General features: G+C 46.5%; 2 protein-coding genes across 3 annotated transcripts; both read right to left on the bottom strand.

Annotated features, from left to right (window-relative positions):
- Positions 1-7,235: 7,235 nt before the first annotated feature.
- On the bottom strand, positions 7,236-28,100 carry RAE1 (ribonucleic acid export 1). Its single transcript, XM_058562424.1, has 12 exons — positions 27,954-28,100; positions 25,178-25,274; positions 24,493-24,597; positions 22,572-22,664; positions 17,580-17,666; positions 16,473-16,559; positions 16,282-16,353; positions 15,179-15,286; positions 11,947-12,053; positions 11,787-11,862; positions 11,014-11,208; positions 7,236-7,674 (listed from the first exon to the last, which is right to left on the bottom strand). Exons 2-12 carry the CDS (start codon positions 25,265-25,267, stop codon positions 7,588-7,590), a joined length of 1,107 nt encoding a protein of 368 aa, XP_058418407.1. The 5' UTR covers positions 25,268-25,274; positions 27,954-28,100; the 3' UTR covers positions 7,236-7,587.
- A 5,888-nt stretch (positions 28,101-33,988) lies between these two features.
- On the bottom strand, positions 33,989-47,817 carry SPO11 (SPO11 initiator of meiotic double strand breaks). Of its 2 annotated transcripts, XM_058562097.1 has the most exons (13): positions 47,687-47,817; positions 45,541-45,654; positions 44,141-44,229; positions 43,653-43,719; positions 43,062-43,170; positions 42,625-42,708; positions 41,824-41,860; positions 41,377-41,486; positions 38,217-38,316; positions 37,876-37,913; positions 36,878-36,954; positions 34,600-34,711; positions 33,989-34,108 (listed from the first exon to the last, which is right to left on the bottom strand). In XM_058562097.1, exons 1-13 carry the CDS (start codon positions 47,815-47,817, stop codon positions 33,989-33,991), a joined length of 1,188 nt encoding a protein of 395 aa, XP_058418080.1. The 2 variants fall into 2 exon arrangements, with proteins under 2 accessions (XP_058418080.1, XP_058418081.1); XM_058562098.1 differs by lacking the exon at positions 45,541-45,654.
- Positions 47,818-71,316: the final 23,499 nt, after the last annotated feature.

A 71,316-nucleotide genomic window follows, 5' to 3' on the forward strand; every position in this document is an offset into this window, starting at 1 on the left:
AGAGTCTGTTTCCTTGCCTTTTCCAGCTTCTAGAGGCCACTGCATTCCTCGGCTCCTGGCCCCTCCTCCACCTTCAGAGCCAACAGCGGCCGGCCGAGTCTTTCTCCCGCCGCCTGGCTGCCACCCTCTCCCTTCTCCCTCTTCCGCTTGTAGGGACCCTTGTGATTCCACTGGGCCGCCAGATAATCCAGTGTAATCTCCCCCTCAGCCTCCGTCCCTCCTGCCACGTGAGCTGGGACGGAAGGCGTGGCCGTCTTCGGGAATGACGACGGCGGTGTGTCAGGGGACAGTGTGGGGCCTTGCCTCCGCCAACCTTAGAAGAGCGTCCACTGTCCTCTGCTGTGTGCGCACGTGAATTACAGACGCAGCAGTCCCACCCGAATGCTTACGCATCTCAGTTTTCAGCACTCTGCAGGTTGGCAGGCGTGCTGGGAAGCCCCTGCCCCTGTACAGTGTGTGGCTAATACCCGAGCTTCGAGAAGTCTGTGAGAGCCAACGCCAGGGAGAGGGCCGAGCCGGTCGCGCGGCGGGAGCGAGGGCACCCACCCTCATCTGCCTGCAGGGAGCCCGGAGAGCGCTGGCCGGGAGACCCCGCCCCAGCAGGTCCGCCTGGCAGGTCAAGCAGGCTGCTGCTCTGGGCACCGGGGCACGGTCGCGACGGCTCCTGCAGGTGCAACATGGACATGGGGTCTGTGTGGGGGCGGGGGCACCCTGTGACACGCTGAAAGGGAAACGGCTCCTGGGACACTGTCTGAGTCAGCTCGGGCTGCTGTGACAGCACCAAGACTGGATGGGTGGCTTACACGACAGAAGTTCATCCTCTCGCAGGTCTGGAGACTGGAAGTCCCAGGTCAAGGTGTCCGCAGGGTTGGTTTCTCCTGAGCCTCTCTCCTCGGCTGTGGATGGCCCTCTCTCGCTGTGTCCTAACATGGTCTTCCTCTGTGTGTGTCTGTGTCCTGATCTCCTCTTCTTGTGAGGACACCAGCCATACCGGATTAGGGCCCACCCTAGTGACCTCATGTAACTGAATCACCCCTTTAAAGACCCGTCTCCAAATACAGTCACACTCTGAGCTCCCGGGGTTAGGAGTCAGTAGTTGAACAGAACCGTGCTTGGGCCTCCCACAGTGGTCCGGCCTTCCTGCAGAGTCCCATGGACGCGGCTCGAGGAGGGGGTTCATGTTACAGGAAGTCCCAGGACCTGAAGAGACTGGAGGGAGCCCCTCGGGCCTCCAGCACCAGGAGACGTGCGCCAAGTCTCAAGACACTGGGAAGTACCAGCCTTCAAGTACTTCTCTCACAGAAATCATCAGTCTCCATTGCACTTTTGTTTTAAAGGCTAACCCCAGAGCCAGGAAGATCCACGGAGGAAGGGAAATGATGGCAAACATGGCACACGAGCTGGCGCCCAGGGTCGGGAGGGACAGGGTGCAGCTCTCATGAGGAAGGTGGCGAGTCAGGCCGGAAGCCGGGGTCAGAGCGGGGCACGGCCAGGCCCTCGGGTTCCCAGGCAGCCTCGTGCAATCGGGCCAGTGACCTCACCGTGAACTCACCTGGGCCATGCTGACCTGTACGTGATGGGCTATCACATGATGACCCACGGGCCCGTGGAATGCTGCAATTGACAGTTTTTTCTCGTGCTTTTGTCCACTTCCTCTCCCCACCACCTCCCCTGCCCCACACCCAGGGGGAAAAACGAAAAGAATCAGGATGCATGTCAGTTATTGTTTAGGAGCTGATTTACATTTTAAGCAAATATGCAACAGGTTTTTCTTATTTGCTTTGGAAACGGCCATCATCTTAAAGAATATTTCTCAATATATTGGATGCAAAATTCACAATAGACTTACACGCAACAGGTTCTAAAATTATTTACTCTGCTTATATTTGCCTTGTGGTGACAAAACTTGTGATTAAAAAAACCCGTCCAGCCGAGGCCATGGGGTTCTCCTGCCCCCTCCCACCTTCTGCTGAACGAGATCTGACAAATCGGGGCAACCTCACTGAGCAGGACGTCCGCAGAGCCACGAGACGCTGGCAGTCTCTGGCACCACCCGGCCCCTCATGGACACAGGAGGCCTGTGTGGAAGGTGCCACGCGCCACTCCGCAGCCAGGCCGGCTTTCCCACCAGCGCTCTGGCCCCGACTTCCGGGGCTTACACGGCTGGTTCAAGGGTCACAAAAATGTTTGAGGGGGAGAGAGAAGAAATGGGCTTCAAAATATAAAAACAACCCCAAATTGGGGGCTGGCCCCATGGCGTAGTAGTTAAGTGCGCGCGCTCTGTTGCTGGCAGCCCGGGTTCGGATCCCGGGCGCGCACCGATGCACCGCTTGTCAGGCCATGCTGTGGTGGCGTCCCATATAAAGTGGAGGAAGATGGACATAGATGCTAGCTCAGGGCCGGTCTTCCTCAGCAAAAAAGAGGAGGATTGGCATGGAGGTTAGCTCAGGGCTGATCTTCCACACACACACACACACAAACCAAATTAATCAGTTTCATCAAATGTCTACAAATGTAATACCAGAGACCTCACTGTTTAGTGTTTCAAAGATTCGTCAGAGAGCACTTCACTTTTGAGCAATTCCCTAGTATTCAAGGTGATCGTTAAGAAATTATTGCCAAATATAAATTAAATACTGCCAAATAATTTTAGAAGTAAAACATGGGAAAACATTTTTCAAAACATTTGCAGTAAGAGAATGTGGACTTAGGGTGGATGTGGGTGTGTGTTAACATGTGAGGTGCTGAGTGGGGAGACCTCCAAATGGCAGAGGGCCTGGAGCAGCATCATCCCAGAGGACACATCCCGAGCCGGTGTATCACATCTCTAAGAGCCACACGCACAAAACTATGATCAAGTGAAACCACTTTTTTATCCAAAATATCATTTCAAGGTGTAATTGATATAAAAAATGAGACATGTAGATTCTTCTTTTAGTAGGGTCTTTGAAATCTGCCGTGCATTTTACGTTTACACGTCAATTCCGACTAGCCATCTGTAGGCCTAGAGCAAAGTTACTAAAACTCGTCTTCAAACGGCCCTGTTTGCCACCAGTACCCACCCAGGATGGAGATTTGTGTTTCCTAATCTTTACTTCCCAAACCAGGGCAGGGATGAAGCTCAAGGGCAAGGGGGTGCCCAGAGTCCCCCACACCGCAGGAGCAAGGCTTCAAGGACCCATTAGGGAAACCGAGGGGGACATTAAATTCTTAAGTAGAAGAATCAGGACTTTGACCTCTGAAAAACTGTCACCTTCTGAGTTTCCCAAGGAGGCCATCAATCTTTCTAAAGATAAAAGTGTATTATTTTAGAGAATATTCTTCTATGGGACAAATAGTCCCTCCATGCCACTTTCCAGCTGTTTTACAAGCTTAGTAACAACAGCTAACAGAGAGCCAACATTCATTTCTTTTAAGAAGCCGCGTCCCCGAAATTGAGTCCAGAACGTGTCCCCATCCTGGCATTGGAGCCACTGGCGCCATCTGCTGGCCACAGCGCCCCACCTGCCCCGGGGCATCCTTGGACAGATAACCAAGATCTCCAGTCTGTGGACATTTTTGTCCCCGCAGGGCCCTGTGGGATAGGACACTTAACAGCAGTGGCAGCTAACATCTGAGCACTTATAGGGGCCAGCAGGGAAGCGCTGTGCAGGCGTTAGCTCTGAACACTCACATCCATCTTCTGCCATAGCTACTTTTACCGTCTCCCATTCTACAGACGGGGTCGCTGAGGCTCAGCGAGGTTTCAGTCACAGGCTCGAGGTCGCAGAGCTGGTGAGTGAGAGCTGGGAGCTGAAGGCAGGCAGTCTAACTCCGGGTGCATGTTTTTAACTACGATGTTATATGGGTATTTCAAATGGCATATTATAATCCATATAATTACCCCTCCCCTTTGGGGGAGAATGCAAGGAAATAGTTATGGCTAGTACTCCTGGCATTGAAGTTATTGAACCTCGAGAACTCATCCTAAACCACATAAGCAGTAACAGGGACAGAGGGAGTCCCAATCCAAGGTATTAAAATACATAATGCGTAGATACATAGATACACATGATGGAAGCACGTCACGCAAAACGAAACCCACCGTTACCGTGTGCCATATACTGGAATACATTCTGTAGTCTTTGGTGCTCCATTTAAAAAAAAAAAGCTAGTTGCAACAACTACAGTCATTTCACAACCTGCAAATGGGTCGTGATTTAATTCCGAAAATGCTGGCTTAGATGTTCCTGCACGTATTCAAGGGCGTGTGTTTGGTTCATTTCTTACAAAGCCCCTCCTTCAAAGGAAACTCAAATTTGGTTGAATGAAAAAAAATTATTTCCCAAATCACCCCCAAAATGGCAGATGGGTTCTACCAAGTCACCTAGAACACACAGAACAACATCACCTTAAAAGAATTTCCAGGGCCGGCCCCAGGGCTTAGCGGTTAAGTGCGCGCTCTCCACTGCTGCTGCCGGCCAGGTTCAGATCCTGGGCGCGCACCGACACACCGCCTGTCAGGCTGTGCTGTGGCGGCCTCCCATATAAAGTGGACAAAGATGGGCACAGATGTTAGCCCAGGGCCAGTCTTCCTCAGCAAAAAGAGGAGGACTGGCATGGATGTTAGCTCAGGGCTGATCTTCCTCACCAAAAAAAAAAATAAAAGAATTTCCCAGTGAGGTGTGTTTGCCCCTGAAGATGCCTTTAGGTGTACGTCTTAACTTCCATTGTATTATTTCATGACTCAATTTATTGCTTTATTTTCACTGGATTCATTTTTATGGTTACTTTCTACTTTGGGCAAAAGATTAGTTTTCCATACTGAATTTTCTCTCTAAAATTACGGCAGTGACAAATTTATTTTTGACAGGCAACTATGTTTTTAAAAAGTGGATCAACTTAAAGAAAAATAAGCAAACAGTGAAAGCGGTGGCTGCCTGTGCCCGGGAAGCTGCACCATGACCGCCCTTCACACCTGGCCGTGCCCCTCACGTGCTGGAATTGCCATTTCTCACACTGACGGCACTTACTCATTGTAGGAAGCCGGGCACTCGTGTGTTCTCCCAAGTCCCGCCCATAGCACCCTCTCGTCCAGGGCCCGTGACGGAGGAAGCCACCCCTAGAGTGGGGCTGGGCAGGCAGGGTTCAGCAGGCCCCCTTGACCAAAGAGGCCTCTCGGAGGCAGGCTCAGATACGTGCGTGCACTCGGGCACACCCAGGCAGGCCCGCAGACGGGCACGCACTCAACACCACATTTCCACGCTGTTTCCAGTACCTGTGCCCCAGAACACGGGTCAGACCACACACGACAGGAGCAGAGAAGCGCACCTCCCTGTACACAACCCCCAAACCCGCAACGACACGTTGTTGCAGCATCGTCTCCATATGTGGTCCTCGCCCATATCGGGTCCGCACCAAGAACGCAGCGTTACAGACAGGGTGGAGAGAGAGTCTGCCAAAACCTAATGGAAACACCAAGCAAAACGTTCACTGTAAAATCTAGATGGTAGATATATGCTCACTGGAAAACTCCTCCAACTCTCCTGTATGTTTGAAAATTTTCATAATAAAATGTTAGAGAAACATAAGTGAACAACATAACTTGTCTTCTCCATGAGGTTTATCTAATCCACTTTCACTGGTACTGGGTGTACAGCAAATTGTTAGTGGCAGAATGACTTGACATTTATCAAAACAAGAGTCAAGACTACACCTGTATCTTCTGGAACTGGAAGATGCCATCCAACTTATGAATACCTATTGAGCACCTACTGCATGCAACATACAGGACTGTGCCTGCAGGACGATGAGGTTTAAGAGGAAGAGCTCCTCCAAGACTCCACGTGCCTTTTAGGATACATGAAAACAAGCATCTTTAGAAGTCTAATGACGCCAGCCAATCTTTACTGGCTCGTTAGCAAACGCGCAGCGGCCTCGAAGCTCCAGGTGTGGGCAGGCGGGGAAATGAGCCTCGGCCCTGTCTACCCGGATTCACGTGCAAGTGGCAACACAGGGCTCCCCGACTCCTGGTCTCTGGCAGCCTGAAGTCTAACTTGGACTTAGGCAAATGTTTTAAATTTGCAATTACAAAAATGATCCCCTGGTAACGTGGCAGGGCCCCATCTTGGAAAAGAACACCCTGAAAGGCTCGACTTGGACTCACCATTTTGCGGTCATTTTCAACCACAGCCAGTCACTAGCTTGTACAGAGAGTAATGAAACCATGGCTCAAGTCGATAAATCCATTCCCACCGCCAGTGAAGCTGACCACTGAGATAACCAGCTGGCCTCTCCCCTCACGGCCGTCTCTGCCACCTGCTGTACCATCCCACACACACAGAGCATAAAGCCACAGGGCTGGTTCACAAAGGGATGGGGAAATCAGCTGTCAACATAAAACTTAGCTGTTAACTTGAAAATTCAGATTTCTTTTTGTAGTGCACCTACTTTTTCTCTCTCAGAAAATAACTTTTCAGGCTAAAAGATAGAGCCAAAGAGTTAATGGGTCTGAATTCATTTGTGATCAGACTACCAAAGAATTTAAACCACTGAGTGCAAGCAATCTCTTCCAGCAGAAAATTTTATTTCCATTGCTTTTTATGAGCAAACACATTTTACACTATTATCAATACGAGATTTCCACACTCAGCAAGTTAGTTACACACTAGCCCCAAAAAGTAAAGCATAAGCAGCATTTGGGATCACAGGGTAAAAACACAATACACAGACTACAAGCCAAACGTTAAGGTGAATTTCATTTTGGATACTTACCAATCAGGAATTTTACATGAAATAAAAAAGCAACACCTCAGAACTACCACCGCTGGGGGCACGAGTGAAGAGCACTTCCCATGCAGGGGACCGGGGCTCCAACCTGAAGGCCACAGAACATCAGCACATGGGCCTGGTCCAGAGGCCTGGCCCTCAGCACAACGAACATCCCCGTGTCAGTCACCAGGACACCTGCCCAGCAGAGCCGAAAAGCACTGGGCATGTTCAAGACAGGAAAGAAGGAAGCCAGAGAAAAACACACTCTAACTCTGCCCGCCAGTGCGTGGAGAGGCTGCTGCTCGACCGTCCACGCGGAGAAAGACTCACAGCTCAAGAGGCCCTCCCTCCTAAGGTGCAAGACTCCTGCACTTCCCAAAGGGCGTCTGAAATCACAAATCAAGACCCAGTGATGACGCTGAGCAGGACGACCTCTTCAAAGATTACGGGGCAGGCAAGGGGAGAGACAGAAAAAGGAGCTAGTAGACAATTTTCAAAACATTTTATTACAAAATACAGTACAGGTTCACAGACGGCTTCCCACTGTTCTCTAACACGTACACTGCTGAAGGAAGCACTCACGACACCTGGCAGTCGCCCAGAAGAACATCACCTCTACCGTGTCGTCAGTCTCCTTGGAGTTACAGAAGGAACCTGTAACAGGCAGTGGAATGGAGACGGCCAGTCACCTCGGCCACCGGGCTCCCGACCGCTCCACGACGGCGTTGTTCTCTCCCGGGGCTGAAGTCCGTGTCCGTGGCTGACAACCCCCCAGAAGCTGGGCCCCAACTCGTCCAGAGACGAGAGAGAGCTCTGCAGCCCAGGCGCCTCTGGCCACTACTTCTTGTTCCTGGGCTTCAGCTCTTCAGCTGCGTTCCGCAGGAAGATGTAATTCTTCTTCTGGGGATTATAAAATTCATGTCCCTAAAGGGGAAAAAACACAATCATCCTATTAATAAAAAGCACAAGTTAGCATTTTGTGGGACTTGCTGTATGCCAAGTCCTGTGCTATGTCCGTGAAGCATAAACTCTCCAGGGGACAAAAACAGGTAGATGGAAAGAAAATCACAAGTTAAACAAAAACGTCAGTCCTCAGAGCAAAGGTTAAGGGCTTGGTAGAAAGCTGTCTTCAATGTCCCACTTGGAGGATCTTTTACATATTTGTCTTTTCCGAGTCGAGACTCTTTCTAACCCGCCACCACTTGAATGCCATGACGACGGCCCTCAGGGAGCGAGGAGCTTAGGGAGGGCGCTGCAGGACTGTTCTGACTGGAGGTTTCTCAGGAGCAGACAGCTGATGGATGACGTCACAGGGACGAGCCAGCCCACATGACGGAGAGAGAGGAGTGGAAGTGTGCGTGCTGGTGGTGTGCCTGCTCGTGCCTGTGCTGCGGGGGAAGGAGGCCTGTCTTAACATCTGGGGAGCCTGAAAAACCAGGATCACGCCAGACGATAAAGGGCTGTGAACATCAGACCGAGGCCTCTGAACATTACCCCACGAAGAAAAGGAACAGCAGCCACAAAGGTTGTAAGGGACATGACAGATTTGTGTCTTAGGAAGACAGCGGAGTGCAGTGGGCAGGGCAGCTAAGTAGGAACCTCAGGTGACCCACAGGCCTGGAACAGGGAGGCAGGAAGGGCCTCTGGCTGCACTCTGCCACCTGTACTGCAGTGACCTGTTTTATTTTCACCCCTTGACAGACATGCTGAGATGGTTCTAGAAGTTTTGCTCAGTGGTGACCATTAATTCTCATCATGATACAAAGTGCAGCTTTCTGAACGGTTATGTTCAAGCAGCAAGCTAATAATACTAAGCATATGCGATCATGAGTTCATGCTGGAGATACTGTCTTCAAACTAAGAACAACAGAAAATTCCTGAAGCAACTTTTTCAAAATTAAAATGATCATAATTTAAGTAACTGCTACTGTGAGTTGACGTTAATTGCTCAGAAGAATTCATTTTGAGCAGCCTTCCAAGCAAAGAGCTTTCTCAGTTCTCTCAGTTTACCACTAGTTTTTCTATCCTTGCTATGCATAGAGCCCTGAGTGGGATGTAAGTTAAATGCAGAGTTTTAATGCAGCTGCAGGCCGATCATGTGACAAGGAAGAGATCCACCAAAGAGCCCCATGGGGAAACTGAGGCCTCAGGCCACAACCTGGCTCCAACCCCAGCCAGACAGAACATAAAAGTGCACTCTTAGCAAAACTGAGCACGTGGGTCCACAGGTGAATGGATGAACTGTGATAGATCCACACCACGGAACACTACTCGGCAGTAACAAGGAACGGACTGTGAAACACTCAACAGCATGGGTGATCTTCAAAATCATTAAGCCGAGTGAAAGAAGCCAGCCAAAAGAGAATACATAGTGTACAACTCCACTTACATAAAACTCCAGAAAATGCAGACTCATCTACAGCGACAGAAGGTAGATCAATGGTTGGGGGAGGGAGGACTACAGGGATACACAGGAAACTTTTGGGGGAGATAAAAACGTTATCCTGACTGGTGATAGTTTCATGAGTATATACAGAAATTGAAACTGATCAAACTGCACGCTTCAAATGTGTGCGATTAACTGCATTTCAATTATAACTCAGTAAAGCTGCCTAAAAAAAAAAAAAGCTCATGTAAGCAAAAGCTCAGAGCGAGTGCGCACACTCCCAGAGGCCAGCGCAGGCGTCAACAGCAATGTGCTGAACGGGCAAGGCGCGTCGCAGGAGAGTGGACAGAGCCCGGGAACCGCCCAGCTCTTCTGAGAAAAAGAGAGAATCAGAGGCGACGCCAAGAATTACGCCCCAGGGACCGGAGGACGCTAACTCGAGGAGGAAGACGGGAGAGGCAGCAAGCCTGGAGGGTAAAGGAGAGGGTGGTGGGAACATTAGCTGGATTTGCATCTCCTGAGCTAAGGGACTCAGAGGACCCCCAGGGCCGACAACCCGTCAGGACTGGGAGACGGGAAGAAGAGGGGAGCGAGGCCAGGAGCCCAGTTAGAAACTGTACGGGCATTAGTTTCTGCCGGAAGAGTCGGGGCCTTGGGAACGCAGGCGCGCCTGGAAGAAGTCCACGGAGCACCAGCCAGGTGAGGCCTGTGCTAGCAAAGCAGGGGGGCGAAGAGCAGCCAGAAGCAGGAATAAACCAGCAACAGAACATCAGAGAAACTGAAGGAGACAGCTTTGTGAAGGAAGGAGGAAGGGAGGGACCACGTACCCAACACAGACAGAAAGAAAGCTACTGGACTAGACGATCAGGCTGTAAGCCAAGGAGACTGACGACAGTTCCAGGAGGCCAATACCTTGCAGCGGACTGAAGGGGCACAGAAGGTGGGGGAACAAAGACGGCAGGTGTGAAGCACTCATCTAACAGGAAAGGGGAATAGTTTTTTAAGACTTGCCATAGAAAGTGTGTATGCTCACCAATGGAGGGAAAGGAGCTAGCGGACACGAGAGGAGAAAGTCTGCCAAGGGGCAGAAAAGAAGGGAATCTCCCGAGGGAATCTCGTGAGGGAGGTGGGGGCAGGCGGAAGGAGACCAGGCCAGAGAAGACGGACACGTGTGGAGATGAACGGGAAAGACACCGCGAGGCGAAGCCTTTCCGGGTGAAGCTGGCGACCTCACCAGTCAGGAACCCGGGCAGCGAGGGCAGAGCATGGAGAGGTCTAGGAAGCTGCCCGGGGCAGGGGGCGAGGGCAACCAGGGAAAGATGAAAACGGTCGAATTCTCCAGAACCAGCAGCAGAGAAACAGCAGGCTGGTCCACAGACCGTGCTCTAGCCAGCAGTCTGGAACCTGAGTACCTGAGTCTGCTCTCTTCACCATTATGCTGAGATGCCTCAAAAACGCAGCCCGGACCCTGTCAGCCCCTAACTCCCTTCCCCAAATAACAAACAAACAAAAACCAACGCCTTGGGCAAAAGCTCCATGACCTGGCCCTGCTGTCCCCTCCAGCCCCAGCCCCTGCCTTGCCCCCTGCACTCTCCCCCAACCACTGGGGCATCAGTGAACCCCTACACTCTTGCCTCTGCTTTACCACGCGCTTCCCACGGGCCGGTTCCCAGGGGAAGGCCCGACCGGTGTGACTCCTCTGAGTCCCCCACCCTGCAAGGGAGGCCGTGCTGTTTCCCTCCGCAGTGAGGTGACGGTGCCCCGCCCAAGGACACACAGCAAGTCTGGAGAAGAGTCTCGACTCAAGGCCAGGCCTCCCGACCCCAGAGCTTGGCTCTGCCGCCTCAGAGCGCCCACAGCGGGCCGGGAACTCTCACCTTCGACCAGTCGTAGCTGGAAGCATACGCAAATATGTTTCCATTGTGATTGAAGCAGCAAGCCGATATCGGTTGATCTAACTGTTCCGAAGTTTTTAGTTTTGTTCTGGCATCTTTGTCCCAAAAGCTGAATCTACCATCAGAACCCACAGTTGCAAGGGTGCCGTGAACAGGATGGAATGCGATTCCATTTACCTGCAGGGATTGATGTGCATCATGAGAAGCAGAGATGGAAGATGGAGGGGAAATCAGGTTTTCGCCAACCTGTGCTCCCTCTTTCAGACAGAAAACCAAACGCCCGTTCCTGAGCCTGGCTGCCCCCTGAGAACGGGGAAACCAGCCACGCTTCCTGAGTCACTCGCCCACCCAGAAGTGAGTCTCAGCTCTTGTTGCGAACACAGGGCAGTAGAAATTAACACATATGTAGCTAGTGACACCAAGGCGTGACCCTAGGCAAATGCCTTTTCTTTTTTAGCTAACAGCAAGTTCTCAGTCTTAGCTAAGTGTGTAAACTGTCTACCAGCATTCATACAGAGGTGGAAGACTCTCCTCAAAAGTCCTAAGCTTGCATTCAGAAACAACGGTGACAGAACAAAGACAGTCAACAAGTTCATAAAAACAGAAAACTGAAACCTATGGCATAAGCCATTTATCTCCAGCCCAGAAGACACACAATGACAAAGTGATCTTCTCCGGTCCCATAATGACTCAGCTGCCACCTCCAACTCTAGTTTCTAGATGTATTCTCAAGGTTCAAGTTTCTAAAAACATACCGCATAGATGTCCTGAGGAGCTGAAGTATTGGTTCCGTTAGATCGATGGCACTTAAAGGTAAAGTTATCTTTGGCACTGAAAAACAAAGGCCCAACTAAGTTTTCCTTCCTTAAAAAAAGTCTCAAGTGAAAATGTGCAAGCTGATCGAGTCTCACTTACGGATTTGGGGGGTTGATGTAGTGAATAGCAACTCTCCCCTCGATACTGCCCAGGGCAAAACCAGTCGGCTTGTTCTGTTTGTCTTTAAAAATAGCCACACATCGATGCTACAAATGGAAAAAAAAAAAAAAGTATATTATCACAGTATAAAATGTAAGATTTCATAACTAACGTGAAGTTAAATAATTTTCACCTCATTTTTGGGTTTTAGAAGAACCAGAAACGTATTTCTCAAATGTGATATTTCTGTTCCTCCAGTCAGCGTCATTTTCTAGCTTTTAACCGCTGCTTGTACTCAGCCACACGACTTTATGAATGGACTGCAGACCAGGTGCTGCTGTCTCGCCGCTGTTCCTGCTCAGCCACCACGAAGGCCTCGCTGTCACCCCAGCAGCGCACGTGCCTCTCCGAGCCCCCAGTTCCTGGGCAGACCCTGGCCCTCTCGTGGGGAGGGAGGAAGACTGGTCACTGTGGTTTGTAGCCCACCACTGACCAGGTGGGTGCCCTCCAGCCAGTCACCCCACCCTCTGTGCCTCTGCCTCCCCAGCTGGACAAGGGAGGCAGTGTCACCTGGGGATCACGGGGGAGCAAGGGTCAAGCGGGAGAGCGGCTGGGCCAGCACCTTCTGAACTGTGGACATGCTACAAGAAGGGAGACACTGCACTTGATCCAACACTGAGTCTGAGGGGCCCAAAGGAGGGTCTCCTAAACTCGACAGAAAACCCCACAGAAGGAGCCCAGGGCCCAGCCCCTGGGCACAGGAGCAGGGGCTGGGCCCGTGTGAGTCCTCGCCTCCTCCTTCCAGTCAGGATACCCTAGCCTAACCCAGAGGACCACCCGCTCTGCCCAAACTGGACATTTTGGCTTCTGTAAGGAGTTCAGGGGGTGCTGGGGCCAGATCAGGGCCTGGGGGCTAAGCCATAAAAGATACCGGTAAAGAGCAGTTTCAGTTAGCATGATACTTGCTAGAGTATGCGAATTTCCTAAGTAAGTGGAAAAGTGTAGGCTAGTTCTATTTCTGTACCATTTGCCTTTTTCTGTTTTTTCTTTGAACAGCAAGCACATTACTTTTGTGAGTAGAAAAAGAATTAAGGAAAAGAGACAAAGTCTCTGAGTTCTTAGAGGTCAGGAGGAACCACAGCCAGTAAAGCTGTACCCGCTGTGCGCAGCACAGGTTTCATACCCGGCACCCAGACCAGGGACCGCACAACCCCATGAGGCTCGATTGACAAGACCGCGACTGCACGGTGGCCCCACGCACAGGCTGATGGCACTCCTCAACAAACAGATGGCCAGAGCGCCTGGCATGGGGCGACGGGAGGTGAAGCCAGGCCAGACTAGGTTTTACCAAAGAGTTTGGGATTTATCCAAAAGGAAGTGAGGAGTCAGTGCTGGGTTTTAAGCACAGGTATGGCAAGATTGGATGTGCCACTATAAGAAAGAGCCCCCTGACTCGTGTATGCAGAATGGACTGAAGAGCAAAGATCTAAGCTCTTACAGTCATTCAAGGAGACGTGGATTAGATGTGGCAGGAGGAAAAGAGAGAAACGAACAGATTCCAAAACATTTGCAGGGTAGAAGTGAGCCTAGAGATTAATGAGATAGGAGAGGAGAAAAGGAGCAGGGAGTACAAGGATGACTTCTGGATTTCTGGCTTAGACAACTTAGCAGGTGGAGGGCCCATTTAATGAGAGGTGGAGCACAGGGCGAGGGGCAGCTGGGGCGGCAAGCAGGAGCAGGTTGAGATTGTTTGCTCACTTAGCAAATATTTACAGAAGCCTCTATACGTCAGGCCGGCTCCAGAGGCTAGGAATGAGGCAGCAACAAACACAAACAACAATCTCCACTCTCACTGAGTTTACATTCTAGGAGGCAAAACAAGACAAAGAGAGTAAAATATATATACAGTACTGGGGAGAGCAGCCAGGGAGAATCCTGAGAAGAGGTAACTGAGTCAAGATCTGCAGAAAGTGGTCCCACGTTTGATGTGGGACACTGTTGGGTTGAGATGTTGGGAGACATGTGAAGGAGCTGTCAGACTGTGGGTGTCCTTGTCGGGGGCAAGAAGTCAGGTCTGTTGGGGATCTGAGTCTCCAGCCCACAAGAGGTACCTAAGCGATAGCAATGGATGGGAGATGAGATTTTGCTTATGTAGGGAAGGCAATGACCAAGGGAAGACACCTGGGGAACCTCAACATGCAACAAGAACCTCCGAGGAAGACGAAGCAGCAACCAGAGAGGCAGGAGGCAAGAGGCTAGGATAACAGAAACCAAGGACAGAATGTGTAGAACACGCAGGAACAGTGGTATGGAACGGCTCTGTTATGGTCAGATGAAGTCTGATCAGTATCCACTGGAACTACTGATGAGGAAGCCACCGGTGGCCACGCCAAAAACAGTTTCAGTGGAGTAACGGGGGCAGAAGTCTCCACGGAGGAGGGTGAGAAATGAGTGGGAGGTAAGAAGCTCATGCAAGACGCCTGACAGCAAAGGGAAAAAGGAATTCAGGTGGTACTGGAGGAGGATGTGCGGGTCAAGAGAGGCTTGTTTTTTAGGATGAATTAGACTTGAGCATGTTTCAGTGCTAACGGAGAAGTACTAAGAAAGGGGAGAGACCGAAGATACAGGAGGGAGGTGGGTGATCAATGGCATAAGGTTCCTGAGAAGGCTGGAGGGCATGGAGCCCCACCACAAAACTGATTCTGCCTAACATGAGAAAAAGGCAGAGCAAGACGCAGGCTCACGCCAATTTCCAGATTCAGCAGGAGGAAGATGAGGAAGTTCCCAACCATTAGCTTCTCTGTCCTCTGATTTGATTTGCTGAGACAATGGCTAAAGGAGGGAGAGTCCAGGAGTCTGAAGAGAGCAAAGAAGATCTAGGAGTCCATGACAAGTGGGAGACTGAGCTCAGGGGAAAAACCCAGTAACTGTCTGGGCGTGATGAAGGCATAGTCAAAGTCTGAAGCTATGAATTGACAATGGAACCAATCCATGAGATGTGGAATTTTATTCGAGAGCATTCAGCCATCCAGGGGGATGTCTGGAGAGGACAGGTAAGCCGGATCATCCAGAAATGCAGAGTACTTACTCACTACACATTTGTGTTTGTATCCTTAAATCCATCCCCTCTGAAAACATTGTAGGCCTCTGAAAGCACAGCTGTTCCCCATGAGCACGCACTGACCGCATGACGGGTGCTGAAGACACCCTCCTGATCTGACCTATGCCTCACCTGATGCTTCAGTGGAGACTCGATCCTCCGGAATTCAGAAGGCTGGTTCTCTAACTGGTAGACAATCAGGCCCCGCTCCGCAGTTGCCACCACGGCCATAGGATAGATCTAGGGAGAGGAGGAAAGCAGAGACGTGCCTAAAACGAAGGAGTGTGCTTTTTTACACCAAAGCATTAGAGCAATGTTTTTAGAGCCACAAAAATAAGTCCGAATTTTTTTAAGTTTAAAAATCCAGTGATATCAACGTTTCGTGAAAACCTAGAGAAATCATATTTGAAATTAGAACATTCATATATTTTCAAAAGACTTGTTTTTTAAAACCATAATATATATGAATATTTAGAAAATATGCTGAGGAATGGAGAAGAAATGAAAACCACCTACCCCACCCCTCCGAATGATAACTGTTGTTAAGATTCTATTTCACTCCAGTCTTTTTTCTGAGCATTATACATGCATATGTGCACGTGTATGTTTCTACAGAATTCGTATCCTTTACTGCAAGTGTGTAGTCCAAGAATACTAGTAGTGACAGTCTAATACGCCCTAAACGAACCTACCACAGGTAGGTCTGACTTGTTCCCCCACTAAGTCACCTCCAATGTTTCACTATATTACACAGAACAAAGACCATTTGCATCTTTATCTTTTTCATGATAAAGTCCTAAAAGTGGAATTAGTGGGGCAGTTGGTACAAAATTTTAAGACTTATGACTAAACAGATGGAGAAAGTCCTTGAGTTTCTCTCCCACTCAAGAGACAGTCCCCAAAGATCTAGTATCACCAGCACAAGGTTACTGCCAGGTCTCCTACACCACAGCATAAACGTCATGTGCTGATGGCATGCAGCTGATCCGCATATGCTCAACTAACAAGTGACAAAAAAACCCAACAGTGTTTACTAATTCTGGAATAAATGCAGCACAAAAGTCTCCCAATGTAGAAGATGACCGAGGCAAGCTGAACTATATCCCCCATATCTACTGTTAAAGTTCTAGGGATTTTAGATTACCCTCTAACTGAAAGATGTCATAAGGTAAGAGATGTTTGTTTTTTGTTGTTTTTTTTTTGAGAAAACAGATACTAAAGTAGAAATTCCTTACCACGTCGGCACAGTAACACCTTTCAGGGAGCTGCAAAACCATCATAGGATTTGATGACCGTGTATCCCAAAACTGAAAAAAAAAAAAAAAAAAAGCTGCCAGAAGGTGACCCTCCAGAGCTAAAGCACAAATCGCATAAGAAAAAATGTCAAGCCCGGGCAGGTGTGCAGTCCCTCCACAGCAGACTATACCTTCAGAGTTTTGTCCCAGCTCCCGGTCATCACACAGCTGTAGTTGGGTGCTTTGATCCAGTGTATGGTTTTAACAGGAGCATCGTGCTTTCAACAAGACAAAACCAAAACAGATCAAGGTAAAGGTAACAACATGCAAAACAGCTTTAGTTCTAGAAATTCAAAGCGAAGGAACTAACTTAAATATTGAGGTCATACCAAACAAAAACCAAAGGATTATTTTAGCCCTTCCTCATGACCAAAATATTCAATTTAACATAAGAACATATATCTACCTTCATTCTAATAAACTTTAGTTTGATTTAACCCATAACTAACTAGTATGTGAGAGGGAAAGTAAGCCTCTCCTTGAGGGGAGATGTTCAGAAATAACTAGTAGGAACTCCACCACAGTTTTATTTATTCACTAAAGTGACAGGAATTAGGAGGTTGAGGAGATGCATCTAGCACACAGCACTGTGATCTCAGAGTATGTAATACTTTTCTGAAAATGTTTCAGTGTCAAGAGGCCCTTCCTCAGAGTCAGACCCTCTGGGTCTAGGTTCTCTGAGCTTCATTACTTCTGCCCTTCTTAGCAGCCTTCACACCAGAGGCTGCCTGTGGTCCCTGAAAGGCTATAAAAGCTCCACGGATGCGTGGAGTGTCCCTCCTCCTGCACGTCCCTCCCTTAATGATAGAGCCTGGCAGAGAGCAGGCATTCGATAAACACTGGTGGAATGAACGAGTGACCACACACAGCTGGAACACGGCGAGGGCGAGCCACACGTGGGTGCTGGAATGTCAAACACGCCAATGTCGAGGACCACCTGTAACATTTTCGTTTATAGATTTTAATGTCACTAACTCCTTATAACACCATCCTCACCTACACATATATGGAAGACCCATGACAGAATAATCTATGAAAAACTAGTAAGAATGAGAATGGTTATAAAACTGGTGTTATTTTTGTACTTAAGAGGTTTCTGGTATATTTAAGTCTAATTGATTTGGTATAGTCAAACTGCATTTTTCCTACAAGAGAGAATTATTACAATTATAATTAAAGAATCATCACACCCTGGGCCCCAGCCGTGACCGCCCCTCATGCAGAGTAAGCTTTATTACCTGTGCAATCTGTATCGCCTGATTACTGTTGAGGTCCCACATTTTGGCAGTTTTATCACATGATGCTGTAAATACTTTGCTCCCATCCTAAAATAAAATGGAGAAAATCTGGCATTCTAAGAAAAATAAAATCTCTCTATGTACATTTAGATATTAGGTTGAACATACTGAGGCAGGTTTTGCTTTGCAATTTTTATTTTTCCAATTATTTGGGGGCCAGTGTATTGCAAACTATAATGTCATACATAAAACACACTGTCAGCTCTATTTATTATTAATTTATTTTTCTAAGAGATAATACATGAGCAGGATAAAAAAATTTAAACGGCACTTAAAAAGTTGTATCATGAAAACTACGTCTCTCTCCATCCCTGACCTCTCACAGCAGCCACGGCCACCACCATATCCTCCAGGAACAGCCTTTGTACAGCATCTATCTATGTGTATTACCAGGGACCACTTTAAAATTTTTTTCTTATTTTCATCAATTTCAAGTCTTCCCAAAAGTTGCAAGAATAATACAATGAATACCCAAAAACTTATTACCTACATTCACCAACTGTAAACATTTTGTGACATTTACTGTATCTCTTTCTCCGCTCTCTCTGTACACAAATATAGATATAATCGTTATTACTTTTGTTCAGCTCAATACCTAACAGCATTCCAAACGCATGCAATAAAACTACACTAATATACAATAGACATTGGTCCTATGTAAACTATAGCTTAAAAAATTAGCAGTCGTGTAATGGTTTTTAAAATAGTCACACACAGAACTCATAAAGTAGGTTAGTCAAATATGAAGAAGCACAAGGTAATTTAAAACAAGAGAAAAAGTACTGAATTGAAAGTCTTGCCCAGTGGTCAGCACATATTTTTCTTAAAGGGCCATACAGTAAATGTTTTAGTCTCTGCAGGTCAAAAGGTCTCTGCTGCAACTCCTTAACTCTGTCACTGCAGCTTCAGCCATACATATTATATATAAATGAATGAGTGTGGCTACGTTCCAGTAAAACTTTATTTACAAAAATAGGCAATTGGCCAGATACGGCCCATGAGCCATGGTTTGCTGAACCCTGGCCTAGACCATTTCATTTCCGGTTCCATAGCTCAAAGATTTACCACCATCCTCCCTACCAAAACCTTCTTCCCAATTAAAATCACCAGTTCTCCACCTGAAAGAAGAGATAAAATCTGCTTCTCTACTAAAGAAGTTATAAGGATAACTCCACAAATCCTTGAAAAGATACCAACATCTGCATGAAGGCTGAGGCTGAGGGCAACAGCGGCCTCTAAGTCTCATCACAAAATGCCGATCCCACCAGCTGTGATTAGCACTATGGAGTGGCAGCACACCAGATCCCAGGGGACAGACAGATACAGAGGCTCATCTATCAAAAGGCCTGGGCAGAGAAACAACATTTCTAAGTGCTCCCCACCCGGCTGCTCTAAGGTCTACCTGCTATGGCCACATAGTGAACTGTGTCCTTGGACTGCCGAGGAATCACCTTCACCAAGTTTGGCTTTTATGCCTCAAAGGTAACTTTGGCTCTTTTGTGCTTCTGTGTCTTTTACCTGTGCTTTCCTCTCCCAGAATGCCCTTCCCACCCCTCCCAGGCTAGCGTATAGTCTTCCTGTAAGCCCCCAAGAGGCAGGCTGTCGAGCACATGGGCTCTGGAGCCAGGAAGCTCTGGTCTCAGCCTTTCACTCACTCTGTTCCCTCAAGTAAGTCCCTTAATCACTTCCTGACAGGCACAATGCTAGTCACTTTAAGTGGATTTAATCAAGTCATCACCAATTTCCACTATCCGAAATTCTTATTTGTTTCTGAATGTCCATCCTAAGAGACCATGAGTTCCATGCGCACAGAACTTGCCTACCTCGCCTACTTTGATTTCCACTATATCCCCAGGGCTTAGCATACAACAGGTGCCTGATAATTATTTGCTGAATTAATGGTACTATTGATTGTAATTTTTATTACCACCTTCATTTTATAAGTGAGGAAACAGACCCTGGGAAATTAATAACTCAGCAAAGTCAAAGAGCGGAGGAGATAGAGCCAAAATTTGAACCCAGGCCTGGACTGGATGAGACAATGCTTGAAAAGCTACAGGCAGGTGGTTTACTTTTAAGATTCAGCTCAATTCTTGCCTCTTCTGTGAAGCATTCATGGTACCTTCTCCCACTTCATAGCTGCTTTCTGTGTTCCTCCCACCCAGCCCCAGTTCCTCCTGCTTCTCTCAGAACTCAGCTCACTCAACAGAACTCTTCATTCCCATGTTTGATTCCTCCACTAGATGGGCACAAGCTGGAGAAAGGAAACAGGCTGTACACATTTCTGTAAATACCAACAGCCACTCAGTAACATTCGAGCAACAGAACTCCTGTATCTGTTAACTCTATTGCTTACCACACTTTATAAGAAACTTTACGATTCTGATCTGTTATCTGATCAGTAAAGACAGGCAAAATAAATTAGAAATATTTAAAATCTATTCAAGTTGCGACTTTTCCACAGGTAAATTAAAAATAAGTTGTATCTGTAATAAATGTGTCACTTTTCAAACTATTCAAACTATTATTAGTCTCATAATAACCCCATCAGATGTATGAGGAATACATTTTTCAGATGACAAAAAGGCCTCAGAGAAGCCTATCACAGCTAGTGATTAAAATGGGAGCAACTGTGGCTCCTAAATCATCTCAAGATATTTATAAATAGTAGAATCATTTCTTATAAGCTAAATAACATCACATAAATGTATGGTGCGGTTTAAAAACAGCGATGTAGGGGCTGGCCTGGTGGTGCAGCGGTTAAGCGCAGGCGCTCCACTTTTGCGGATCAGGATTCGCAGGTTTGGATCCCGGGCACGGACCAACGCACCGCTTGTCAAGCCATGCTGTGGCAGCTTCCCATATGAAGCAGAGGAAGACAGGCACAGATGTTAGCCCAGGGCCAATATTCCTCAGCAAAAAGAGGAGGATTGGCAACAGATGTCAGCTCGGGGCTAATCTTCCTCACCGAAAAAAAAAAGCGATGTAAAATAGTTTGGTGTTTCTCATGAAGTTAAACATATACTTACCATATGACCAGCAAGCCCACTACTAGGTATTTACCCAAGAGAAACGAAAACTTACATTCACAGAAAATCCAGCACACAAATGCTGACAGCAGCATGATTCATAATGACCAAAAATGGAAACAACCCAAATGTCCTTCAGTTGGTGGACAGTGAACAAAAGAATCCACGCAGTGGAATACTACTCAGCAATGAGAAGGGCAAACTGCTGACACCACCTGGAGGGACCTCAAATGCAGGATGCTGAATGAAGCCACACTCAAAAGGCTACACGCTACAGAACCCCATTTATATGACATTCTCGCAAAGGCAGAACTACCGGGACAGAAAGCTCATCAGTGGTTTCCAGGGGCCGGGAGTTGAGGAGGATCTGACTACAAAAGGACAGGAGGAATCTGGGGGCTGATGGATCTGTTCTACATTTTGACCACAACTCTATGCATTTCTAACAACTCACAGAATTATACACTAAAAAGGTTCAATTTTACTGTTTGCAAATCACGTCTAATAAACATGACTAAAAAAACACGCACAAGGCCTGGGAGGGTCCTTGAGGCTCAGCTTGCTCAGCATCGAGGAGCATCTATCTGCCTGTGCCTGCCAGTCCAGCCCTGTGTTCTCACGTCTGCCGGGTTCAGCACAGGCAGAAGCAAGGAAAGAAAGGCTGGGCTGTCAGCGCCCCGGCTCTTCCTTTGCCGACTGGGCGGGCCCTTCTAGAGACGCAGCTTGCCACAGGTCCTTCACCTTCCCTGCTGGCTCCTTGGTACATGGTCCCTTGATTAAACTCTCCTCAATCGCCCACCCCTTCTTGCAAAAGAAAAAAAAAAAGCTCAGAGCCGAATAAACCTGAAAACATTTACTTATACTTCTGATGTTCAGGATTGGGTGGAAAAAGAATACCAAAAAACCAAAACACTTCAAAAGTCTAATACAGGCATACCTTGGAGATACTGTGGGTTTGTTTCCAGACCACTGCAGTAAAATGAGTATCACAATAAAGTGAGTCACTTTATGTGATACGCACTTTATATGCACTTTTGGTTTCCCAGTGCATATAAAAGTTATGTTTACATTATGTCTAAAAACAATGTGCATACCTTAATTAAAAAAAAAAACTTGAGGCCGGCCCGGTGGCACAAGCAGTTAAGTGCACGCGCTCTGCTGCAGTGGCCCAGGGTTCGGATCCCGGGCGCGCACTGACGCACTGCTTGGCAAGCCATGCTGTAGCAGCGTCCCATATAAAGTAGAGGAAGATGGGCACAGATGTTAGCCCAGGGCCAGTCTTCCTCAGCAAAAAAAAAGAGGAGGATTGGCAGATGTTAGCACAGGGCTGATCTCCTCACAAAAAACAAAAAACTTTATTGCTAAAAATTGCTAACCATCATCTGAGCCTTCAGTGAGTCGTAATCTTTCTGCTAGTGGAGAGTCTTGTAAAAAAAAAAAAAAAAAAAAAAGTATATCTGCAAAGTGCAATAAGTGAAGCACAATACAATAAGGCATGCCTGTAATGGAAAAGGATTAATTTTTTCCCTAGGATTTATTTTCTGGGATAGTCAATTGCTAATTTTAAAACAACACAGGCTCATGGCATATTTAGAGGTATGAAAGGCTTCAAGATATTACCTAATCCCTTGCTCAAGGAAACATGTCAATAAAATGATGGATTTTTTTTATGCAAGAAAGGCTTTCAGAGAGATTAACTAAAGCTAACATGACGAAAGTTAACTGACTACATTAGGAACATCAATAAACTACTATATTTACATTCAGAAACTCAGAATTTGTATAATGTGTATACATACATGCTATTTGCGTTTCGGGTTACATGAGAGTAGAAATTCATAAACATTCTGAATTACACTACACATTACATAGAAGAAAACATTAACTAATGAATGACTCTTACATCACTCCAGCAGACGTCGAGCACAGGCCCAGTGTGCATCTGCTGGGCTTTTGGAATAGTCTGTCCACTGTCCTGAACCTCCCAGCAGCGAACCTAGAGACGAGACAAATTGATGCAAACACCAATTAACGGCATATTACACGCATTTAACGTCTAATACCTAATGGGTACAATTTACATGCACTCCTCACATTGACCTGATAAAGAATAAAGCAACTGAAAAGTACATGCAAGTAGCTATTTTCCTATTTCTAAGTCATTAAAATATACAAATTCTATTGCTTACACCCAAAACCACACGTAATTTTTTCACCACATCTACAAGATATGTCTGTCTATTAAAGTAGAATGTCATCCCTTACCAGAGAATCAAGACCAAGTGGAAACTGATCTTTCTTCTCTGAACACTTTACTCTGATTTTTTATGCCATCTTTTTCCCGATTATAAAAGTAATGCATTTTACTTAGAGATTTTATAATTATCGCAAGTAAAAATCACCTCAATCCCACCAGATAACACGGTTAACAGTGCAATGCGCTTTCAGCCTTTCTACGTACACGTATGGTCCTCAACAAGCAGATCAGCTGGTATCTTCACTTTCGTAATTGCAGTTTTTCTCACTTGCATTATTAGCCTATGTGCCCTTAAACACTCCTCTAACACTTTTTAGCAGCGAATCAAGTGAAATCTTTCCAGAAACTACATGTAGAAAGCAAATCTGCTCAACCATGACTACCTTCCTCCCCCTACTGTTCTCCTCCCCTCAGGGCCCCGCTGCCTCCCAGCAGCAAGTCAGCTTGACATCTTTTCCAAAAACTCTTAAAATGGTATTCCATCATACAGACATACCATAAATTATCATTGCAATTGAGTATTACAATTTTCAGAATTTTCACCAGCACAATGACTTTTTTAAATGAGGCAGTATCGGGCTGTGGCTCAGAGCACAGAGCCTGGGCCAGACCGCGTGGATTAGCATCCTGGCTTTGCCACTCACTCAGACACAGGACCCGGGCCAGTTACTTGACTTCTCTAAGCCTCACATCCTGCTTCAGAAGATGGAGATGACACTGAGTCCACGGTGCTTCAGCTCTTGCAGAGATTAATTCAGATAACGAATATCAAGTACACTATCAGAGAGCCTCCTCAAGTCCCAGAAAGGGAATCACTGAGACACAGGCAATAAACTTAAAGCTTTATGATAAATATTGCCAATTACCCTTCATAAGAGCTGTACCAATTTATATACCTACCAGCAGTGCATGTAACGTTTCAGCTTATCCTTGCTGACACCAAGTATCAGTTTTTTTCTTTTTGTTAAGTTGATAGAAAAAAGCGTCTATCACGAAATTTTGCATTTATCTGATTATGGATGTGGCTGAATGGTTCAAGTAGACTGTAACGGGCCACTTGCACTCCTTTTGTGAATTGCCTCTTCACATCTTTTGCTTATTTTCCTACCAGAACTTCTATCTTTCTTTTTGTACACTTTTTGACTTTTTTGGTAAGTATAATGTCAACGCAGGATTTGTGCTATATCTGAAGCTGAAAAAGTTTAACATACGCCTGAAGAACATCTTCAGGATGCCTAGAGGGAAATTTAGGTATGCCATCATAGACAACATTCATTCTCAATGAAGACTTCATTTGATTTGGAAATACACCTCCGGACACTGAACTAGAGTAGGAAATTTTGAGCTACGCATACGATCGTGCTTTCTTAACAAAAATCAGTGTAACAACAAGTGATGTCTGCCATTCAGGAGGGTTTATACCCTCTAAACTGATTTCTTCAGAAAAGCCATGAATAAGCCTTAACTCTGCTTCATTCACTTGGGAAAGAATGGAGCCAAAAGGAAAGCTAAGCCTGCCCATACAAAGATACATGACGTACAGAACATGCATTTAAGGAGCACTTACATCGTTAGCCCACGATCCTGCGATAAGAAAGTTTCCTGGCAAGGTTGGCGGGCTAAAAGATAGACAACCAATGCTATCATCAGGAGAGGATGTCACTTCAATATCCTGGGGGGACAAAGTCAACGTTAAAATGTGTGCATCACAATTTCATTCAAAACTGCTTTCTCTCCTTCTAAACACCTCATGGTGGACCCTCCTTGTGCTCAAGAAGCAACTGCACTAGACTTTCTTACTGTGATGAGAAAGGGGAGGAGTCAACAAGCAGGGAAAGTGCTAGCACTCCTGGGCCTGAAGCAGCACTCCCAACGACATGCCCACAACCATGTTTTCTAAATGACGCCACGGCAGTTCACTCCTGCCCCCAGGTGCTTGACCACAGTTATCACCTGCCTCCCTCCCTCACAGAAGTTCTAATTCAACAGTTGCGGGCCAGGCCCCGGGGAACGTGCAAGTTCAACAAGCACCTCAGGTGAATCTGGTGATCCCGAAAGTCAGGGAGAATAGGACAGTGGTCCAGGGACACACAGTTTCCGTGCACCAGTGTTCGAGAAAGCCAGCTAGACAAAGTTTCAGAGCTTTCACTCAAAAGGAGGTTCCCCAGCCATCCGGGTTTCTCCCACTGTCACTGCTGTGGGAAACCCCAGCCTGCGCTCTCTCCACAAACCCCGTGAAGCTTTCGTGCTACCTTCATAGGGTTGTGATTGTCTGTGGTTGTGCTGCCAAACATGCTGGTCCCGCTAGTTCCAAAACCCGAGGTGGTTCCAAACAGACTCATTTTGGCCCTAAAAAATAATAGAAAATGTTAAGAATAGGTCCTTTCTTAAGTAATAAATATCACTAAGAGGCAATATAAAGATGACAAAGTCACAGATGGGAAACAGAGTCTAAATGGCTTGACGTCAGGCTTCTCTTCTGAAGAGATCTAAATATATAATAAGCAGAGTGCTTATTTAAAAATTTCTAGGGGCCGGTGGCATAGTGGTTAAGTTCGTGCTCCGCTTTGGCGGCCTGGGGTTCACAGGTTCGGATTCCGGGTGCAGACCCACAGGCCACTTATCAAGCCATGCTGTGGTGGCGTCCCACATATGAAGTGGAGGAAGATGGGCAGGGATGCTAGCCCAGGGCCCATCTTCCTCAGCAGGAAAACAAGAGGTAGATTGGCCACAGATGTTAACTCTGGGCTAATCTTCCTCATCAAAAAAAATAAACTAACTTTCTATTTCAGCATAGTTTTTTATGGAAAATTGTAAAGATAAAGTTCTCACACACCCCACATTCAGTTTCCTTCCTACATGTGTCACCATTAATGACCCAGTACTGCCACATTACAGCAGAGTATTTCTCAGCCACCAGCTAGAATGTAAACTCACATTTTACATAGTTAGAGACACCAAGCTGAGCACCAGAACACAAGTTAACCAGCAGAAGGCCCCATCTTCCGGGTTCCCTCGTAGGGAGAGTGCACTTTCTTCTTATTATTTCTGCACTCGGATTTAGGTCAATATCTGCATGAAGTTACTTAGAAGTGCAACGAGTCCTGGCAGCGATTCAGCAACTTCTTTGCAGAAGTTTAAAATAAACTAATCCACACTCTGGGCTGCTTGAGTTCCAAAAGGTCTGGCATTATATTTTTGACATTTACCCAGCAAGAATCCCCCCACTCTGAGCTTCTTCCTGGGCACCTTAGTCTAGCAGGCACACCAGAGTTTGAACGGTGCCTCTGCCACTCCCCAGCGCGGGGACCCTAACCTCACCGGGCCTCATGTTCCCTGTTCTGCAAACAGAGAAGAACACCTTCTCCAGGACTGCCACATTTTCAATTCTGTCATTGGTGAGCAAATTCTCATACCCAGAAGTCTACCATGTCAAGTCACCTCTCCCAAAGGAGCCCAGTAGCTGAGTGACAGACTTGCTAACAAGAATGGCATCTCTAAAGAAAATAACACAGAATGGGAAAACTGCAAGGAATTTGGAGAAGGCATTTGAGTTTTCCAGCTTTCATGAAAACTAACCAAGTGCAGACATATTGGGTCAGAGCGACAGGTACGAGCACATTAACATCTCAGAAAGCAACTCTGTGAGACGACACGGTGCTGGCCGACCACCTGCGCCTCAAGTGTTAGCGACGTATCTGAAGCACCAGCTAACTGCACGAGCGAACAAAGGAACGACAACGCTTCCGCAACCAGAGGCCAGGAAGCAGCTGCATGGCTTCTGGCAGATTATTTAGCCTCACTTTTCTCATCCATAAAAAGAGTCACTAACATCCAGTTCACCGAGTTATGAGAACCAAGGGAGGACGCATGCAGCGCCTGAAACTTCTGTTCCTTCCTCCTCTTCAACCATCAAGTTGGGAGAGGGCATTTCTGCCACTACGGAGGAACTCAGGGGGAGAACAAGGGTCCTTCAAGTACTCATCAGCCTGCGTGGACCACACTTTATGCAGGACACTGGGAACCCTCAAGTACATCTCCAGCCCACCTAACCTCCTCTCCATCTCTGTCTCCTTGCTGGACCCCGGGCCCACCAGCTCTGATGACTTCCTTTCTGCCCGTGAGCACAGCAAGCTCACCCTGCCTTGGTGCATCCCCACCAGCTGTTCCTGCAGCCTGGCACAATCCGCCGTCCCCCAAACCTCCAGCTGTCTCAGTCTGAATCTTCCGGTGCCGGTTCAAAAGTGGCCTCCTGAGAACTTTTTAGGGTGATGGAAATGTTCTAAAAACTGCACTGTGGTGACAGGTACTGAACTTCCCAAACTCATCAAAACGTACACTTTAAATGGGCTAGACTACGTAAGTTATACTTCAGCACCGCCGTTAGAAGCATCTTTTTAAAGAAAGCCACCTCCTCCGAGGCTTCCCTGCCTAATTTGACAAAGCCAACCTTCCAGGACATCACTGCTTTCTCCACCCGTCACCATCAGGAATCTCCTGTTTGCCAACAGTCTCTTCAGCTGCGAAGGGCAGGGAGCCGCCTGGACTCTCCCTAATGGACACCCGGCCCCAGCGCGGTGCCTGGCAGTTAACAGACACTCGCCTGGGGGAAGTGCACGTGTATAATCAACACTCGGGGAGGAGACAGAACAAAGAGACTCATTCAGAGAGCGCTAAGGACAACGCAGGGGATGAGGCAGGAGCCGCGGGGGAGACTAAGGGCCGCCCTTCTGCGGAAGAACGGGCAGGGCAGGCTTCCCCGCGAAGCCAGACGTGGACCGGGCACGGGCAGAGGCGCAGACGCTGCCATCGGCTCCGCGACCCTGCCCGGTCCTCGGTTTCCCCACAAGGAGAACGGGGGGTGAGGCCCGAGGTGGCCCTCCCGCCCAGTCCAGCCCAGACATCCCCCCGCGGCCACGTCGCCAGCCCGGCTCGCGCCACCACCTCGCTGCGGGGCGCACCCCGCCGGGACCCGGCCTCGGCGGCGCCATGGCGGCGGGTACCGAGCGGAGGCGGCACGGGGCCTACCTGAGAGTCGCGCTGCAGTGGGCAGCCGGCGGCGGGGAGCGAGAGGGACTCGGGGGCCTGCGACCCCGCTACCACGCGGGGAGACGAGGGCGAGGGACCGCGAGCGGAGGTCCCGAGAGCCCGGGGTCTCCTCACGCCGGCGCAGGAAACGGCCCAACAGCCGCGAGACACGGCGCACGCGCCCCGGAGCCACTTCCTGTGTCGCCCGGAAGTCAGAGAGGAAGAAAAGGCTCCTCCTCCCGGGAGGTCATGGCACAGGCGCAGACACGCTATTGATGCCGACGAGAAGTCCTCGTGCCAGCAGTTTGCGGACTGGTCGAAAGCTGATGTAGCCGACTCAAGTTGCCGCGCGACCGCTTTGATAAATCCGCAGCCCCGGCTGGTGGAGGGTAGTTAGTATTGTCTCTTGTGAATTAGAAGTCTAGCAAAATTCTGATTACCACCAGTGTAAGTCCTAGGTCATCCTTGAGAAGCTGATGGGGCGCTGCTGAGTCCTGCCCTAGTCCCTCTGTTTGCAGACTTGGGTATCCTAAGCCATCTGGGGCTCCTTGGACCTCAGTTTCCAGCTGTGAAATGGGGATAATGATGCCTAACTTCCGCGGCTGTTCTTAATTAGGTTCAAGTGAAGTGACACGTGAAAGACTTTCGCTAACTGTAAGATTCCATAAGAATGTTAAGGGGCTGTTAGGACACACGTGCCAACTCCGAATGTTTCAGCTGGTTGCTTTTTTCTCCTTTCAGGAATGTGTGAAGGAAAAAAAAATGGGCGGGGGGATCTTCTGAGGTTGTGGTACCTACACTGGATCTTCCCCTTTATTTCTCAGTGTGGTCTGCATAGCAAGAGCCTTGACATCTGCAGGGGCCTTGAGGATCCGCGGGATCTTGTTATAAAATGCAAATTCAGGAGGTCCAGGGTGGGCCTGGGAACCCACATTTCTAGCAAGCTCCCAGTGGGAGTTGTCGGTGTCATGCACCGCAGTTGAGCACCAAGAATCTAGATCTTGGTGTTTGGAATTTGGAATTACTTGGGTGAACTTCTAAAAGCTCTGATGCCTGGGCGTCACCCTAGGGTTTTGATTAGTTGATCTCGGGTGGAACAGAGAGGGAATGTTTTTACAAAGCTCCCCAAGTCTACCATGCAGTCAAGATTGAGAACCTCTACTCTAGATAATTATAATAATAATAGCTCTTTTGAGCACTAGATGATCCATGTCCTGTGATTTCCAGAGCGGCCCTCTAAGGTAGGTATTGTAATAATCAACATTTTATAGAAAAGGAAGATGAGGCTGAGAGAGGTAACATGAGCGTCAGACGCACACAGCTGTTAAGCGGTAGAGCAGCGAAGCCTGTCCTGTGCCTCCCTCTCCTATCACTAAACCTTGGAATCATCTCTGACAAGTGCTGCCTCCTCAGCGACAGCTTTCCTCATTCTTTCCCAAATGGATCATCTCATACCATCTCTCTTTAAACTCTCAAAGCTCTCTCAGTGCTTATCATGTTCTGTCTCATAAAATAGTGCCCGTATGGGGCCAGCCTGGTGGCATAGTGGTTAAGTTCACGCTGCTCCCCTTCTGCTGCCTGGGGTTCGGTGGTTCGGATCCTGGGCATGGACCTACTCACCACTCATCCAGCCCTGCTGAGGCAGGATCCCACATAGATGAACTAGAAGGACATACAACTAGGATATACAACTACATACTGGGGCTTTGGGGAGAAAAAAGAAAAAGAGGAAGATTGGCAACAGATGTTAGCTCAGGGCCACTCTTCCTCCAAAAAAAGTAGTGCCTGTATTTGCCTTGTCTATCGTCCCAGATTTTAAACTTTCTGTCTTACTCCCAGGTATGTCCTTTGCCACAGCAAGCACAGTGTCTTACATATATTCCTTGTGAAATTAATATTTGTTGAATTATATTGTCCCATGCCCAAGGAATCGTCTGGAAGCCTCTATTATGACACAGATTCTTGTAAATGCTGGTTATTCAACATACTTTTAAAAATCTTTCTGCTGTATAGGGATATATAATTTACAGGCTGCTTTTGCATATACCATCCGTGGAACAATAGCAGCATCACGCACACCCCAATATAACAACTAACGTTCCTTGACTCTTTCTAAGGGGTGTTATTCAAACACACATTTCACGTGAATGATCTCATCTTATCCTCACAGTGACACTATAGGGTAGCTATTATTATTGCTGTTATCTCTATTTTACAGTGTGAGGAAACCAAAGCCAGGTTGTAACTCGTCCCAGCCCCAGAGGCAGTGAGTAAAAGTGGAATTGGGGTGCAAGTAGCTCGCCCCCGAAATCTGACCCTCCACCCCCCGACAGATGGCAGATTGTGGCAAGTCACCTGATTCTTCCCTTCTAGAAACAAGAGGGGTGATCAATACAATCTGTAGCCATGGGTATAATTATTAAACCATAGAGTACAGGTGAAAAATTATTAAAAATAAAAAACAATTAAAATTAAGTTTGGGTCATCGCTGTCATTCACACCAGTAAACTCGTCTGCAATTTTTCCATAAGGAGATATTTCTAAATGACTACACAGTTTATATTTCCTTTCTGGGTGAATAGAAACTGAATATGCTTGTAATTTTAGCATCAATTTCCATTCATTTGAAGTGATCTTTAATTTTGAAATTTTAATTAAAAAATTCTAGGGCCGGCCCCGTGGCTTAGCGGTTAAGTGCGCGCGCTCTGCTGCTGGCGGCTCGGGTTGGGATCCCGGGCGCGCACCGACGCACCGCTTCTCCAGCCATGCTGAGGCCGCGTCCCACATACATCAACTAGAAGGTTGTGCAGCTATGACATACAACTACCTACTGGGGCTTTGGGGGGAAAATAAATAAATAAATAAAATCTTTAAAAAAAAAATTCTAATATGTTGTTGAAGGTTTTGTAAAGAGCTTAGTTGCAAAGCAGCACACATTAAGTGTAGCTTTACAAGGAATTGGGGCATCCAGAGCTGATCATGCAAGATGGATTTCTGCCAAGAAGTAGTCAGTCTCACGCAGAAACCCTCCTTGTTTCCCCCACCCCTTCTGTCGTGTCTCAGACTCTGCCACCCCATTCCTGAAAACAATGACGTGCCGATGTTTTAAAGACACGTCCAGCCAAACTAGTGGAGGGATTTGAGAGAACAGAGCTTCTGCCAGCAGAGGGCGACCTTGGCTTGTCTTTACAGGATTGCTTTCTTGGGCTACATACCTTATACGTAAACAGAAGTCCAAACAGAAGTCAAGCTTACCCACACTTCACTACAAAGACATTCTGATGAAAATAAGTTTTTAGTGTACAAGCACATGCGGCTTTGCCTTGAAAGCATCTGTTCTTTTCAGCACCACTGAACAGGTATCTGCATCAAACAGTTCAACTGAGACTCTCGTTAAAGGAAGTCATAGATGAAATCCTGGAGTGGTTTTCTTGCCTATTTCATAGAAAGTACAATATGTTTTTTTTTTTTCCCCACGAAATCATGACTTCTGAAACCACTTAGCATCATCAGTGATGACAGTTAAATTTCCCAGAAATGGAGATATTATAAGAGCTTTTATTTTACAAGGGTGATTATGTGCCTTTAAGGAAAAAACAAGATTCTCTGAATATCTTTCTGTTGCACCAGTTTTTAGTCACTTTAATTATAAACAGATTCCAATCCAAATGTTCTTTCTTGATTAAAATTATGGAAATATTCAAAATAAATAAGTTAGATGATGTGTAGAGGGGATATCAGTTGTCAGTTGCCATTTTAAATAGCTGCTTACTTTGCGGTAATCCTTTTTAGAAACAAATCTTAAGAATTAGAATTCTAGTTGATTCCCAAATAGCTACTAACATTAACTTTTCATCTGTATCCAATAAAAATAGGCAGTAAAGCCAAACTACAGTGTATTTTGCTCTCCTCTCAATTTCATTTCCTAAATTACTGAAAATTATTTTAAGTAAATTTCCGATCGTAAACTTGAAATCAATTTAATTATCCAAACTGAATGTATCTATAAGCCTTTTTCAAGTTTTTTTTCAAATTTGTATGACTATTGTAGATTCTTCATCCCTTCCCATTTTGACAGTATATCCTAATCTAGACATTTTGTGGCTTCACCATCTATTTCTAAGCAATTTTCTCCCTCACAAAACTTGTCAAAGTTCAGTGATATAATTAGATGGTAATGGAGGAAGTATGGTATAAATTCAAAGAAAAACTTGATTTATAAAAATCTTTTTAGAATTATTGATAATCTCACAAGTAAGTCCAATTAACAGTGTACCAGAATGGTCTCAAAATGAAATGTTTGGTTCTGACGTGACCAGGGAATACAACATAATTGTCAACATCACAGTCTTGGCATCAGAGGGCCTTGATCTGACACCTAGCCAACAATAAGGATTGTAGACCTCTCCCGACCTGTGTGCAAGCCCGGCTGCATAGGAAACATTTTACATGTACCAGTGCTGTGGTTAAAGCATGAGCTTTAGGGCCAGACTCTCTGGGTTTCAGTCCCAGCTCCACTGCTTAGTAGTTATGTGACCTCGGGAAAGCTGCTTAACCCCTCTGTTCCTTTGTTGTCTCACCTGTAAAATGGGGATAAGAAAAGTACCTAGTTCACAGGGTTTCTGTGAAGATGAAATTAATGTTCGTACAGCACCTAGGAAAATACCTGCACATAATAAGTGCTACATGTGTTTTCTTTCTTTTTTATATTACTTTATTTAATACCTACTAGAACCTCCCCTGTAAGGCTAGCTTCATGAGTGCGCAACCTATGGGGCACACAGGGCCCCGTGCTAAGAAGGGTCCTGTGCTTGGTTTAATTCTCTGCTGCTGTCATCTTGAAACTCTTAATAACTTTTGAACAAGGGCCCCTACACCTACATTTTGCACTGGGCCCCGCATCTTCGGTAGCTGGTCTTGAGGTAGACAGTACTATTGTCCCCATTCTGCCACGTTCTGTATATCTGGCTTTGGACAAGCAACATCCTCAGCATTCTCACCTGTAAACTGTAGGTGTAATTACTGATCTGCAAGGTTCTTGGGAGGGTTAATAAGATAATGTGTAAGGAGTGATTGGCACATGTAAGTTCTCAGAAATGGTTATCTATTATTATTAACATTTATCTTGATAAAATAACTAACCCAACATTTCCGTACTTCTATAAATACATATTCTTGCTTACAATTACAAGAAACTTTTCAGTGCAGTCAAGTTTACTGAAAGTACAGAAAAAAATCATAAAACTCATCCCTGAAAAAATTAAGATAGGTTTATGAGGGAAAAGATTGTATCTCTAGTGTTACAGAAGGGCCTTATTAAAATTTGAGGCTTCTGTAAACCTTAAAGCTGAAGAAATTCTTTGTTCTATAAACCTAGACTTGAGAAGTAGTCCGGTGACTTGAACTTGGGTGAGAACTGATGGAACCCTGGAGAAAATTTTCAAATATATTATTAATAAAAAGTAGGCTCAAAAACAAATAAAGTGCTGAAGACTGCATCAACCCAAATATTTATTCATAATAAACTTCAGTAATTTCACAAGTGAATGAACGGAGTCTGACCCCAACACTATGAAGGGAAAGGAAAATGTAACTAAGATGAAACCGCTGAGCACTATAATTCATTTGCAACCTCTCACATTTAGGTTATCATTATTTTTGTTCCTAATACGATACTTCATGCTTTATCATTAGTTGTATTATAGAAAGTAAATAAAAATTTTCTGTAGACTTTGATGACATGTATAAAATATGTTTTCAAATAAAATTTAAAAATCAAAATAACATATATTCCTCTATAATTTACTTTAGAACACAGGACAGAAATCAGCCTCTACAGAGAAGGATAAAATAAAGCCTTCTCAAGACAATCAGAGTACAGCATTTGTTTTGACAGAGAACATAAGTCATGGATAATTATTTTACTTTATCTCTACAGAATTAAGAATATATGTTCTTTCCAACACAGCATGTACCTCTGTAAACAAAACCAATGGAAAACCCTTCGCAACCACAAGATATGGTCTGATAAAGTTTTATATCCATCCTCCAAATTTTAATTTGTTAGGTAAGTACACTCTGGAAAGATAATCTGATGATAGGAAGGTCAAAGCTTGAATTTCTGCCTTCATTTTAGAGTCTGCCATTATTTCCATCTGTCAATAAAAGCAAAATATAGTCATACCAGAGTCTTTTGCTACAGTTCTGTCAAATCAAACTAGTAAATATAGACTTGTCTTATTCTCCAAAGCCATGGGCAATAGCCATTAAGTCAGCCAGAATATTCTAGAACTGCTACAGCTAAAAATATCAGAACACTAAGTATGGATGCCTTTGATAACTAGGAATGGTCTGGGGTCTTTCTAATTTCTTTCTCTTCTTTGTCCCCCCATAAACTATGATACAGCCATAGACAATGGGTATATAATGAGGAGGATACAAACAGATGAGCTCCCTCCAGCTGATCTTATCTACTAGCATTCGTAATTCAGTGTTTCAGCAACCATTTACTGCCAAACAACACCCACTCTAGTTGTTAGTGATACAAAATTTCAAGGAGGATATTTTCAAAATATCATGTGAATAGCCACTACTAAAGTAAAATGCAACAAAACATACAACACTTGAATCGTAAAAATAAATATACTTCTTTTCTCCAAAATGGTTGGCAAGTAACATAAGGTCTTTTCAGGATACTGTCAAGTTTCATTTGGTCCCGTTTTGTCAGTGGAATTAAAGTATCTTTAGGTATATTTAATCTGGAAAAAAAAAGATGAAAAAAATCAGTAAAAACAAAGTGCTGCTATACCTTGAAGGTCACATATATGTCATTTGTATTAGCACACAATTTCAAGAAACTCAGAAATAACAGATAAGAACATTAGTACAAATCCACCTTTTTAATCCAGAATTTGGGGACTCTGTCCTAGACCAGCAAGTGTTCAAGTTCACAGTGGAAGTCTGTTCTAAGGTGTTGTTTTCCTTCATGTCACACTCATGATGATGAGAGAAAGACAGACACTGGTTATAAAACAAATGCCAGTAGCACTAGCATCATGTGTGTCAACACTGAAGCAGCTCTCTGAGCTCCAGTCCTGAAGCCGTGAGCTCCAATATGTGTGGCCAGCAGCAGGATTCACTGTGGGATTTTAGGTTCCACTGAGGACTTAATTCTCTATAATTCAAGTTAACCTATCACTTTCATTTATTCATACACGCATGCACACACACACACAAACACAACTACTAGTTTTAAATTTTAAAAAAGTAGATTGTAATTTTATCTTGGTATGCGTTTTAAAAATAGAACATGAGAGGTCCAGGATTTATGGTGTGGACCACTTTTTGAAGTCACAAATCCTGGATTTCCCAGGAGAGCTCGTTTCAAATAGTCTTTTTCAACGTCTCCATAATTATGACCATTTGCTGGTGGCAGCTCCTGGACAGGGTGACAATTTGATTGAAAGGGAGGCCTAGAGGATTTCCCTTGAGGCCATATTTGTGTAGCTACTACACTGTTTTTTCTTTGATTGTACAATTTATTTGGAGTGGCTTTTGAGAGCACTGATGTAATTTATGAGATGCAGCTAGAGTCTCTCCAAGCCCTCCACCTTAATAATTATTAGATCATCTGTTCTGAATTTGTGTTAGAAATGATCTTCATACAAACAGATCACCCCCAACGGATTTTGACCACGACACATACAGTGAAATGAGCAAAACTCTGATTCACTAGAGTGTAAATATCCAAAAATCAGAAATTGAATGTTTTCTCTTGTGCCCTCTTTTTGAAAGATGTGGCAGTCACCCAAAACTCGTTCTTATTCCCTACACAGGAAACAAGCACCTGTTAGCAAAGTTTGCTCACTGCTTCAAGAAATCCAGTAAACGTGTTTAAGCTCATTCTCACTGATCAATTAAAACAATAATAAAACATTTTTTAATATCACATTAGCAGAGATGAATAAAAGTGATAATGTCCTGTTCTGAGGGACAGATGGGCTCTTACTCTCCAGGGAAAGCAAAATAATTAACCTATCCGGAGGGCAGTAGAAGCCTTAAAAATGTGCCTACCCTTTGACCCAGAAACTCTGGGAATTCAGCCTACAGGCCTAATTAAAGGCAAAGATTTAGTTACAAGAGGGTCCATCACAGCACTGTCTATCAGAAGAGATTTGGAAACCACCCAACGTCCGACTTCGAGGGATTGGCTGAATAAACACTGGTACATCCAGAATTCCAGCTCAGTAATAAAGACATCAAAATGAGACTGTAGAAGCGAAACGTATTTATTGATATGGAAAAGCGATCGCATTGTGCTGTGTGAGAAAATGAGATTACAAAATAACATTAGAACATGATCTCATTTTTGTGAAAAAGTTATGGTGATGCACAGAAAATAATCTACAAGGGTCAAGTGGTTCACCTGTAGGCGCTTTTTATCTTATTACTTAATATTTTTTTCTATAATGAACATGTATAGTAAACTTGCCAACATTTAGGTTCCCAAACTTTAAGTAATCTTAAACTGAGATGTTTTTTATGAAATTAAAATTTTAAATCTATAATAAAATTGATTCATATGGCAAATGCTATTGTCAATGATTATCATTTAATCAGATTCAATGTCTTATACTTTCCAAGTAAAAAAAAAATTTACAAAATATTTTAACCATAAAAGTAAAATAAAAAACATTTTCTAGCTAGCTAGAAGTTCAATTAACCAAATTCATTTGTTCAGTGTTTTAGTAGCTGAAACAGAAACACTGATGAATTTAATTCATAATTATGTAATCTTGAGTCATAGTGAAAAATATAAATAAGAAACCTTAAGAGCTTAACCTTGTAATGACTTTTTAGTCTTACTGTTACATATTTCAGTGAGTCGTCATTTTATGTATCCTAGTTCTACTAAACCATCTAACCTTTTAATGTCAGAAGGGAGGAGACCAAGCCATCTGATAGCTGGAACTGTGAGATTATGGGCTTCAAAAGACATCGACTAAAACAAAGAGCAAAAGTATACAGGTGAAGCTAAACTGCACAGAACTAGCACACTTGATTTTGCAGCCAAATTTTTTACTTATTAAGAAGGACAAGTACTAAAGACCTCACACCCCCAGAACCCACAGAAGTAAGAAAATCATTCAGAGCTTCGCTAAGCTGGACTTTCAGTGAAGGTTTTAAAACTGCTCTGTATTTCTATACTGATTTTCTATAAAGTAAAACTACAGATGAACCTGTCTGAGCTGCACTTATTATTGTTTGTGATTCCACATCCTAACCCCATCCCTTCCACCTGCTATAAACACGTACGGCAGGGACACTCAAGGCGAGCACCAGTGGTTCCCAAACCTGACCATGCATCAGAGTCACCTGGGGCCACCCTTAGGGATTCGGATTCAGGGGGTCTGGATGGGGACTGAGACTTGCATTTCTAACAAGTTCCCAGGTGACGCTGACGCCGATGGTCCGGAACCACACTCTGAGAACTACTCATGTACGGTAGTTGCAGACCCTTGTGGGGAAATTTGGTGGTCTTTTCATTTCTCCTTATGGTGGGAGAAAAGGGAATTGGCAAAGTCAGAATTCAAGGCTATATATAATTTTCAGAGTATATTTGGTGATCATACAATGTTGTTGCCCTGAGGCCCCACAGTTACGTCAGCAGGCCAGGAGAGTGGAGATAATAATGCCTCTGGCCCACAGCTAATCCCACTCTGTCCCCTTCAGTTCACTGTTCATACTGGAAGCTGGAATTACAGCTACTGAAACAGGCTGGCCCTCAACTAGGGCTGTAGCTCCCCTGGTACGTTTGGGGGCCCTCAGCTTACTAGAGGCTCATAAGTAAATGCAGAAATATCCCCAATGAATATAAAATATCGCAATAGTGGGAAAAAGAAAAGTACTTTTCTCTACTTACCATAGATCCATACTTATAGATGCACATTATTTCTATGCCTGTCAAAAGAAAGTTACCTCTAAAATTAGTCTTCTTGTATATTACAGGTTAGATAAATTGCATTCTCAAATTATATCTAACATATGCAATTTTAATTTTCATGGACATTACCAATGAAAAACTATGGTTCAGTTTAATATGGAAAAAATAATAAATTGCCTCAAATGATTATAGTCATTAATTTTAATCTAAAATCATACTCTTTAAAAATATTTTATGAAAGTGTTGTAAGAGCAGAAAAACACAACTACAAATATGATTTAATTATGACTATTGTGTCAAATAGTCCACTGATAAATTACCATGTGGATCAGCATCTACAAGAGTGAAAATAGGAATGTGAAACGCATCCCACAGCTTCTTGACTAAAAGTCTTGTGTTCAGATCAGGTACTCCCTTTCCCTGAAAGCAAGATTGAAATTATGTATTTTAATCCCAGTAGAATGAAACTGATAAAACTATATCCTTATTTTATTAATAATTTAAAAGATAGATTCCCTTACCTTAAATTTCAGGTGGTGGAAGACTGGTGTTGACTGTGAAAAAAGTGTACAATATACATACAACAGGGCGAAAAAGCCCACATACATTCATAAATTTGATTCAGTTATCCCAGTCCTGGGAAATATTTCAGCAGAAATCGAAATAATAAAATTCCTACCTACGTAAAGATGTTCACTGCAGTGTTATTTAAAAATGACAAAAACTACTGTAAATAGCCAAACTATCTAACAACAGTGACGTGGCGCGGCAGCGTGGCGCGGGGTGGGGTGTGCCAGCTGCAGGGCAGACAGCCTGGGCGGGTGTCTCAGCTTGGCCACTTGTTGGCCGCATGAACCTGAACGAGTCACAAAACCTCTCTGTGGTATAGGGCCCATGTAACACCTTATAAGGCTACTACAGAAACTAAATTATTTAATAATCATAAAGCACTTAGAAGAGTACCTGTGTAAATTTAGGATTCTATAAACATAAGTGGCAGGACAATATTATGAAGTCATTAAAATAATAATTATGTAAAAAGTAATGTGAAGAGCAGTTAAAGAGCATTAAAATAGTGTTAAGAGAGAAGAGCGGAAAATCAAACGTAACATGGAGCAGAGGAGAAAGCAGGCAGGGGTCAGAATGGGCGTTTGGTGGCACAGCTCTGAGTCTGAATTCCCTCTCTGCCTATCAGTAGTGGGTGACACTGGGCCGGTTTCTTAGTCTCGTTAGGCTGTGGCTTTATTTATAAAATCGGGATACATGTGCCTGCCACACAGTTACGGCACTATAGCAACAAGGAGCTGAACTATCTGAACCCGAGTCCTGGTTTTGACCAGCCATAGGATTGTGGTAAAACGCCTTCCTGCATCCCAGTACCCGACTGTTAAAATGTGGATGATGTTAGCACCTACCCCAAACGGTTGTTGAGAGACTTTACAAGTTGATATGTGACAAACAGCAATAAACGTGAACTCTAATCACGCAGAGTACCAAGGAGAGCTCCTGGAACATCGGGATCACCTAGTGAATGGTAGTGTGTTCTTATTTTTTCCTTTGGGAAGCAATGACACGTGTACGTGGTAGAGGAGTCAGACAGTACCAGGAGACATCCACTGAGAAATGCCCCTTCCTGCCTGACCCTCCATTCCCAGCTGCCCCCTTCAGACACAACCGCTAGGGGTCAGCTTCCTGTGGGTGTTTCACGGTAGTAATAACAGCAGTTTTCAACGGACACCGCGACAGCTCCAATGTGTGGACAGGCAAGGACCAGAAGGCAGCACACAAGAAGAGACAAGGTAGAAAAAGAGAACTATGCGTGATCTTTCCCTCTGTAACTACCGTTGTATCATCTCTGCAACTCAGATGTGACAGAGAGCCCCGCTTTACGAGCGTCCCCAAAGCAGTGGTACCAGACATGACTCAAACACCAAGGGCTGAACAGAGGCCCAGCCCACTGCAGCTTCCTGGTCTGTGATGGCTTGGCTTCTGGGCAGCCCGGCAAGTATGTGCTCTCACCAGAGGTGTGAAGGGGGAAGAGGACGGGGCCAAAGTCTGAGCCACAGGACACCCCCACAGAGAGGTCATTTCAGGGGTTCAAATGGGACCTCTACTCTTTACGAGGTCTCAGTCTGCATTTTCCATCTCAACTGTTGCCCCTTCACTTCAAACTAGGCAGATGCCACTAGGATTTCCTGCTATCATCTCAAATTCATATTTCTTAAACTACGCTCAAAATCTTTCTTCCATGAAGAACTGGGCCTTCCTGCCACTTGTCCTCTAGCTACCAATGGTGACACTGTGGTAGGGTTCACACATCACTCACTGTGACTCATTCCTCATACCCCATGGTCACCAAGTCCTTTTGACTTGACCTTGGAAACGTCCTTTGTTTCAGCTCTTTCTCCTTAGTCACCCCTCCTCCATCCTTACCCCAAGACGACCACCTGATAGCCTCCTGCCCGGCTCCCCGACTCCAGCGATCTCCCCTCCGTCTACCTGTTGACGCTGCCACACTAATCCTTGTCAATTCCTTTGTCAGCAATCCAAACACTCTGTTAGCCTTGATACTTCTGCACAAATCAGGATGCCTCCTCGGGAGTGGGCAGACCTTCCGAGGCTCCTGACTGCCGCCCCACATCCTGCTCCCTCTCCAGGGCTGCTCTCCTCACTGCTTCCACAAACGTCACACTCACCGTTAACCTAGCAAGCCCGAAGAATTTTAAGTAGATGAGCTTTTGTTTCCCTTCAAAGAACTAGGTTTTTATACAGATCTACAAAATTAGAAGGCCGGGACGGGGGAGCGGAACCTGATGCCTCTGTTACTCTGTCAGCATCCCACCCACCCACACCCCAGCTTTCTCTAGTCCCCCCTCTTTCTTTCCTGCTCCAGCCAATGTCACGGTCACCCCAGTTTTAGGGACTCCTCCCGCATCACCCTGTAGCAGGAAGCTTACCGCCCTTTGCTAACTGACGCCTGTATTTCCCCATGTGTTATCTCAACGTATGCTTCTGCATTCTTTGCTATTCTTTGCACATTCGTGTCAAAAAAAAAAAAAAAAACCAGGCTCCTTTTGAGTGAATTAATGATATCACCTGGCACACAAACCCGTGTGAGGAAGAATAAGGAGCAGCTCTTGTTCATTCAACCCTTCCCAAAGCCCCAGCGTTACCATATTATAGTTGGGACAAGCAGCCCCTGTGGGAATGGGGTGAGGGTGACACCGAGGGGCCCTGTAAACTCACTGTGGTATTAGAAAGTCACTGGTATTTAAAAATCAAGACCGTCACCTTGATTTTAGTCAGATTTGAGGATGTTTAAATAAACACCTTGGAAATTCTTGCTCTGTAACCCCAAAGGATGCAGCATATTGATAACAGAATGCTGGGCAAGCTGTATAGATGGTGTTATAAACCCCTCTTACCAAACACCAAAGAAATGTGTTAGTCTTGGAATTGTAGTAAAGGTAGATAATATACCGTAACCATGATGCATGGAGACATTTTGCTGCAAAAGTTGTCATCTAGGAGTCGCTGAAATGTCGCATCTTTTTCTACAATTAATAGAAATTTCGCATCTGTAATTAAATCTGTGAAGTTAAGGCTGATAAGTTGAAGGCAAGAGTATTTCAGTTTAACCACCAACTGAATAATGGTTCCATACAGATCAATTCAAAAGCAGCTACAGATATAGTATTTTCATTTTTACCTTCAAATATATAAACAGATACCTATTCATATATTTAGATATTTGTCTCTCCTACTAGATAGTAAGCTCCTAAAAGAAGTCTAAAGAAGGAACTCTGATGTGTTCATTTTGACCAGTATAAGGTCTAACTTGCTTATTACACATTATGAAATTTTGGTTTACCAAAATAATGAATGAATGAGCATTCTAGAAGTTTAGTTTCCCCACTCAAAGGATACTCCAAATTCCTTGGATATTAGATGGTACAGCAACAGCCTAAGATAACAAAACCATACATTTTTTATGTTAAATAAAAAGCAAGTATAACCACATTTTAAAATTTATCACAAAAATTCTATATTTTCATTTTTCTTTGAAGATACCAGTCATCAGAGGTTTATTCCCCAATAAGAAAACAGTAGGAAACAGGTTTACTCCTCAGTAGGAAAACAGACACATAACCCAAACTATTTCCCAGCAGGCGAGAATTTCTCGGAAACTCTGTAGATATGTGTCTTAAAAAGCAGAAACTGATGAAGGAAAGACTTCCTATTGAAGGAGCTCACAGGTATCCCCTTCCTCCTTTCCAAACTGCTGTGCTAGTTACCGTGGGCTTTCTATGTACTAAAGACTAGCAAATAGTTTGATATTAAACATATTAATTTCAGGGCCAGGAAATTTTATGAAGATTATACAAATCTTCTATACATTACATATCTTCTATACCTTATATATAATATACATTATGTATCTTCTATACATTATATATAACTATGCTAAAATGGTCAAGCCACACTCTACCTGAAAACAATAGTATTTTAAAAAAGAATGTGTATGTTTATTTCAATATGCCATTTAACAATTGGCATATTTTGAAGTTATGTAACATACAACCCCACAGAGCATATACCTATTCATCCTTCAGTTTTATTTTAAAATCTTAAGTTCCAAACTACGTAACAAAGCAGGAAATAAATACACTTCAAAAACAAAGGATCTGAAAGAGAGTTAAAGCATGTGAACACATCAATAACGCTTACTGTTGCACAGGTACAATGCACTTTGGTGCCATCTTCCTCGATATACCTTAAATTGCCAGCAATTAAACCTTTTGATGTAGATAACTGAAAAAATAATAGACATATATGAAACCTTTTTCACTAATGTATTTTCTGTTGCTAAGTCACTCCTTATGTCACCTGCTAAATTATATGTATTTTAGCCCAGATTGGAATTTAAGAAATGAAGGAGAAAATAGGTAAGAGTATTTAGGAATAAAAAACATTTGGTCATTCATCTATTTTGGTCCATTCATCCAAGGTAATATGTTGAGACTAGATTATTTAAATTCATAGTGAGAAAAATATAATATCAAATAATATTAAAAGAAGGCACAGATTACATTTATTCCTCTATTATAATTTTTATACAAACATTTTGTCTTAAAATAAAATATTTTGCATTAAATGCTACTTACTATATGTAGACTCCTCCTCGGCACTTTTAACATACAAGAAACGTCGTTGATAATATTGTCCACAACAGTCTGGTTACCAAAGAGTTGGCTGTCAGTGTAATATATGTCTCTATGAAAATTTAACATATATATTTTTAATTAACAATATTCTCTTTGAATACAAGTACTGGAGCATTATTTGAAGAAAGATTTAACTGGATGAAACACAACATACAGGCAGGGTATTTATTTATTTAGTGAGGAGATCAGCCCTGAGCTAACATCTGCCAATCCTCCTCTTTTTTTTGCAGAGGAAGACTGGCCCTGGGCTAACATCTGTGCCCATCTTCCTCCACTTTATATGGGACACCGCCACAGCATGGCTTTCCAAGTGGTGCGTCGGTGCGAGCCCGGGATCCGAACCCTCGAACCCCGGGCCACCACAGCGGAGTGTGCGCACTTAACCGCTTGCGCCACCGGGCCAGCCCCTAGACAGAGTATTTATTACCCATAGTCTAGTCTTACGTAACTTTCAAAACATATAATGAAAGTTAATCCAACTAAATCTCACATTGCATTTTAAAGAGTAATTTACCAGAACAATGTATTTACCTCTTGGTTGCATAAGTGTTGCTCTGTACTAATTTGTAAATCATGGACAATATTTTAAGAATTAGTGCTGGAAAATAAGATACAAAAAACAAGTTACTCATCATTTCCCTCACTAATTCAAAACACACTGCTATCAAGGATTTTAACTCTCCCCAGTTACTTTCCATAACATTAAAAAAATTCTTTCCAAAGTAGAAGTGTTAAGTACAGAATAATAATTGCCTGAAGAATCAGATAAAATTAATTGCCTATGAACAGCAAAACTGACAATACTTTTCCATCGAATCACGTACTTTGCAAATTTATTTTGGAATTATAATTTACTTCCATGGTTATGGACAATGCAAAATTCTATAAATTTATTCCAAGTGCAAGGGTGGTCTATTAAAGAACAAGTAAAATTATTTAACTAGGAACAGCTAAAAGGTTACCAGAAGGCAACCAAATTTATTTATTTCATTACTAAAAGGGAAGAAAGATTAGTTTACCAAAATTTTTAACTGATTTTGGTGAATCACTTCTGATTTTTCTTGTGGTACAATGAGATACCATCTGAAGACCCACAGAATCTTCAAACCTGTCATTTTGTTTAAAGCAAGAGAATAAAATAAAGAAGAATTAACTTCTGAACACCACATAGTATACGCTTAATGTTCCCTCCTACACATCATTTAAATCCACATTTCTTCTCAATGTAAGCACTGAAGCTTTAAGACAACCTCGTTTATAAACTTAGATAATTCCAGGTGGTAATTACGTAATTACTTTGGGGACATACAGAGGCACTGAAAGAAAGCGTGTAAAATAAATGAATTAAATACCTTTGATTTAAATACCTTTGATTATGACATGTGTGTGTGTCTGTGTGTGTATGTATATTTTTTTCCCAGGAAGACATTTACGTGAACTATTTTCAAATATTTCACAGTTTTATTAGCACTTTGCTCATTTCAATAATTTACTCATTTAATAATTTTACTCAATTTAATAAGTTTTGAAATATTTTATTTGATTTACCTCCAAAGTTACATTAAACAAAATAATTTAAATTAGGTTGTTAAATTGAACTGCCAAGCCTGTCCTAAAGGTGGCAGAAGGCACTAGGCAAACAGCCAGATGTTAGCTGCTTCAAGGCTACATGAAACTCATCTTGCAAAATATGATTCAAAAGTTTATAGTTTCTATTAACCATATTGATCATAAAAGAATACTTAGTGACTAAAGAGCCTAAAAATTGCTTTTATTCTGTTTCTGTAACTCCTACTGAGAACTATTTTGTAGTGTTTTTCATTAGTTAGTGGAAAGATTCTACAGGCTGAGGATCTGTAAAAAAAGAACTATATAACTAAGTTCAAAGACTATGATAACGCTGTTTGCTGATTTTACCCTCTCGGGCACACGACTTAGCAGGCGGAGACCAACCCGGAGAAAGAGCCATTGAAATGTGCTTTACGATCAGGACACATTTATTTTGGTCCTGGTATCAGGATTGGTCATAGCTCCGCTGAGTAAGTGGATTGCTTCTGCAGTATAGATGAGAATTCCACTGGCCACATTTCCCCCTCTGAGTGCTAGAAAGCTTAGATCCGAGTGTGGAGCCTATTTTTAGCAAGACCGTAAGACTTTATCATCTGCGTTTTAAATTCTCACCTCTTTCCCTGCTCCATTTTTTGTTTCTAGCATTGTTTTTTCTTCGCCTTATCTTTCACACCTACTTCTAGTTTATAGAACTTGCCTGTATGGTATGTATTTTGTAAACTTCCTTAAATCCTTCTTGGCAGAGTAAAGACAATAAAAAGAACCATATCCAACTGGAACTGTAACTCGAATAAATTCAAATAACGACATAGATACTAGACTTAAAAATAAAAAAATGCAAAATGCCCACTTTATATTTTCCCAGCTTGATCTGTTGTCTATTGTGAAGGCAGGTGCTTCATTTCTCGCCAAGCTTGTGATTATGTCTTGGATAATATTTTCTATAGATGCAAGAACCTCAGAACTGAAACAATAAACACACTATGATTTGATCTTAATTCTAAATTAGGCCCTTATGTAACATTTCCCCAGATCAATACCAAAATAACTTTTTGTTTCACTGCTTGTTTTTTAAGACTAGGTAATCCACATCAATAATGATCTCCCACTACATTTCAACATCAGTACAGCATTAAAACAACTGTATTTATCCTGGTTACTTACAGAGAAATGTCATTTACCTGTAATTTTACTTCTCAAACAATTACCAACTTAAGTAATATCTCCCTTTTAGATTAAGAACTAGAGAATATAATTTATAAATATATTTTGATCTATTCTTCATATCAACCTTCTTAAATACAAACTCCTTGGCTTGAAATACTACTGATAAACGTTTTAATTAAAAATGATGTAATATTGGCTTTGAATTTAATTTCTTTCCCAAAATGCAATGCAAAAACGTTTCAAAAGGAACACTTGTTGTTGTAGCACATTACCCTAATTGATCTCATGCCTTAAATCAGCCCTTCTGAATTTTAGTGACACAAAAAGAAAAAAGTTTAATCACTACCATGAAAAGACTTGGCAACTATTACGCCACTTTACAGCAAAATATTAAGACTTAGCCCAGTTTTGTGTCAGCTGACTTTTAATTTCACAAGCCATCAGCTTCAAAAAATGCTGTCGGGTTATAAATACCATCAGCATATTGCCTAGCAAGGGAAATCAGATCAAATCTAGAAAATGGCCAAAGCGTTGAGTTTTTCTAATTTCCGGGGAAACTTCAGAGCTCTCAGTGCAAACGCAGGTCTCAGAACACAAGTTTTAAAACATCCACTATTTTCTAACATGGAGAGGTAAAAGCCGACTCAAATACTGTGACCAACTCGAGATACAATCGGATTAATTTCCATCTGAGACGCAAACAGGGACTGCCATGGCCTCCTTTCCCTCCCCCATAAATTCCCCCTCCCCCAAATCCTTCTGTGAAAACGTGTTTCCTTGTGGGTTTTTTGCCCTTTTTGTTCTGTTTTTTGGTAGTTAGCTTGGGCTTAAAGATTAAACACAGTAATTTGTTTAGACCGAAAATCTTTGCTGATAAACCAGAAAAGCAGAGCAAGGAAGCAAAACAACAGAGCATTTTGGGCAAAAGTGGTCAATCAGGTACAACGCTGCCCCTAGAGAATTCCCGATGGGGGCGCTGGATGGTCTCTGGGACCCACTCTATCAGCCCCACGCGCCACCGACTGAGCCACCGCCACCTGCTGTCGTCCGTCTTAAACAAATCATGTAAAGTATGGACGTTCTCAGGATGGCGTAGTGGCTAAGTTCACGCTCCACTTCCCTGGCCCTGGGTTCGCAGGTTCGAATCCCAGGCTCAGACCCACACACCGCTCATCAAGCCATGCTGTGGCAGCGTCCCATATAAAGTGGAGGAGGATGGGCACGGATGTTAGCCCAGGGCCAGTCTTCCTCAGCAAAAAAAAAAATTAAATTAAATTAAATATCTACATTCTCCCCACTTTCAAGTCAAGAAAACCGTGGTCTTATTATAAACCACTTAAAATGTGTTGACTTCCTTGTTCATAAATAAAATGCACTTACTGAGCGAGAACTCACAACATTCACTTTCCCTCCCTCTCTTCCAAAAAAAAAAAATCTTGAAAACCTAAGTTAAAATTTTGTCTCCCCCCCCCCCCCCCCGAATTGTTAACATCCCAAAGTCACACTGTGCCCTAAGGTCCCTGACCCACAGGGCTCTCAGGAAACCCTCAAGTCCAGCAGTTGGGATGCTCCTGTAACACTGCAGAAGGAACCTTCTAGAAGACAGGAAGACCGCAGGGGGGCTGTCCCCAGGCTTTTCGAGTTTAAACTAGGAGTTAAAGGCAGCAGAGGCAGGGCGTGCGAGGGAAGCACCCTCCTCGGTCCAGCGGCCGGCCAAGGGGGCCCCTCCCGCGGCCTCGACCCCTCGGCCCGCGATGGGAGGGGCGCCCCACACGGCCTGCAGAGCACCTCGGCCGCTGTCCAGCCCCGGGGCACGCCGCTCCCTGTACCTGGAGGCCGGGCGCACCCCCCCGCCCGCCGGCTCCCCGCCGCCGCTCCTCAGGGCGGCCAGCAGGGAAGCCCTGTGCTGGTCCACAACCGCGAAGAACGAGGCCTCCGGCCCCATGGGCGCAAAGGCCATGAGGACAGCTGGCGAGGAAGAGCTCCAAGGGCAGGACCCTAGCTCGGCCCGCGACCCGCTTCCCCGAGCGCGCAGCGGCGTGCTTCCAGGCAGGACAGCCCGCCTTTCCCGCGCTTTCTGGCTGAGGCCCGCGCATGCGCACACCTCACGCACCAGACAGGGCCTGTAAGACGCATGCGCATAGCACCTTCCACTGAGTAGGTTGCGCATGTGCAGGACTCCATCAGGTGCAGTCCCACCTGGGGAGCAAAATGTTGGGCTGCTCTTGGGGCGGGGTCTGGCCAGTATCCGGGACCAGCAGAGTATGGTTGGGATGTTTGACCTAGATTTCCTAGAAATGGTTTTATGTTATTTTTTTGGCTATTTAGGGAAAATAGTACCAGCGATTTTTCATTAAAACAAACAGAGAGAGCCAGCTGTGTGCCAGATACAATTCTAGGCACTGGGTTCAGCTGTGATCAAGGAAAACAAAATTCCTGCCCTTACTAACATAATTTATATAGTAGTTCAGGGCTTACCAAGCCCATTTCACTCAGCCTCTCTCTTTTACTTCTCTTAACAACCCCAGGAGGTTCCTAATGTGATCGTGGTGGTTTTGCAGGAGAGAAGTGAGGGCCACAGGCTCAGGCAGGCCTGAGTTAACATCCCAGCTCGATCTCTTTGTACAGCTGCCAGATTTAGTCAATTAAAATACAAGACAGTTTTGAATTTCAGATAAACAGCAAATACGTTTTTGTAGGATAAATAGATCCCATGCAGTCTTGGGGACACGCTTTTACTAAAAACTTATTTCACTGTTTGTCTGAAATTCAAATATAAGTGGATGTCCGGTATTTTATCCAGCAATCCTGCTGTTGGACCACATCCTCCCCTTGCAGATTTAGTGAGCTGCACCTTTCCCCTACTCTGCCAGCCTTCTGGAGCAAGAGACGGGAGTTCTGAAGCCCCAGGGAAGGAGTCCTGCCTCTGAGGGACAATGTCCTTGAGAGAGAGGACAGTGGGGAGAGAACCTGGAGCAAGGTGGCTCCACAGCCTGTGGGGACAGGTCCTGCATGGATGGGGTCCTGGGGCCTTTGGAAGGGCCATCTGACAGCAGACCCACTCCAGAGAACTATTTTGTTCCCTCCATTCCTGGTTGTTTGATAGTTTTGAGACGAAAACTGCTTTCCCATCATAAATAGTACTGGCCTCACTTTGTTCATAATGATGGCTGCTGGTGCCAAGCGCTGTGCTGAGGGCCTTCATTGTCATTATCACACACACTTCCTCTCGCCTGCCCTGCGCTCTGCAGTGTGAGTCACTGAGGACTCAGCTGTGAACAGGCAGCAGAATCCTTGCCCTCGGGGAGCCCACAGTCTGGGGGGTGGGGGCAGGAACTGAGGACAAATAGGTGAACACCTAAATCATTAAGTTGGCAGGGTGAGACGTGCTCTTAAATCAACAACCCTAAGCGGTAAAAATTATTATTCCCATTTCACAGAGGAAGAAACTGAGGCTTGGGGAGGCTGAGCAATTTGTGCAAGATTGCAGCGAGATAAGTGACAGAGCTGAGGGGTAGATCTTGACCCCAGATTCGAGCTCTTGCTGCTAGGATGTGAGGCTGAGGGTCTGGCTGGAAACGTGTCATCATTTCATGGGAGTCTCTCTGGTCATGGCTTACCCCTCTGGCCTCCGTCTTCTCGTTTTCCAGATGAGGGCGTTGCAGCAGGTGGGCACTCGTTTATCATCCTCCATGAGGAACAAGGAAATACAAGGCCTTTGAAGGAAGAGGGCGAGTCAGGGACACGGGCGGGCTTGTCTGCTGGGACGTGCCTGTCTCCTGGGACTAGAACCCTCTGTCCACTTGTCTCTGTCTCGAGGACAGACCCTTCTGTATCACGTAGTGCCACACTCAGCCAGGAGCACGCGGCCTCGCTAGATCTGACATGAACTGAGAGGCCCTGACTGGGCAGGGGCGCAGGGAGGGGATCAAAAACAGTGATGGGCATAAACCTAGCGTCCCTGCAGGGAGAAACCACAAGGTGCAGACTTGAAAGGGCCTCGCTGGGGCGCCCACTGCAGCAAACCACAGCGGGAGGCCTTAGCCCGGGCTTCCAGGCAGCTGCGGCTCTGCCTCCAGGGACCCAGCCTCTCTCAGGTAACTGGCGTGCACGAAGTGTGCACCACCTCCACATCAAAGCCGGCCGGCCCAGCCCTGGGGCCGCCGGAGGAAACCAGAAAACACATTCCAGCCCTAGCAACAGACTGCAGATGGCACTGGCAAACGCCACTTTGCAGGGCAGTCCCCATCATGAGGTCTTTCTTCCCGCTGGCCGGCTACGCTGACACAGGAACAGAGAGGGCTCTCAAAGCTGTGCTCAGGCTGCACTCAGTTGGGAAAATGAAAAGCTTTTCCCCAAACCCCACTTATCTCTGAACCCAACCTGCTGTGGGCCGGAGCCTCCATGCAGGTTACAAAGAGCCTTGTTTAAATTAGCTGCAATCATCATTTCCACCTCTAACGCATCAAAAAAGGGAAAGGAGCTGGAGAAGGAGAGGACACGCCAGACAGGAGAGGATGCACACCTATTACATTTAAATAAGGTGGTTTCTTTAGCAGGTGTAAGTGAATTTTCGCATATTATACATGCTTAAGAGAAAAAGAGAAGAGAAGAGAAAGTGCCATATTGATTTCTTCACTTGGGGCTTTATAAGGTGTTTTTTTTTTTTTTTAGTTTTTAAACAAATTATAAGAATGATACATGCTTCTCTTAAACTATTTACATAATTCAGAACGTATGAAATAAAAGTGAAGGAAACCCCTCCCCGCTGTGGTAACTCACTGCCCCGCCTTCATTTGTCTGTTGTGGACTCTGTGATCCTTCCGACCCTGGAATTACTCCTTCTGGCCCCCAGGGCCTTTGCACTTGCTCTTCCCTTAGCAGCTTGGAATGCTTTGTCCTTTTTCTCTCCCTACTCTCTGCCCTCCCTCCCTGAAATCCAGCCTGGCTATTTCTCCTGTATCCTTCTGATCTCCGTCTGGACATCTCCCTGGACTGCCCCCTAGGTCTTGACCCCTGGTTTCCCCATGTCTCGACATGCCTGCATTTCTCTACTCTGTCACCCCAGGAGAGCAGGGGCTGAGCTCATGCTGTGCCCCACAGTTCCACTGTGCCTGCACAGTGGGGAAGGCACTCAGTAGTGTTTGTTGAATGAATGAATGACTCCCTGTGGGGTTATCTCTGTTGCCTATTTGCTGTATTTCATCCCAGGCATCTTTCCACACATGCCCGACTCAGCATAATTTTTTTTTTTTGTGAGGAAGATCGGCCCTGAGCTAACACCTGCCAATCCTCCTCTTTTTTTGCTGAGGAAGACTGGCCCTGGGCTAACATCTGTGCCCATCTTCCTCTACTTTATATGGGACGCCGCCACAGCATGGCTTGCCAAGTGGTGCATCGGTTCACACCCGGGATCCGAACCGGCGAACCCCGGGCCGCCGCAGCGGAGCGCGAGCACGTAAGCGCTTGCGCCACCAGGCTGGCCCCCTCAGCATAGTGTTTTGTGTGAATAAGAGCCTGCTCTGCGTTGCTCTGGTACTGCTGCCATTGGGCATAACAGTGACCTCAGTCTGCTAATGGTCAGACACTGGGCCACGCGCCCCACACCCAAAACCTCGTGTGCAGCCTCCCATCTTACAAGGGAGGGAGTCGAGGCTCTGAGAAGTATAACTAAAGTTACTGGGCTCCGGGGCTGGCCCTGTGGCCTAGTGGTTAAATTCGGCACACTCCACTTTAGCAGCCTGGGCTCTCAGGTTCTGATCCCAGGTGCGGACGTACACCACCCATCAGCCATGCTGTGGCAGCGTCCCACGTACAAAATAGAGGAAAACTGGCACAGATGTTAGCTCAGGGCCCATCTTCCTTACCAAAAAAAAATTACTGACTTTCATAGAGACACAGATGACAAAGCACTGACGGGAACAGTTTCTCTGCTCTTAGCCACTGTACGGTATTGTCTCAAAGTCAAGGTAATTTACTACTGATGAATTAATTTGCCCATTTTTCATAGCCAGTGATTATCTAGGTGGGTGTATGATGTAAAACAGGTCAATAAAAGAGAGTTAAATTGAATTTTAATAAGATCACCAGATTTTTTTTTTCCTGAGGAAGATGAGCCCTGAGCTAACATCTGTTGCCAGTCTTCCTCTGTTTTGTACATGGGTCAACACCACAGCATGGCTGATGAGTGGTGTAAGTCCGCACCTGGGAACAAAACCCAAGAACCCAGGCCACCAAAGTGGAGTGTGCAAACTTAATCACTACACCACAGGGCTGGCCCGAGATCACCAAAATATTTGTAAGCCTGTGGGTCATCTTATTGATGAAGGCATGGTATTTGTTTTTAGACAGAGAGTGCTGTAATGCACCACATGGGCCCGACATCAACTTCCATAACTGTCAACTCATGGCCAGACTTTTTTCATCTTTATCCAACCCTCTCTTCAGATTATTTGGAAGCAAATCCCAGACATTGTGTAATTTCATCCATAAGTATTTGAACATAATCTCTAAAAAATAAGGACTCTTTTAAAAATAACGTTAATCCTATTTTCATACCAAAACTTATGTTCACAATCATCCTTTAATATCACTCAATATTCTGTCACTGTTGAAATGTCCCCAATGGTTTCATGAATTGTTTTTATAGTTTGTTCTCGTCCAGGTGCAGATAAGGCCTGTCCATTCCTGGCTGTTGGTTGACATGTCTCTTAAGTGTCCTTAATTCTATAAGTTCTCTTTTCTTTCCTTGCAATGTATTTCTTGAAGACACAGAGCCATTTGTCCCAGAGAGTTCCATGCAATTAAGAGTCGGTGGATTGCATCCCTGTGGTGTCATTTAACGTGTTTTCCCGTCCCTGGTATTTCCTGTAAATTGGTGGTTAGATTTCAGGGCTTGACTGTTCCTGGTTTGATTTATTTTTTAGTCAAAATATTTCACAAGTGGTTTGTGATATTTAGGACCTCCAGTGTAACCTTCCAGGGCCTCTATGGCTGGGGCCTCCAGGTTGAGAAGTTCTCGTTAACAGGAGAAGCCAAGCCCAGGAGGCTCAGCCGTGCTCAGCAAAATTCCTTCCCGGGAGACCATCCCCCGGGAGGAAGCCCAGGAGAGCCTTAGAAGCCGAGGTTTCCTCCACTGCATCGAGTCGCCTTGTGGATTCGCAGGGAAGGTTCCTCAACCTGGTTCCCTCTCTGCTTGCCGGCGCACGGGGTGGCTTTTTGCCACGGCCCAGGCTGACTCATCTCTCTGCTTTTTATTTCTTCCTCCTTCACACCCCAACAGGGCTGCTAGTCGCTCTCCTCCGCCTGCCCCTTCTGTTGGAGCTGCCAAAGCCGTGACCTGGAGACACCCCCCGCAGCCGTGCTCCAGGCCTGCTCCCACGGCTGGGCTCTGCTTTATTTGAAAAATCGGTCGACAGGAAACAGGCTTGCTCTGATTTAAGGAGACTTTAAAATTCTTAAAGTAATTCTCATCCTCCTCCTCTGGGGCTGCTGCTTCTTTTATTGTTTGTTTCCCGTCTTAAGGACTTGGTAACTAGTCTTGAAAGAGACCTTTTCCAAAAGACCAGAGGTGTGTGCGGTGCCCAGAGCCGAGGTGGTCAACTCCCGCGGCGTCTCCCCTCCGCTCCCCGTCTTCGCTGTGCGCGGGCTCACGCCGAGGGGCTCCTGACTGGCGTGTCGACAGATGCGTGGTCCATCCCGCCCGCGGGGACAAGCGCCTTCCTGGGGCCCGGGCTCCTCTCGGCGCCGGAGATTCGATGAAGGGCGAGATCGCTAGTTGCCCACACACACATTGCCAGTGTTTTGGTGGGGAAGACAGATTATAAAGAAAAAAACAAATACACGACATGAATTCAGTAATGATGTGTTCTCGGGAAAACGAACCTGGGTGTTAGGAGAGCGAGTGACTGGGTAGGAAACAACAAGGAAGGTGGAGAGAGAATCTGAATAATGAGGAGGACCCAGCCACGAACGGAGGGAAGAGCCCGAGCCACGGTCGTGAGGAGCCACGTGCTCGGAGAGGTTCAAGATTAGAGCACAGGCCAGTGTTGCGGGCGCGTGGGTGCAGGAAGCGGTAGGAGAGGAGGGCAGGGCTGGACCACCAGGGGCCCATCAGCCGGGCTGAGGAACCTGGACTTTATTCTAAGGCAGTGATTCCAGCCGGGGCTGCTTTGTCCCACGGGACATTTGGCAATGTCTGGGGACATGTTTGGCTGTCACAACCTGGGGAGGGGGGTGCTACTGACATCTTTTGGGAAGGGGCCAAGGATGCTGTTAAACATCCTGCAGTGCGCAGGGCAGCCCCACAGCAGAGAAGGAGCCAATCTCAAATGTTAGTAGTGCCGAGGTTGGGACAGCCTGGTCTAAAGGCAGCGGGAGGCCGTGGAAGGGTTTGCAGCAAGGGAACGACGATATCTGTGTTAAGAAAGGAGAACGGGGGCCGGCCCGGCGGCATAGCAATTAAGTTCTCGTGCTCCGCTTTGGCGGCCTGGGGTTCGCCAGTTCGGATGCTGGGCACAGACCTCAAGCCATGCTGAGGCTGCGTCCCACATACAGCAACTAGAAGGATGTACAACCATGACATACAACTACCTACTGGGGCTTTGGGGGGGAAAAAGGGAAAAAGGAGGAAGATTGGCAACATGTTAGCTCAGGGCCAATCTTCCTCAAAAAATAAAAAGAAAGAAAGAAAGAAACTTATTAGCATATGGGAAGAAAATTTTTTTTTTTTTTAAAAAAGAAAGGAGAATGGATCACAGAGACTGAGGATGACGGCAGCGAGACTGGGGAAAGGAATTGCACTTGTCCAGGTGAGTGGGGCTCCTGGACCAGAGTGCTGTCCTCGAAGCCGGAGAGAAGGCACGTGTTTTCGGATTCTTTTTATAAGTAAGCCACGGTCGCACATGTTTTGGAAATGCTGTACGCTACATCAAGATAAGCAGTCCAGCATGAATCCCAGAGCAAGACTGATTGGGTTCGAATCTTGGCTTGCCACTTGCTAGCTGTGTCATCTTGGGCAAGATTCTCAACTTCTCTGTGCCTCAGTTTCTTCATTTGTGAAATGGGTTTAATAACAGTACCTACCTCATAGGGTTCACGTGAGGAGTAAACTAGTTCATATATGCCTGGCACGTTGTGAAGACTCAATAAGAATTATCTATTATTAGAACATGTTCCTGTTAGGAGTGTCACCGTGCGTTTCTACAAATTGAAGGCTCTGAGAAGTCCCACAGCAAAAACCTTACCGATTTACTTACTGATTTGAACTTGTTTAACCTGCATTGGCCAAACTTATGTTTTCATGACCTCTCCTGATAAACACTCAGAAATCCAGAGATCATTAGAACACATTTTATGTTTATTTATTTATTATCATTATTATTTTTGCTGAGGAAGATTGGCCCTCAGCTAACATCTGTGCCAATCTTCCTCTATCTTGTATGTGAGACGCTGCCACAGCATGGCTTGATGAGTGGTGTGTAGGTCCTCGCCTGGGATCCGAATCCATGAACCCCGGGCCACCAAAGCAGAGCACATGAACCCAAACACTGTGCCACCAGGCCGGCCCTAGAACACATTTTAAAAACAGCTTTATTGAGATATAATTCACATATCATAAAAATAACCCTTTAAAGTATACAGTTCAATGGTTCTTAGTAAATTCACAGAGTTGTGCAACCACCATCACAATCTAATTTTAGAACATTTTTGTCGCTCTCAAAAGAAACCCTGTACCTATTAGTGGTCATTTCTCATTCCCTCCTTCCCCCAGCCCCCTGCAGCCAGTAGTCTATTTTCTGTCTTTTATAGATTTGCCTATTCTGGACATTTCATATAAATGGAGTCATAACAATATGTAGCCTTTTGTGACTGACTTCTTTCACTCAGCATGATGTTTTCAAGGTTCACCCACACTGTAGCATGTGTCTGTGCTTCATCCCTTTTTATGGCCAAATAATATTCCACTGCGTGGGTAAACCACGTTTTGTTTATCCATTCATTAGTTGATGGACACTTAGGTTGTTTCCACGTCTATGAATCATGCTGCTGTGGAGACTCAGGAACATGTCTTTGTGTGGATTTATATGGTTTCACTTCTCTTGGGTGGATGCCTGGGAATGAAATTGCTGGGTCACTGTGGCAGCTCTGTGTTCAGCATTTCACAGGAGCGCACTCTTGGAGCTGTGTTGATGCCATCATTCTATCTGCATGTCGTTTTCCTGCCTCCTCCTTCCTCTCCCCGCGCCCCCACCATCCAGGGGCAGGTCAGAACATGCTACTTTCCAGCTCTGTGATCTCCAGCAAGTACCTTACACTCCTCTGACCCTCTGTTTGGTTATTCACGTGAAGTGCTTGCTCTGGCGTCTGGCAGTCAGTCACCTGAAGCTGTGTCACTGCTGGTTGCATCTGAGTGTGTGCTGTCAGGTCCCACTGCTGGAGCACTCTATCTTGGTAGCTGGGGTGGATGGATTGCAGAAAGTGCTGTGAGGAGGGTTCCTGTGCTTGTCCCCCAGGCAGGACATGGGAGAGGCACGTCCTCACCTCCCCTAGACTTTGCCGAATGAATCTCTAAAGCGATTGCAGTGACGTGCACACCCCGTGGAGTCCCTGCCGCACTCATCCTTGCCAACCCTTGACAGTGACAGCATTTTTTACTTTTGGCCTATCTGACAGTGTGAAACAGTGTCAGCTTATGTTTTCGATTTGGGTACCAGGCACTTTACCTGGATGATTTCACTTAGCACCTGCAGGCACCCTTTGAGGCAGGTGCTAGCATTCTCCCTGGGTTGCAGATGAAGAAACCAGCTTTGAAAGGTGAAGCGGCTAGCCTGTCAGATGTGAACTCAGGTGGTCTGGCTCTGATGCCCCGGCTCCTAGTCGTAGCCTCACTCTGCCTCCCGTGGAGCCTGGGGCTGGCAGATAAACACGAGAAAGACCTCAGGGTGACTATTTAAGGCCATTAGGAAATTTTAGAAACATGTTCATCCTTTCATCCAGCAAATATTTATTGAGCATCTATTCTGTGCCAGGCTCTGCAAACAAAATAAAGTCCCTGTCCCCAGGGCTTACAGTTCAGCGGAGAGACAGAGCAAATGAATCTGTACCAGCACATAAGTTCCAGGAAGAAAAACAAAGCAGGGTTAAGAGGCTGGAGAGCGATGGGGGTGATGTTTGTTTTGGGAGGCCGGGTGGCTGGTCAAGGAGGTGGCATTTGTATGGAAAGCTGAATGAAGTGAGGGGCGTGCCACATGGCTACCTGTGGGAAGAGCTTTCCTGGAGGAGGGAACAGCAAGTACAAGGCTTTGAGGGGGAGCATGATTGGGATGTTTGAGGAACAAGGAAGCTCAGGTGGGCAGAATTCTAAAGCCGGCTCCCAAGAGTCCCATCCTCTGGTTATTCAGACAAACATCAATCTAGGTGCTGCTGTGAAGGGACTGTGCGTTTGTAAAGTCCTAAGTCAGTTGATCTTAAGTTGTGGATAAGCCAGGTGGGCCTCATCTAATCAGGCGAGGTCTTTAAGAGCAGAGAGTTCCCTCTGGCTGGAGGCAGGAGAAGTCAGAGGAATTTGAAGCCCAGAACGATTCAGTGTGCTATTGCTGGTTGAGGATGGAGGGAGCCATGTGACAAGGTGGCCTCTAGGAGCTGAGAGCTGAAAGCCATCAGGGAAATGGGGACCACAATCCTACAACCACAAGGAATGGAATTCTGCCAATTACAGGATGAGCTCAGAAGAGAACCCTCAGCTCCAGAGAAGAGCACAGCTGGCTAACACCTTGATTTCAGCCTGAGTGAAGAACCCAGCCACACCGTGCTGCACTTCCTACCTGCAAAACTGTGAGCTAAATAGATAGGCATTGTTTTAAGCTGCTAAATTTGGGGTAATTTGTTACACAGCATAGAAAATGGATAAAGAGGCCGTATGGCTAGAACAGAGGGTACAAGTGGGAGAAAGAGGAGATGAGGCCCAAGAGGTAACAGGGGCAGATCCTGCAGGCCATGTAGGCTGTGGCAGGGACTTTGGCATTTGTGCTGAGGGACGCAGAAAACCACCACAAGTGTGCAACTCTCAGATCTCCTCGCCGTCTGCTCACACACTTGCCTTCTCTCATTTTCTATCCTGCCCAGTGTTCATTCAGCCACTACATCCCACTTCCTTATATCTATCTATCAGCGTGTGTCAGTGGATCGGTTGGGATGCTGTTGATTGTGAGTGACAGGAAACCACACAAACTACTTAACCCCCAAATCCAGGGACTTCAGGCTTAGCTGGATCCAGGAGCTCAAATATTACTTTCAGAAATCTGTGTCTTTCCATCCCCCCACTTTGCTTTCTGCCTTGTCTTCGTTTTCAGGTAGGGTCTCCCCACGTGGTGGCTGAGATGGTCACCAGCAGCTGTGAGCTCACACCCTGTCATCTTACAGTCCGACAGAGAGACCCCACCTTTCCCACATAGTTCCCCTAAAAGTCCTGGGATGGCCTGCACTGGCCTAGCTTGGGTGACACAACCACTGCAGAGCCAGTTGCAAAGGCCTGGGGGGCAGTGTAGAAGAAATTCAGTGGCCAGGCCTCAGCTATGTACCTGTTCCTGGATGCGGGGCATGGGTTGGGGGGAGTGGGGGGCTTTAGGCCTACCTTGAAACCCCCTGGGCTGAGAAGGGGCAATGATGGTCCTTTGGGGTCCTTTAGGGGGTCACTGGGGTGCTGTGAGCAGCAAAAGAGGGAACAGATGCTGATGGGGCAAAGCCAGATGTCCACTCGAGTGGCCAACTCCGCCCACGCTGCTGGGTGCCGTGGGGGCCTGCGGCAGATACAGCCTCTGCCTGGAGATGCCAGAACCTCACACTGTTCCACTCGGATCACGGGGCCCTCATCTCTCCCCCCGTTATCTCTGCATCCTATTAGACCTTGGCACAGGCGAGGGCGTTGTGGGAATACCAAAGGCAGAGCCCTGCCTTTGCCCAGTTGTTTACTGGAGAAATAAATAGACAAACTCGGCCGAGCAGATGCTTGGGCCTGAAGAGCAGCCCCGGGAGGCTCATGCAGCAGAGTCATCTTCGTAAACAGACGCCGAAAGGAGCGGCTCGGAGAGTCTGTCCAAGCCCCAAACAAACGAGGACCTGCAGCCAAATGCGAGGCCAGCTGGAAGGTCCCCAGCCGGGGAGGAGGGGAGCCCCGGGGTGGGGGAGGCTCGAACGGGACGCTGCGGCTCACTGCCTGTGTGGAGGGTGGGGGTGGGGACCAACGGCCCCACTTCTTGTGCCTTTGTAAAGGCGGTTTTGGAGATGGGTCTGGGAGGACAGGTGTGCTGGCTGGTTTGGAGACTGTCCCCTCCCCAGACACCCATAAGCATTGTGCTTGGCCTTACAGTGGCCTATGAGGACATTAGCAGCCTCCCTCCCCCGCCTCCAACTCCTGCTCACGCCCCCTCCCTGCTGCTGGAGCTGCTCCAGACACGGGGGCTTCCTTGCTGTTCCTGAAATAAACCAGTGCCCTCCTGTCCCAGGGCCTTTGTACCTGCTGTTCCTCTGCCTGCGACACTCTTCCCACACAGTCCTGTGGCTCGCTCCCTCGCTTCCTTTAGGCTTCTGCTCAAATGCCCCCTGAAGTCGTGGGACTTCTGCATCAGGCTCAGTTATGCTGCAGTAACAAACAACCCCAAACTCTCCGTGTCGGGGCACGACGAAGGTCCTTCTCTCACACACGCTACACATCCAGGGTCATCGCAGCGGGCTCTGATGGTCACTCGGGGGCCCAGGCTGACCAAGGCTTCATCTCTGTTTGTGTTTTCGTGGTCATGGTGGCAGTGGGAAGGGTGTGTGGCGAAGCACACAGTGGCTCTGCAGTTCCCCTCAGAAGAGACACCCATCACTTCCGTTCACATTTCGTTGGCCCGAGCAGGTCACAGCGGTCCAGGAGGAGAACCAGAAACATTCGGACGCCACCCTGCCTTGATGCTCGTCACTGCGCTGCTCGCTACCCAACATGGACTATAGTTGTTTATTATTTGCCTTCTTCTCCTAAAACCCAAGCTTGGCGAGGGCAGGGTTTGTCTGGTTTGTTCACAGCTGTACCTGCAGCCCTTAGAGCACTGCCTGGTATACAATAGGCACTCACACTGCCTGGTATACAATAGGCACTCAAATGAATTTTAGTCAAATGAATCACTAGTAATATGAGTAGTTAATATCTAAGGCTGCTTCCCATGTGCCTGGCACCGTGCTGAGTGCTGTTCATGCATTAACTCATTTGATCCTCATCTCAATCCTATGGCTCTATTATGACCCCCGTTTTCCATACAAGGAAACTGAGGCTCAGAGAGGTTGACACATTTGTACAAGGTCACACAGCGAATTAGTGGGCAGAGCTAGCCGTTTGAACTCCGAGAGGCCCTGCTGGGCCCAGCTGCTTATGACCGGGGTGGAGGGGGCAGAGTCCCCCGTGGCAGCTGAGTGTCCACCACCTGTGGGGATGGGGCCTGGGAGCATGTGCAGAAGACAGAGTAACAGCGGCAAAAAATAATAAGGCTGTCATCAATGATGGGGTGCCGGATACTGTGCTAAGGGAGGCACATCTTATTTCATGCTCAAAAAAATCACAGGAGCAAATGTTCGAATCCCCACTGAGCAGAGGAGGAGACTGAGACGGTGGTGGGACTTCCCAGGGCACTGCTAGTGTTGGAGGGAAGCTGGGACTCCGGCCCCGGCCGTCCAGATGTGGAGGCTGGAGACCCAACCGCACCGCTGCCCTGCCTCCCCACCACCTGTACATCGGGGGTGTGAGAAAGATGCATCATCTGCATCGTCACCGCCTCTGAGGCCCCTCAGCTGCATCAGCCTCCCTCACCGGGCCCTCCAAAGCCCTGCGATGGAGATACAATGCAGGGCGGGGCTTTATTGCCTTGCAGGGGTGGTTCTATCTTTCCAGCCCAGAAAGATAGAGTAATTTTAATGCTTTCTTCCCATGTGTGCTTGTCCTTCTGCCCAAGCCTGTGCCTCACCTCTCCTGGGCTCTAGCTCCCAGTCCGCAGCCCTCCTTGCCTTCTGCCCCGTCTGTGCTGCTGCATTGTTGCAATAATCTTATGGGTCAGATGCCTGGGTTTCGGTCCCAGCCCCACCACTTGCTAGCCCTGTGACTCGGAGCGTGCGTCTTGTCCTCTCTGAGCCTCAGTGTGCTCATCTGTGAAGTGGGGATAACCACCATACCCAGCTCAGAGGGCTGGGAGGGTAAAATGCATGGACAATGTAAAGACGCATACAGCAAGTGCTCATAAATGGGAGCAAGCGTTACTTCACAGGCCTCTGGGGGCACCGAGTGTCTCTTCTAAAACATTCGGCGTGCATAAAAATCAGCACAGCGTTATTCATTGCCTCGCTGTTTGGAAAAGCAAAAAAGCTGCAAACACTCAAATACTGTCCAATACAAGATTGATCCAATGTTTTCATAAACACAGTGGAAAACTCTACGAGCCGATGTGAGGCGCAGAGTGCTGCCCAGGGATACTTCGGGTGAAAAGCCAGTTGTGTCACATAAGCCCACTACAGTCGATTATGTTTGAGGGGACTTCACCTTCTACATTCTATATTTCTGAAACGTTTGAATTATTTTATAAGGTAGGGATTGTTTTGTAATCAGGAAAAAGGGAAAGAGATGTGAGTGTCGTGTCACGGAAGACAATGAGGATCTTTGTATTTCTGTCACTTTGTCTCCCCCTTTCCCCGACTCGGCCTCACACAGTTTGGGGTTCTTAACTGGGAGTCCTTGTTCCTGGTGGTTTTTGGAACTCTTGATTTGCTGCTGAAGAATATTAAATAGAGTGAATGGGTGCTGTAGGCTCGATTATGGCCTTGTGAGGGCGTCGCTGTTTCTCTTCTCTCGCCCTGTGCCTGTGCTAGGTTCAACTGTCTTTAGACAAAGTTAGGTGCCACCTTATTTGGTGGCATAAGTGGGAGTCGTCCCCTGGCCCCTGCCGTGGAGGTGGCAGCACATGAGGAAGTATCCTCTCTACCCTGCAGACTGCTTTCTCCTAACTGTCTTGACAACCGCACCCACGTGCTTGGGAACTGTTTTGTGAGTCCTGCGTGTGGAGGTGGTGCTGGGAGCTGGACAACCCCTTGAACTAAACTATCCCAGCGCCGCTTGGCACCAGTGAGCCCTCCTGTCCCTCAGGTTTATCCACCAGTGCCGGCTTGTCTATTGAGCAAGCCGGTTTCCTTAAGAAATACGACCAGCAATTCAGACCTTCCCAGTTAACTCGTTTGCATGTTGTCCAGACAAGGTAAATTCCAGAAGGAAAAGGGAAGGAAGGCAGGCAGAGGGGAGCAGTCACCCAGTCTGTGCTTGGAGAACCTCTCAGTGATTGTCCCACAATCACAGGGCTCCCAGTGACCAATGGCTTCTATTTCTGCTGCGTTTGATGGGGAGAGGGTCTGGCGTCTCCTTCTAGAAGTTGGTTCAACGCACAGCTGTCAGGACCAGAAGCAAGAAAAGCTCCCCGAGAGGAGCTCAGCTTCCCAGCTGCGCATAGAACTCCCTTTGGCTTTTGTGGTGGCTAATAACATGTGCTCTGTGGCCAGAATCCCTGGGCTCACACCCCGATTCTGCCGGTTGTTAGGTGTGTGACTTTGGGCAAACTGTCAATCTCTCTGGGCCTCAGTTTCTCTGTCTTTAAGATGGGGATGGTAAAGTACCTACCTCATAGGTCCTTAGGATTAAATGAGTTAATACATGTAAAGAGCTTAGAACGGGTCCTGGCACATGGTAAGCACTCGGTAAATTTTAACCATCATTATCACTACCACTACCTTTATTATGGTGATGATGATCCTTCAGCTGTGATGCAAATGTAGGCCGGTATAAGCACTGGCTCAAACGCTGGGCACATCTTTTCTGTGTCCGTTTCCATTGACTTGATCATAAGATCAGTCTGTATTGGCTAAAAGTTATATTCTGGCCTCCTTCAAGATCATGGACTTTGTTAACTGTAAAATCAGTTTTGCCTCCCTAGAATTTGGGAATCCCACCCATTTATTTTGCTCCAGCCATCGCCTGCAATCTCCCACTCCATGCTAGTACATCCTCGCTCAGAATGCACCTCCCTCCTCTGATGGGTGTCGTCCATTCCTGGGCACCATCTCCTCCCTGAGGTCTTCGTCACTCTGCCCACCCTCTCTCCCTGCTTCTCACTCCTCCAACTCCTGGTGCCTCATCACCACTCCTGTGAGCCCTTAGACGGAATCTTCTACAGAGACCCAACCGCCTTCTCAGTCTCTCCTTTCTAAGTGGGGCCATCAGATCAGAAAATTTCTAAGATCCTTTTTACTCCAATGTGGGGTTTTGGAATATAGCTAAGAAAATGTTGATGAGACCTTTACAGAGAAAATTACAAAACGTTATTTAAGGACATGAAAGAAAACCGGAATAAATGGAAAGATATGCCATATTTGTGGATGCAAGATTCAATATTATAAATATAAGAATGTGTCCAAATTAACCTAAATCCAATAAAATCCCAATAATTATTTTTGGATTTTGCATTCTTAATAGAACTTTAGAAATTGATTCTAAAACTCGTGTGGAGAAGCAAAGGGCTAAGAATAATCTGGATAACTTGCGAGAAGTTGGGGGGACTTACCTCAGCAGACATCAAGACGTGTTACACAGCTCTGGTCATTGGGAGAGGCTGATGTTGAAACAGTGACAGAGAAGTTGATGAATGAAACCAAGTGGAAACTTGCTCCATGACTCAGGTGACCTTGAAGATAAGGGGAAAGGACGGGCTATTCAAAAAAATGGTGTTGTGACAACTGTTTTTCCATACGTTAGAAAGAAATTTGACCTCTACCATATATCATGCTCAAAACTCAATTCAACATGGATAAGAGACCTAAGTATGAAAATAAAACTTCAGAAAGAAGACATTGGAGAAGATGACTTTGGATAGGGAGGGATTTCTTAAATACTCTAGGTAGGAAAGGTAAGAAAGACTAGTGGTTAGGCTGTGGGTGTGGAGTGCCCCAGCTCTGCCACCGGCCAGCAGTGTGACGCTGGGCATGTTGCTTCATCTCTCTGTGCCTCGATTTGCTCCCCTAAAGGGTGGGTAAGCCTCTTGGAAGGTGCTGTTGACTGCCTCCCTCCCCCAGTCCTTTTCCTTGCTGGCAAAGCCCAACTCCCACACGGAAGATGAGCCCTCTGGCTAACTCCCTGCTAGTGAATTGTGGGGCTAAGTGGAGGGCTCACGCCGTAGTCCTGGCAGATGAGACTCGAGGGCCTGTGTGCCATCGGCTTAGAGGAAAGGCTTCCCTCCCTAATGAAGAGAAGGACAGGAACAGACACCATTCTTCAGGATGTTGTCACATCCGTGTGTGATGCCTGGAGCCACAGCAGCCTCTCATGACCGTGAGGGGACACGCTGGTCTGCAGGGGTGGGGAAGAGCAAGAAGACAGAAAGAACCAGGGTCCTGCAACACTGATCCCAACTGGGACCACCTGCCAGTGGATCTCACCTGCTGGGAGAACACCCATTTTTGTCATTTTTCAATCCACTTTTGATTGACTGACCTGTGACCTGCTGTCAGGTATATTCTGACTGAGGCAACTATTGTCCCTGTGTCCTGGGTTTGCTGTGAGAATTAAATTAAATTAAAAGGTCACGTGTTTGTAAAGCACTTAGCACAGAGCCTGGTGCCTGGGAAGGACTGACGTTTGTCAGTCCTATGGTTACTGGAACACGTAAGCCCATCCACACTGCCGCTGCGGTAAAGCTGATGGTGAATTAGAGGCCCTCACGGAGCTCATAGTAGGTCTAAGAGTCTGGTTAGTATTCAGTGCGCATTATCTCACTCAGTCCTCATAAAGGGCATTCGAGATTGGTGCCGTTACTTTCATTTTACAGATCAGGAAACTGAGGCTCAGAGAGGTTGATGAACTTGCTCCAGGGGCCCCCAGCAAGAAGGTGGCAGAGCTGGGACTTGAATGCAGTCCTGCCTCCCGAACTCCAGAGCTTGTCCACTGTGCGAGACGGTTTCTCCCAGGACAGGACCCCTGCTGCTTCCTGTCCCAGGTGGAGGCACTTTTGTGCGATCAACAAACCCTGCAGAGAGAAGTGCTCTTCAGCTCTGGAAGATCCCAGCTCAGAGCCTGTAGACACGTTCCTTCTCCTCCTTGTGCTGTGGCTGGTCCCAATGCTCCCCAGAGAGGCAACAAGAGCCAAAAACCCCTGGCGCAGATGCTCACTAACAGAATTAGAATGTTCTTGTCAAGATGGGATTCTTTTGGGGATGGCCAAGCAAGCCACGTACTCAGCTGCTGGAGGCAAAGGACAAACACCATGTGTCATCAGGGCCTCGGTGATGGCAGCCGACACTCCTCCCTCGGCCTTCCGGGCCCGGCCTGTGAAGAGGACCCTGTGATTTGCATGCCAAGGCCAACTTCATTGGGGGAGTTTTGATAATTTTTTGATAACTTTGGGCTTCCCTCCCACGTTTCTGTCATTCTCTCCCTTCTTCTGAGGTCACTCACAGTGTCAGCTTGCAAGAGCTCCATCACGGGGACATCACATGGCCTGATGGCCCCTGCCTTCTTTGGGGTCTTTTCGTGTGATCCCCCCACAAAGGGGACAGCGAGGTGATGACTTGGGGGAGGGGACCCCTGGTGGTCTTGCCATCTCTTAACATCACCTGCCTAACGGAACTCCACAGACTGTGCGGAAACCCCGGGTCAGAAACTGCAGTTTCTGTTTGCCTTTAAATTCCATCCCTGGCTCTCTTTGCAGATGTCCAGGCCAACCTCAGCCTGGACACTGCACAGCCGACTCCCCCTAGAGCGCTAGAACTGGACACTACTGGAGGCACCGCTGAGCTTCGGAGAAGGGGGAGAAGCCGGGAGGCAGCAGCTGAGCTCCCCGAGCCGAGGCGTGGCCTGCGGATCACAGCCTCCCTGGGGACCCAGGCTCGTGTGCCTGATGACTCAGTGTCGGGAGATAATTGCACGCAGATCTGTTTTCTTTTTTCTTCTTATCCAGTTATCTGCAACTCTGAAATACCCACCCTCTTTTGCATGATTTGCAAAAGGAAAGTGGTCCATATCGTCAGGTGTCTGTAAATTCCCATTGTGATTAGCTTCTCACTCCGTGTCCTGCTGCAGCCACCGGGGGAACAGCATCTACACTGACCCCACTGAACATTCCATCTCGGGGTTCTAGGTTCTTATGTGCTGGTCACAGATGAATGACATCGTATTTTAGGTTGTATTGATCTTTTTGCCACTCACCCAAGAGGAGGCAAAATACGGGGTTCGAGAGGCCCCTTCCCAGGTGGGCTGGGCCAGCTGGTGAGGTGCATGTAGACAGCCTCTGCTGGGGCTGGTCCCCTCTTCCTGCTGTGCCTTAGGCTCTGAAAGCTGGGTGAGCAGTGTGGTATGAGGATTCTACCCCCAGACCAACCTTGTCAACCATCTCTCTCTATTGCCTTTTCAAAACCTCTATTATAACTGCCACTGCTGTGTGATGGCATTTAATTTGACCAAAATGTGACAGAGTCACAAATGTATTCCCCTTGGAATACTGCCCCTCCCATCTAAAAATTCCCCATTTTCAAATAAACTGGACGTCATCCTGCTTTCAGCTTCTGTCTGCCTCTTTCCCTTTGGCTGCTTTCTTTTTCTTCCTGTCGCCGTCTGACGTTGTATCGTATCTCAGACTGTTTCTGGCTCCCGGTTTGCTGCCAGTCTCCTCCGGCTGGAATGGAAGCCTCCGGAGGACGAAGGCCTTGCGTGTCTTTTGGCTGCTCCATCGCCAGCATCTAGAGCAGGACCTGGGCGGTACAGGCGCTCAGCCGGCACTTGATGATCAATCGCATTAATCCATTCACTGAATATTGATTAGTGGATGTCCCAGGATGTGGGTGGCGTACGGTGGAGGACACGAATAATGGTCAAATGCTACGATTTATGGACGGCTGGGTGCAGACGCTGTGCCCGGGTGTGTTGCACATCCATTATCGTGTTGAACTAGGGAGCAGTGGGGCATGTGGTCTGGGAGCTGGGCTCTGCTGTCCAATCGCCTGGGTTAGTTCTGGCCCAGCACTTGCTAGATCTGGCACCTTGGGCAAGTTGCCCAGGCTCCCTTAGGGTCAATTTCCTCATCCGTAAAGCCCCTCATCTGGTGACAGTATTAGTACCTGTCTCGGTGGGATGTTGCCCAGATTAAATGAGACCATGCATGTAACACACTTAGAAAGATGCCCTGGGCGAGACACAGGCTCAGCAAAGGCAGCCGTTACTAATCCTTACAGCAGCCCCACGAACAGGAACCGTTAGGATCCCCATTTAGCAGATAGGGAACTAAGTAAGCCTGTAAGCACACAGAGCCAGACAAGACCAGTCCCCGTGCCCCCCTCCCCCCCAAGGATTTGCAGTTTAGTGCGGAAGAGGAGATGAGTGCATAAAAACTCTGCTACGCATTGCATTGCACTCAAAAAAATGCAAACGGTGTGCTTCATTTCCACCGCTCAGGTCCCATTCCTTACAGAAGGACTCCAAAGCCTCCACCCAGGTCACAAAACTATTCCATGACCCCTGGAATGCCTTGGACCGACTGTCATTCCAAGAGAATCCCCCATTATGCAAGGGCACGGGCTGGGGTGTGGCCTCAGTATCAAGTGGTGTTAAGCATTTTACACAAAGAGCAAGAGGTTTGAAGAGGGCACTGTGAATGGAAAAAGCTCCAATAATACATATCACACCCCAGTAGCATCTCCAGCGATGCTTGAGGGCGGGCATGCTGTTCCATTCATTCACAGGCCGAGTTCAGTTAGGGGGTTTCCTAGTGTCCTCTAGCTAATGCCTGTTCATTACTGTGTTCTGTTTCTGCTTTAAGAGTGCTCAACCTGGGGGCAGAGAAGATAGACAGCATAGTTCTCAGGCGCTTCTTATTCCTTAAGCTGTATGCTCCTTGCAAGGGAAGGCGGTTTGCTATGGCCTCACCTAAGAGAAGCTCCGTGCCCTACAGAGCGAGCTGAAACCTGCCTTAGACGAAGGGCCCACGAGGGGTAGTCATTACTGGGGCCAGGCCTTTGAATCTGCCGACGGCGGTGTTTATATTCTTAAAACCTGACTGAGCAGACAGGCACCTCATTGGGGTGGGCCTGGTTTGAAGAGTTAAGTCATCAGCTAACAGTGTCTGCGGATGCCTTCGTGGAGCCTGCCGGGAGGTCGCCAAGGGCTGGTCTTCTCTTTATCTCAAGGTCACTGATGGCGACGGGTGTCAGTGGGCCAGGCTGGGGCAGGGGCTGGGGGGAGGCGATGAAGGTTAACAATAGTCATCGACATGGATGGGTACTTCCTGTGGGCCGTGCATTGTGCGTAATTTATTTATAAGACTCCTCGTGAGTAGGAATGATTATCCCCATTTACAGAAAAGCAAACCGAGTCTCAGAGAGGCTAAGTCAGCTGCCTAGATCACACAGCTGGGATGCTTGATGTCTGATGTCTGGAAGTCTGATTCTAGATTCCACACTCAGATCCTTAACTGGTCCACGATTCCTCCACTTAGAAAAGCAGGAAAGAAGACATCCTCTGAAGAGGGGAAGAGGGGAAAGAAGATGAGGGGACAGGAGGATCGCAGGAAAAGAGAGTGCAGCTGTTGGGGAGTGAGGTTGGGTGGCCTTGATGGTTTGCCCCGGGGCTCCCAGAGGAGCCCCAGCCTGTTGGGCGGAGCGTCAGCTTGCAGCCAGCTGCAGACTACAGGGGGAAATCAGGAGGTGTGGTCGCTGAAGCAACTTCAAAAGCAGCTGTGTGAGTTCTGTCTCTGGCATCAGCAGGACCTTTAGGTTGCAAGTGACAGAAAACCTAATCAAGCCAGCTTAACAGAAAAGTAAATATTGGATCACTTAACTTACAAGTGCAGAATGGAAGGCTTCAGGCAAGGCTGCGTCCAGGTGCTCCAACAGTGCTTCTTTCTGTGTTGTCTCTTTGTTTAGGCAGACGTTCTCCAAGGAAGATGGTGGCCGGCAGCTCCAGGCTCATGTCCAATGCTCTCAGCAACTCCAGTGGAAAGAACAGCCTCTCTGACAAGAGTTCCAACAGAATTTCTAGGACTGTGTGGCTCCGACTCTGACTAAACTAGCTTGGGTCGTGTGTCCATTCCTGAGCTAATCACTTTGGCCACAGAGGGATGCGATACTCTGATTGCCTCACCCATATATAGAGCCAGAGCCAGCCCCACCAAAACTCCATGGGCTGAGGAGGGTTGGTTCCCAAGGGAAATTTCCAGAAGAGTGTTCGACATACTGAGGACAGAAGACAAAAACATCGTGTCCTCCACAAAGATTTTTTGTTAAATGAAAATCTCTCCTATTGTCCGCTCTTTGCCATCTCTGTTATCATCACCCGGCTACAGGGATTCTGGCGTAAACCCCTCACTGCTCACTTGCTTGCAGACTCTCATCGACGAAGAGGCAGAATGTTCTTCCTAAAGGGCCGCTCAGGTGCTCTTGCACATCCCCCTCACCCCACTTCAGCAGTGTTTTCTCCTCTGTTTATAAAGTAATACATGACCACGTTGGAAAATATAGACAAAGAAAAAAATTGCCCATAATCTCACGCTCAGAGGAAGCAATATTTCCTTCCAGTGTTTTTTATATGCACTCTAGATGCCGTTTATATAATTAAGGTCATGGTGTGTATTCAGTTGTGTGCGCTGCTTCTCCACTTTCGTAGAGTAACCACCTCCCCGCATCATTGAAAGGTCTTCATAAAGACCGTGGTGGCCGAGGCTGTGGGCTGTGAGCCTTGTGTCCCACACGGTGGCCGGGAGATCTGGGCGCAGGGATTGGCAGCCCCCACCGGGGCCCTGTGGGATGAGCTGGGGAACCGCAGCTGCCCGCACGAGGAGAGAGGCTCTGCTCTATGCCCGCAGCAGAGTCGATGTCGGAACCTAGTTCTCATCCCCCCAGGCCTGCCTCCGCGTCTCCGCCTCCAACCTGGCCAGAAGACACACTGTTCAGTTTCCCACCGCGTGTCCCCTGCTGCCCCGATCCCTGTCCTTCTCCACGGCTGGGGTCATTGTGATGTCCTCCATCAATATCACCCTGGGTTTCCTTCCCAGCTGGGGGAATCTCACCCTCCTCTCCCCTCGCACTGCAGACATCACACGTGGCCCCAGCCTGAACTGTCTTAGAGTTATCTAGGCACATGTCCTACCTTCCTCTTGAGGCTGGATCTTATGCCATAGCTACTTAATGAGCATCTGTCTGGGGGATTGGGGGCACTGTGCTCGGTGCTGGAGACACTGTGGAGAGCAAACAGACATCGTCGTGCCCTCGTGATGTTTACAGTCTAGGCTGGTGGACAGACATTAATCAATCACACAAAATAACAATGGGGTAAGTGTTTTGGACCTCGAGGGCGTGTTTAACAGGGGAGGGGATGGAAGGAGGGTCTGATTTCCTCTAGGGAATCAGGGAAGGTTTCACAGAAGAGGTGACACCTGAGCTGAGGTCTGAGGAGGAGTTAGAGGCAGAGGAGAGAGCTCCAGGCAAAAAGAGCATGTGCAAATGCCCTGGGGAAAGTATGGTGACCTCGTGAGGTGAGAGGGGCTAGAGAGCAGAGAGCTGAGGGAAGGATGGGGGGAGGTGCGGAGTGAGACAGGAGGCTGGAAGGGACCATGGGCAAAGGCATGCAGCACCCTGGAGGCCTGGTGAGGATTTTGGTCCTTGTTCTAAGAGCATTAGTGAGGTGGGGGTTGGGATGGTTAGAATTACATAGTATATCAATAGAGCGTCAGTGTGTCATAGTACCTATAGAGTATCACAGTGTCCAGTCTTTTGTGGCCTAATCAGAAAGTGACATCCCAACATCTTTGCTGCATCCTGTTGCTTAGAAGCAAGTCATAGGCCAGCCCACAGCCCAGGGGAGGGAATTACACCAGATCATGACTATCAGAAGGCTGGGATCATTGGGGACCACCTTAGAGCCTGCCGTTCACACTCCAGCATTGAAGATTTGAGGTAGGCAAAAGGATGAACTTCTTGGCTAAAGATTTCTAATCTTGGGAAATGAGAGGTGCCAGGCCCTTTAGGGGAGGAGTTTTAAAAACAGAAAAGGTGTTCATGCATCCTGTTGCTTCTGGTGGCTGGCCCAGAGCAGGGGACTTTCTCTTGAGGGCCTCTCGAGGTCTTCCCCAGCCCTGGGATCCCAAATGAACATGCCTAGGCTGATAGAGCTTGGGGACAAGCAAAGTGACCTGTGCCAAAGTCTCCACTATCGCACCGTCCCTCCTCCCAACCACCAATGAAATGCAAAGAATTTCCCAGCCTCCATCAGCAGAACAGTTGATTTTCTTCACACTGAAGTTCGAATCTGGCTTTACTCGGCTAGATGGGTTTCTTCATGTCATTTCATGTGATCTTTTGAGTCACAAGATAAGAGATAGATTTTATGATCAGTTAGCTCATTAAGAGA

This window comes from Diceros bicornis, chromosome 19 (genome assembly GCF_020826845.1).
Source record: "Diceros bicornis minor isolate mBicDic1 chromosome 19, mDicBic1.mat.cur, whole genome shotgun sequence".
NCBI lineage: Eukaryota > Metazoa > Chordata > Mammalia > Perissodactyla > Rhinocerotidae > Diceros > Diceros bicornis.

Coding starts and splice junctions, on each gene's coding strand:
- RAE1 (XM_058562424.1), bottom strand. CDS start 25,267: ATGAGTCTGTTTGGAACCACCTCGGGTTTTGGAACTAGCGGGACCAGC. Junction 24,598..25,177: donor ACAATCACAACCCTATGAAG/GTAGCACGAAAG, acceptor TTGTCCCCCCAG/GATATTGAAGTGACATCCTC. Junction 16,354..16,472: donor GCTGGGACAAAACTCTGAAG/GTATAGTCTGCT, acceptor TTTTTTTTTCAG/TTTTGGGATACACGGTCATC.
- SPO11 (XM_058562097.1), bottom strand. CDS start 47,817: ATGGCCTTTGCGCCCATGGGGCCGGAGGCCTCGTTCTTCGCGGTTGTG. Junction 38,317..41,376: donor CTCCATGCATCATGGTTACG/GTATATTATCTA, acceptor TCTTGCTTTCAG/GGAAAGGGAGTACCTGATCT. Junction 36,955..37,875: donor TCTATAAGTATGGATCTATG/GTAAGTAGAGAA, acceptor TCTTTGTTTTAG/TCGATGTCTTTTGAAGCCCA.